Genomic DNA, 72089 nt, shown 5'->3' with positions numbered 1-72089 from the left:
AGCGGGGACTAATTAATATTGTGTGAAGGAGAGGATGTACACACTGATGGGGATGAGGAGGATGGGGATGAGGACTTGGACAACTTGTAATGTAAACCCAGTTTGTGAATGGGATAATTTTTATTTCCATGTCCAATGCACATTGGCAGCTTGTTTTATGGGGGTCCAAACAAACCAATCATTTCAGCCACAATTGGCAGTCCCTGTCGCTGAAATGATTGGTTTGTTAAACTGTCCTGTTTCGTATACAACATAAGGGTATGTGGGAGGGCCCAAGGACTATTCCATCTTGCACCTTTTTCCTTTCCATTACGTGCTGGTTGGGGCATTGCTGCCTGACATTTTAAATTAATGTTATGGTTGGTTTAAGAACCAATGATTTATTTTTAAATTCATTTATGATCAATTTAACAGCCAGGGGCTGCACCCAATGAATTGTTTTTAAATTCATTTATGATCAATTTTACACCTGGCTGTCACTGTCATTGGCGTAGCTGCACAGGGGTGCTGTGCTCCTGTCTGTCGAGGGGCTGCTGCCCAAAATAGTAAATAAACAATTTTTTTTAAGTGTGTGTCAGCCACACCTGTCATCGGCATAGCTGCGCAGGGGTGCTGTGCTTCTGTCTGTCAAGGGGCTGCATGAATATTGCAATGAAAACTTTTTTTAAGTTATTGGGTTACAAAAACTTTTTTTTTTTAATCTTAAACATAGCAGAAATGTTATTCCAAAAGCTTATAAAGTTATATGCTCTAAAAAACTAAAGCCTATATTTGTTAAAAACTAAAGCCTAATTCTGCCAAAAGAGACACTGGAAGACTACAGTGTGGAGAATCTTTCTTCACAGTCAGGAGAGGCCTCAGAGAACATGAAAAAAGATGCTCTAGGTGCTGAACTTCAAAGGATTTCTCCATCATGTTCTGCAGTGTGGAAAAGTTTCATTCACATGTTTTTTATAAAGCAGTTCAAAGTTACAGCCTTCAAAGTGTCTGGCTATAACACCCACCTTTGCCAGGAATTACCAAAGATTATTACAAGCAAAGGATTCATCTGTCCGGAATCTGTCTAGGAATTCACGGATCGTATTTGGCCTGAATGCACTAAGACATCCATTGATTCTGTCACTGTGTTCTGTAGCCCAATATGGAATAGTAAGCACAGACAACATGGAGGCCTTTGTTATTCCGCTGCCTGCATGCCAACCAATACCTCCCAGACTACACCCACTGAGGGCACCAGGTCTTGATAATGACCATCCCCAGGTGCTAGGCCTTCTTCTTCCAAACCATCCATCCTGGACTTCCTGTCCAAAAAGGTTAAGCAGGGTACAGAAAGAGGAGCTAGATGTCCCCAATTATTTTTTTTCTTTTATCATAGATGATGTGGAGAGATAAGAGCTTCAGATGTTGGAACAGGGGCTCCCACCTATTTGGCTACCCTTCAGAGAACAGAGCTCTATTCCTCAGGAAGTGTCTATGCCTGAGCTGATAGGTAGGTAGTCTCTGTCTGTTGGTAAACACCCTTCAGGAGATGGCAACCCAGAATAACAACAACTATAATAAATGAATGTGTCCAATGATGATAACCAGCCTGATCCCTTAGCAACATACCCCATATGGACAACTCATAACATGACACCCAGTTTGCAGCCTCCTCTTCCTTATGACACTAATCCAGTCACCATGGTTGATCAATCAGCCATATATGGTCCACCCAATTTTTGGCCTTCTACATTCTATTCTAACATTCACATATCTAAGAGAAGGGGACAGTGGGAACAATGGCAATTTTATAGGCCACTAACTAACTCTGTTTTTTTAATGTCCCTGCACAGGTTGGAAAATTGCATTACAGAACAGAAGGTTTGCAAAGGTTTGGTTAAGTCAATTGTCTATTTATTTTTGGAAAGCACGCTTCCTGGTCCCCTTCTGGGATGAAAAAAATCCACTCCCAGCAAGCAGGCATGGCGCTCAAGAAAGAATTCCCAAGAAAGACACAACATAATACTTAAACCTTAAGTCTGAAATGTTGCATTTGCTGCTCTGTTCTGCTTGTTCACAATATATCTCATATGGTTAAGTGGACAGTGGGAACAATGGCAGTTTGAAGGCCACTAACTAAATATGTTTTTATTTATGTCCCTGTACAGGTTGGGAAATGCCTTTATAGAAGATTTGCAAAGCATTATTTAAGTCAATTGTTTATTTATTTTTGGAAAGCATGCTTCCTGGTCCCCTTGTGAGCTGTGAGGTGGTCAAAATTGACTGGAAATGAGTGGAAATAAATGTTATTGAGGTTACTAATACTGTAGGAACAAAAAAGGCCCATTTTATGTGATTTTAGCCATTTTTTTTTTTTTTTTTAAGAAAAAATCCAGATCCAAAACCAAAACACGAAAACAAAACACGGAGGTGAGGTTTTGGCAAAGCCAATACAGATCCAAAACCAGGGGAGATCCAGATCCAAAACACGGGGGTCGGCGCATATCTCTAATTATTTTTAATGAACTTCTAATGGCAGCCAACTTTATGTAGCTTCTAAATTCTCATATAATATAGGGCCTGATTCAGCTTTGGGAACAGAGTGAGAATTAGCACTTAACTGGGTACCTGGACCAACCATGTTGCCACGCAAGGGGTGTAAATGCATAATTTTTTTTGCATGTAGTGTAAATACTGGCTGCTTTTGTATGAAGCCCACAAATACTGCACAGCTTTATTATTACACTGCACTTTAGATGTCAGTTTGGACACCTCCCTCCCAAATCTAATCTCTCTGCACATTTTAATTCTGCCCCACCTGCAGTGCAACATGGTTTCACCAAGATGATCAGTTAAGTGCTAAATCTAACTATTTTTCCAAATCTGAATCAGGCCCATATTTCATAGTCAATTCAGACAGTAGATGGCAGTACTACTCTACATTAAATGAACAGTAATATCTACATCTGTGGCATCTAGTACTGTATAATGATCTACATTGTTTATACATTGTTTATATTATCCTAGAACAAAAAACAATGCATAACCTAATCAGTCTGTGTCTAAGTGGTCTTATATAATTTGTTACTATGCAATATCCTTAGAAATCCAACACAGAGAAGTCATAATATATTAATTAACACACACCTTACTGTTGGGCGCATTCTTGTTATTTTTTGTGAAAACTCTAAATTTATATTCCTGATGTGTAGCAAAAAATGTGTATGCCTACATTTGTATGTAGATGTTACTGCATATTACACTTACATCTTCTTAAACATGGAGAGACTGAACAGGGGGAGGGATGGGATGAGTGCACCAGAATTATGTTAATGTAAATGCAATGTAAGTGGACCTGGATGCAGATACACATAAAACTGTCAGGAGTTATATACACCTGCAATATTATATGAAGTTCTCTCCATTTGAATTACTTCATTGATATTTTCATTTTCATATGTTTGTATGTAACTATATTGAATTTATACTTTGCATGTGTGTTCATATTTAATTATATTTTATATGATAAATGCAGCTTTTGTATTTACTGATAAATGTCAAGACACTGCTAGTTCTCAAGCCACATCTCTATATCTATTTGTAATCCCTATGCTTTCTCTTTAGTTAACAATGGGCCATTTTCAATTAGTTTTGCACCCGCAATAAAGTTTTGCATGCTGCACTTTTTGCCTACATCGCGTATTTTAGCCGTGGAAACTAATCGTGCACGCCCTCGCTATTCGCAGTATTCAATTGCAAAATATGCGAAAATGGGGACATGCAAAGTCAGAACAGGCGAAAAGTGGTGCCAGAATCAGGGAAATCAGCCTGAACCCCCGCAATAAGCTGTAGAAACATTGGGGAACAATGTAGTAGTGCCCGATTAGCCCTAATAAAACTGTTTGGGGTGCTTAAGTTCACACAATTGTCACTAATTAGCATCTTTGCACAATTGGTGAAGAATAGCATAAAGCAATAGTTCTGTCAAATTTGGGGTACCTAAAAATGAGTGGAAGCATCTTTTAATGTCTCTAAAGTGAACTTTTGAAAAAAGTTAAATACCTCCCCCAAAAATGCACCTGCAATCCCCAAAACACTTGACCCCTTCTTAGTGCACCCCCAGAACCTTAGTTTGTTAGTTTGCGAACTTGTCCCCCCACTTTGCACTTTTTCACCCCCAAATTCACAGTACTTTTATGGGGTGTACTTAAGCTTTTTTCTGGAATTTTTTGATGCAGTTGTTCTTTGGGGGTATTGTCCCAAGGGTTCTGAGAGGTTTCCCCACCTTTGCACCCCAAAACAAAAATTTTGCACTTCTTCTCTCTATCTATTCAGAGGCAAATCTTTTTCGTGTATATTACATTACATCAACTTTCCACGTATGTGATAAGGCTACAGGCGAAAAGTCGCAATCGGCGATACTTTTTCGCGGATCTCGGCTTTACGCGGCTAATTGAATATGGGCCTAAATATGTTACTCTCCCTCACCTGTTATTGATGTGACAGGGTCACATGTTACTCTTTGTTTCACTCCTTTTTGTGGTGACTCCACCTGAGTCTTCATATTATTGAGTCGATTCCCGGCAGCACCTGGCCGACAACAACAGAGTTCCCGGCAACAGAAGCCTGACAGTACTGGAAATCCTAACCGTGGATAGGTAAGTACTAACTAACCTAACCCCCTAACCCTCCTTAGGGGTGCCTAACCCTAACCTCCCACCCAAATGACTAACCCTAACCCCCCTCTAAGTGCCTAACCCTAACCCCCCCTTCCCTGCTGCCTAAACCTAAGTCCCCCGGGGGGATGCCTAACCCTAAGTCCCCCCCGGGGTGCCTAACCCTAACCATCCATCCCCCTAGCCTAACCCTAACCCTCCCGGGGGGATGCCTAACCCTAAGTCCCCCCCGGGTGCCCTAAACCTAACCCTCCCCCCCACGGTTGTCCGCTCGCGGTGCCCGGCATCCCTTCGATCGGGATGCCGGGCGCTGGTCTCCCGGCATCAGGGAATTGTCAGGCGTCTACATCTAGCCGGGATAAGATAGTCGGGAAGCCGGTTGCCAGTATTAAGGCAGCCGGCTTCCCGATTGTATACCATTTCTGATTCTATTCTCAGCTTTGAATCAGGCCCTCACTCACACACAGATGTCCAAATGTCACACAATAAATTGATCAGTGTAATCTTGCAATGTAGTTTTTTTGCTCCCACTTGTTTTATTTATATGAATATACAGTATTGCACATTTTGAGCACGAAAAATGCTCAGTAAATAAAATAAAATTTCAACTCATGAATTGAAAACTTTCTGTAAACTATACTAAATAAATTTCATATTAAAAATAAGTGCTACACAAATATTGAACAAATTGCAAACTTAGGTCTTCGCATATGCCAAACTGACCCTTTACCCACTCACATTAACCCTCTTATTCTTATTCTCAGACTTAATAAGCATCGCAAAGCATATAAGAAATACAGTACAATAAATAAACAATAAATAAACAACAGTCTAATACAGAGTTTATGATACTATGATATCAAACATTGGACACGATTCAATTCAAAACAATGCTGAATAGCCCCGAGAGGGAGCTCCCAAAGCTATTCAATTCAGCGCGATGTTTGCTCCGACTAAAAGATTTCTTCTCACACCCTCCGGAGGTTGCTGGAAGAAATCTGACAAAGATGCAGGCCGTGCAGCTGTTTGTTGACTTAGTGCGGCGCTAACAGCCTAGCGCCGGCACGTTAGTGACAGAATGGTAGTTGTTGCGACTAAACATCCATGTTAAATCGCAAGAACCAGCATTCTCCGACTTAACAGCGCGTTAAATTGAATTGCTCTGGGAGCTCCCTCCCGGGACTATTCAGCATTGTGTTGAATTGAATTGCGGCCATTGAGGCACTTCTTGGAGCAGTATCCCAGACTACAAACTCCAAATAGCAGGACAGCTTTTCTTTGTATACTTCCTCCAACCTTAAATGTAAACTGGGTGGTCTATTTATGTACAACATGTAAATATCAGTATTGCTGATTCACCAATATGGGACATCTTTCAGAGCAATAGTGAAAAATGCACATCTCTGCCTCAAAGATATCATTGCCCAGGGCCATAGTTGGGCACTGGACACCCTGTGCTGGCACCATGGCCTCATATCAGGTGACATCATGGCATCACTAAGAGGAGGTCGGGTCAAGAGCAACCAGGTTGCAGGGCACAGAGCACATAATGAGGATACACCGCCGTGTACTTTTCCAAGCTACAGGTTGCCATTCTAGACACAATACAAGAAAAGATTGCTTCTGGGGCAGCAATAGTGCCTTGCACCATGGTGGGAGAACCGGTTACACCCATTATTACTGCCTTTAAAATTAAATGCATAGCAGTGAAATGTAAGTGAAAAACTTATTTTATTGCATTCTGTATTTTTGTTTTTTTGACTATATTTTTGAATTATTTTTTAAATACTTTTAAGGCCTCATTTTACTGTGTGAATTTTAACACACTGATTTTATATACTTTTTTCTGCAACTGTGACAAACATTCTCTGACAATTTCATGTACTTGGATTTTTGGATGTGATGCTCTAAAATGGATTATGCCTTAAAATTTTATTCTTCACCTTATACTAGATCAGGGTTGGGGAACCCATTTTTCTGCTAAGGGCCATTTTGATATTTATAACATTATTTGTGGGCCTGGTGCAGGCCACGCCCCCTCCATGTGATGTCACACGGGGACATGGCCACAATCGCCAGTGATTACAGCAATGCCTGGAGCATCCTGAGGATGCTTTGTGGAGCTGTAACGGTGTGACCGTCTGAAGCATCCTATGGAAACTCCAGGCAGCACTGCTGCATAGATTCTGGCTCCAGGGTGCCATTATAGGCACCCTGCTATCCAGATGAGGCTTGCAGAAAAAAGCTCAGAGGGCCAGACCAAACGATTCCGAGGGCCTTATACGAACCCTGGGCCTGAGGCTCCCCATCCCTGTACAGAGGATTTTCTTAAATTTCTTCATACTGTAGCTCACACTCAGTAAGTAAGGTTTTGGTTCATCACTCAAATTTATATTAAAACTGGAGAACTATTTGTGAATAGCTACAATAACTATGCAGATAACTTCTGCATTTTGCATTCACAGCAAATGACAAGATGGAAATGAAATAATGATTTTTTATTGATTTTTAGGGAGAACACATGAAAAATGAAGATGCTAAAGCTTTTTAGCTTTTTACTGTTTGTAATGTTCCTGAATGCACAAATAACTACAGATAATGGTAAATGTGAAGAAGCTACCAGTACTTGTGCAGTTATATCATGCAGTCCACAAAGCCACAGTGGACTGCCTGGAAGAGATGGAAGGGATGGCAAAGAAGGACCAAAAGGTGAAAAGGGAGAACGAGGTAATTGTCAGAATAAAATTAAATTTTTAAATGCACAACAAAACCAATAATTTATTTTGGGCAACTATGATCTTTTTCTATATTTTGAAGTGATGTGCACATACACCTGAGTTTTGCTTTTGTCAAAACCACCCTCAAAGGTTTTGGTTTGGATTCAGTTTGGGTTTTCTTTAAAAAAAAGTAAAAACAACTAAAATCATGTAACTTAGAACTGTTTTTGTTCTGTAGTATCATTAAAATTATAAACATTCATTTCCAGTCAATTTTGACCAAATCATAGCAACTGAAATCATGAGGGAGGGACTTAAACGCAATCCAAAACAGGCAAGATCCATTTTTTATACATGAGTTCCAAATTGTGAGAAGACCCAAGTCAGTACTTGGTTGACTTGGAACCTCAAAGTGGTTCCAAGCTGTGACTTGGTTAGACTCAGAAGTTTGGGTGTGCTCAGTTTTCTCAAACACTGAACTGCTCAGTAGTTTTGTCAATTATTGTGATATTAATTTATTCAAAAGCCACTTAATTTTACACAATATGCTTCTATGGCCTCAATTAGACTTAGTAGAAAACATGGATGGAAGGTGCAATTTTGGACCTTGGCAAATCCATATAAAATGGGCAGATTTAGTGGTATGTTTAAATGTTTGTGGCAATAGCATAGTTTTATTTTGTAACTTATTGCAGCATTGGAACATCTTCTATCACAATTTAATAAAGTTTGTCTTGGCAACTGAGCTATGCCCAGTCCTCTCTGCAAATTTGTTGACCAGCTATGATGTGTCACACATTAACACTGGGGCGTGGCATGGCAAAGTTATCAATGGAGGCAGCTGGAAATAGCTATGCTGGCCTGGGGGCTTTATTTACTGTATGATCCCTTTTCTCAATATGATAGAGCCTTTAGCATATTAAAATAAAATCAGCTACTGTATATGTAAAAGCAGGAAATATTTTTGCTGCATAATATAATTGACAGAGGTTGACATTGTCAAGGAACAATTAAAAGTATTTGAAAAGGAACTTCAGACACTTCAAGCAAGCCTCAACAAGTATAATAAAGTATCTCTCTCTCTCTCTCTCTCTCCTTTGCAGTACTAATTTTGTAAAGTAGTGAAATGCAATCTGACAGTCCTGAGTTTTACCATTCCAAGTTGGAACTTGAATTTTCCTAACTATCTCATATTTAAAAGTAAGACAAAATGTTACTTTCCATTGATATCAGTATCAATCAAGCTTTGGACTTTGCACTGTGTATATGCACTATGTCCTTATGACTGGCATCAGTTTGTGTTGATGAGTAAGTAGGAGAGATTCCCAAGCCTGGTGTGCTCTACTGGGGAAAAATAAAGGTAAAAATACCAACTATAACTTTTGAATGAATAGTTAATTTAATGGAATCATAACACTATTGCAGTGTTTTTCAACCACTGTGCCATGCACACTACACGCGCAGTTGTAAAGTGTGGCGCAGCAGTTAGCTCAGCGCACTTGTACTGTCATGTATTTTAGTCCTGTGGAGGCCACAATGTATGTATATTTTTATGTGGGAGCCAATATGTATGTTTTTTCATTGGTCACACACCGCATAGACGGATAGTGTGCCTTGGCAATTTTAAAATCTTATGTAGCGTGCCTCGAGTTGAAAAGGTTGAAAATCGCGCACTATAGACTTGAAAGTTGTAGGTCAGTAATCTATGTCTCTTTGTGCCAGGTAAGGTACACAAAAGAAGTATTTTGCTTCCGCAGATTGCTGAAAAACGGGGAGTAGCAAATCTAATTGGTAGTAATGTTCCATTTGTACTTTCACGTTCCATAGCCGACCCCAATGATCGTTATCTCATTCTCATTGGCACGCTTCGCTCTGAAACAATTTCTCTCATTAATATTTATGCCACGAACAGTGATCAATGTGAATTTTTCACTGGCCTCTTTAGACATATTGAGCGAGTTGCTAAGGGTCATCTCATTAATAGAGGTGATTTTAATACAGTCCTTGATCCTACTTTAGACAAATCCTCAACTACACACCTTAAGTTAGCTCAAGACACTCCTCATGCTCTCTGTAATGGTATTAATAGATTGCCCTTAATAGATTTTTAGTGACTTAAAAACTCAACAGCAAGGGACAACACGCATTACTCTTGCCCACATCAAACTTACTCTAGAATAGATATGGTTCTAATATCACATTCTCTTACCAAAATGACTACCCAAACTGGTATTACACCATAATCATGGTTGGATCATGCTGGCACATTTATACATGTTGATTTATTCAAACTTCCTCAAAAATCATTGAAATGTGGTTAAATGACACCTTATTGCTAAACCCTACTATCTTTCATGAAATAAAATCCACCATCGAAGAATATTTTGAGCTTAACTCCTCAAAATAAATATCTCATGGCATGATTTGGGAGTCTTACAAGGCCAAAATAAGAGACAAGCTTATTAGTAAGGTGGCTTTTAAAAAAAAAAAACAAGCAGAATGAGAAATCTCTTCTTTGGAAGAAGAGATCGCAACATTTTTATCACAACATAAACTGAGCCCCTCTTCTGACTTGCTCGCTGGAGTAGAGTCTCTCAAAGGTCGCCTAAATACCATTCTTTCACACAGATCCACCTCCATACTTAAAAAATGCAACAAAAATATTATGATAAAGCAGACAAAGCAGACTTTGTCTTGATGAATAAACTTTGGCAGAAGAGAGCTTCAGAATTGATAAATAAACTCAAACTTCGCCAATCAGGCAACACCACTTATGACCCATAAGATCTAGTGAAGAAGTTTTTTGATAATTACAAAAGTCTGTAACCTACCCCAAAATGCCTCCCACATGACTAATCCAGATGTCTCCTTTCAGTCATACCTATGCACTAACCTCCTTCCCTACATTAATGAACAACAGTCATTAGAGCTAAATGCTGAGGAAGAGATTTTGGTAGCTATAAAATGCCTTAAACCCACAGCAGCCCCATGTCCTGACAGTCTTACACCACAATATTATAAACACATTGCTAATTTTTTAACTAATTTCCTTAAAGTATTTTTTAATAGACTTCTCAATGTGGCCTCGTTTGATGCAGTGACCTCTTTGGCTAACACTGTGGTTATGCCTAAACCAGGTGGATATCTGGAATTATGTACTAACTATAGCCCTATTTCTTTATTAAATTATGACATTAAAATTTACAAAAAATTTCTAGCAAATAGATTGAGCCCTCTCTTGTCCTATCTATTTCACCTAGACCAGATGGGGTTTATATCTGATTGCCAGGCATCTGATAACACCCGATGGTCTGTTGATCTGATCCATTTAATATACGGTCTAAAGCTTTCAGCTACGGTTTTAGGATTAGATGCTGAAAGAGCATTTGACCGAATATCTTGGCAATTTATGTTTCTAGTCCTCCGATCAATGGGCTGAACCTAAAGCTTTGGTGCTGGCCAAAGGGGCCACCTCACCCACCTTTGACATCTCCAAAGGCACAAGACAAGGATACCACTAGTCCCCTCACTAGTTATTGAGCCTCTGGCAGCTAGAATCCAGACCACTCCCAGTGTCAAAGATGTTAAGATAAACGATGTATAACATAAAATTACATTATACATAGATGCCATTATCATGACTATATCTGATCTGATTTCTTCACTCCCCCACTTATTTAAAGAAATTGAAGAATATGGCTGCCACTCAGTTTATAAGGTCAATACACAAAAACAGATATCCTGGACTTTTATATTCCTGAAGACCTCAAAACTAAATTGGAGTGTAGTTAGCCCTTTCAATGGCATCGACAACAAATAAAATATTTAGGAGTTAATCTTACTAAAAATTATCATCAATTATTCGAGGCTAACTACCCCAAACTTTTAGTGCAATTTAAGATGGATATTGACAATTGGAGTAGCTGCAATATTTGGTGGATTGGTCGGATCAATGCCATCAAGATGAACCTGTTGCCACAGTTGATGTTCCTATTTCAAATCTTGCCAGTGTGGGTCCATCCATATGTTTACAAATATCAAAATCATATCACTTCCCAATTTATATGAATCAAAAAGTGCCCTAGGGTACGACATTACATCTTACTAAAATATACATCTAGAGGTGGCTTATGTCTCCCAAACTTCAAACTTTACTATGTTGCAATTAGGCTCAGCCAGTGAGTCAACCAAAAAAGAGAATATGGTTTGTAAAGGGGGGGCGGGCTGTGCTGCACATCCTAATTTAAACATAAGAGGTGCTACCATGCTGAGACCTGTAGTTTTAATACAGAAAAAAGGGGGGATGCAGATGCACACTATAGGCACTAAAAATTGTAAATATCAAAATATATGTAATAAACTATCAATTAACATGGTCTTCTATTGAGGTTCTTAACATCTCTAATACTGACACACATCTTTGGACAAACATATTCTAAGAATCTTAATAGAAAACCATGTTAATTGATATTTATTATATATATTTTGATATTTAGTATTCTTAGTGCTTAGAATATTGGTTATGACTAAAGCAAACCACAAGTAGACTCGCATTCTACTCTACTATGGCTTCCTCGGTTGTCTAGACCTAAAGCTGTGTCAGCTCACCCAGTCATATCACTCTCTTTAGAAACATGGGATCTTTCTAGTCGAAGATTTTGCATAGCTCCACATCCGAGCTCCATAGTTCCCTTGTTTGATAATCCTGACTTTCATTCAGGCTGTCTTCCTGCTTCTTTTAGGCATTTGCAAGCTGGGAAAATCAGAGTTTTGAACATTACCCGCAAACTGATATTCCCCACATTTGCAGGCATACAACACAAATTCAGTGTAGCACACAAACACTATTTTCAATGCTTACAGCTAAGACTTTTTCATTCCACCATGAAACATCGACTCACAAGTAGACCACTAACCATCTGTGAAACATTAACCCTTTGTGGTACTAGTATTAAGGGTCTTATTTCAAAGTTATATTCAGAGCTTTCACACTCTGGCTCTGACTCAAAAGACCCACATGAATTAGCTTGAAGTGGATATAGGTAAAACCCTAGACAGTGAGTATTGGGTTGATATTTCTGCTAATGTGGCTTCTAGCTCCATTTGTGTATGTATAAAAGAAAACACCTATAAACTCATTTACAGATGGTATTATGTCCCATTAAGGCTGCACAATATCCCAGATGCTTCTAATTTGCGCAGGAGGTGTGGCATTGGAGCTTTCTTGTACACTTGGTGGACCTGTCCAAACTTGTTTCTTTTTGGAATGAGATTAAATCTCTCCTTCACACTGTAGTTGTTTTAAGCATTTTTTCAGGATTCAGCCTGGGATCAGCCATTACTCACCGTAGCGCTGGCTTCCCCCGACTAGCCGCATGGTCAGACACCAGGTGCAGCGGCAGATGACATGCTGAGTAATATTCCCAGGGCCCTGTTGACTTCCACACAATCCTCCATATCCATGGCAGCGGTCATGGGCACAGCCATATTATCTGTCTCACCTGACTGGACCACCAATGGTAAACTACAAAAAATACAAGAACAGCCCTGAAGATATGAGAATATTAAGAAGTTGCAAATGTGTCCAAAGAAATATACAATTTAAATACACATATACAATAATAAACAGATGCATCTGTAACACAATAGTATAAACTGTATCGAAAATAACATAAAAAATAACCATTGGATTTAAAAAAAAAATGCTTTGGATTTTTATGTTACTATCTCCACTTAGCACCTAAAACTACTAATCTTTTGTGCCTCCACCAATGGTAGCCTGGTCACCTCTCAGCTGACTCTGGCCCTCATTCAGAGCCGTACGCTCTGAGCAGAGCGCACGCTCTCAATGAGGGCCGGCCTCCATGAAAATGGAGCGTCCTCCTGGACGCTCGTATAGCTGTGGGTCACCACCCACAGGCTATACGAGTGTGCATTTTGATGGCCGCGATGGTCGTGACCATCGCGACCATCGAAACTGCGAGCCGAAGCCTGCGGTTGAGGTTTTCAACCGCAAGCTCCGGAGTGATTTTGGCTCTATCAGAGCCAAAATCACTCCCACTGACATCACTAGTGATGTTAGTGGGCCGGCTTCTGACGGGAGGCGTTCCCGTGGGAACGCCCCCATCAGGGAGGCACGCCCCCGGCACGCCTACCAAAGGGGGCGTGCTGTCAATCAACATCGACAGCACGCCCCCTTTGATCAGACACAATGAGCGAAGGACTTTCCTTTGCTCGTCTCGCCTGGCGCATGCTCAGTCCAGAACATCGACCCACTTGCGAGCGGACAGCCGCTCGCGAGTGGGTCTGAATCAGGCCCTCTGTCCTCCAATGGACGGCTACCTAAGGGTATAAAGCAGGACTCCAGGATCAGGAAGCTTCCTAAACAACTTCTCTTCTTAGGTAGTTGCTAGCTTTGGATCATTGTTGCAGGCTCCACGCTGTTGTATCCTCAGTACGCTTCACCAGTCTCTGTGATATTGAACTTCAGTCACTACTTTTATTCTCCAGTGATATTCAGCATCGGTCATTACCAATATTCTTCAGTGATATTTGACATCAGTCACTTCAGTGATATTCGACATCATTCACTACCAATATACTTCAGTGATATTCAACATCAGTCATTTCAGTGATATTCAACATCAGTCACCTTTAGTGACATTCAGCATCAGTCACTACTAATATTCTGCAACATCGGTCACTATCAATATTCTTTAGTGATACTCAACATCAGTCATTTCAGTGAAATTCAACATCAGTCACTACCAGTGGTATTCAACATCGGTCACTACCGATATTTATCCAGTGATATTCTACATCGGGCGAGTTGGTGGCAGAAGGCCAAAAAAAACTTGCATTTACTTATTGAATTTAGCTACAATTTTCAAAAACTAAAAACATAATACACCTGCCTTGTATACTAAAACCAAAACCAAGACTAAAGCACAGCAAAACCAAAACATGGAGTGTTTTGCACATCTCTAATCTCAACAATGGTAGTCCATTATAATTATTTGAACAATTATTCATGAAAATGACATGGTAATTGTGTTAACAATGTTCTAATCGCAAACCAAAATATTCAGGCTCAGCTTAAAAAATATCAATGTCTCCATATCTTGTCTCTACTTATCAACTAAATAAATCATTAATCCCTTTTTCACCTCTTTTAGTTCTGCTCTTCCATGGAGGTAAGCTATCTGGTGATAAATTGTTTGTAACCAACGGCCTAGAAGAAAGTTTTGAAAATGCTCAAAAGACCTGTAAGGAATCTGGTAGTAATCTGGCAACACCAAAAAATGCGTCAGAAAACAGCGCAGCACAGGTGATTCTCCACACCCACACCAAGGGGGAGTTAAGCAAATCTTTCCTGGGTATTTCAGACCTGCAAGTAGAAGGTATATTCAAATACTTGTCAGGAGAAAAGATCACTTTTACTAATTGGAACCTGGGAGAGCCAAATAACAGCAAGGACAATGAAGACTGTGTGGAGATCCAGGACAATGGGAAATGGAATGACATTCCATGCAATCTATTGAGATTAGTTAATTGTGAATTCCAATAAAACTATTTCAAGACAACCCAAGAACCTACAGATGGGTCCACATACATCTAGCCTCCTGGCGCGTTAAATAGCCCTTCTAGTCGGGCCAAGCCTTGGTGTGACTCAGTAGCGCAGTGTCTTTTCATGCGTCTTTTTACCTTCATATGTATCCTATTCGCACATTGATGTGAATAGGATGCACAAGCAGCTTCTGCTGATTAAAATGATATGCAGCATGCCTATGTTCTCTGTATGTCTGTATGTATAGTGTTACAGCCACTGACACACAATGTAGCATTTCTCATGGAGATACACCCGAACTTGCTCAGAGAACTTGCTAACTATTTGCACCGTTATGTGAGCAAGTTGCATTTGAAGGTGAAAAGACACACGAAAAGACTACATCACTACCGATTCACACTGAGCTCCAGCGTTATGGGTGGTGTGACTTGTAGCAAACGGAGGATAGATGTATGTGGGCACAGCTGTATTTACCCCGACCCAAGACATACTGTAACTTATATTTTTGAGTTCCCTCTATATTTTCAGCTAAACAGTACATTTATTAAATAAAAAAATAATCAAAGCAGATGGTTAATTTTATATTAGACTCCACAGACATGAAATGGTACATTACTGATATCTGGCATGCTACTAGAGCCCAACATGAAATAATGCTCATACCTTTCTATGTGCTTGTAACAAAGTGTTTAGTACAATCATTGTTTTCTTATACATTTCTTCATGCATACAATATGTAATACTAATGATGGTTTAGATTAAAATAAAATTTTGTAGTTTTAGATGAGGCAGTCAGACCAATGTGAACAGGAATAAGCATCACACATAGCACTTATAGGAGTAAAAAGGTTTGTATCAGAGTGTACTGGAACCACTAGTGTTTGTATAGTTTATGTGAGGAGTGCATACTTTATCTAAGCTGTACTAGTTGGGCCCTGTTTATACCTTAATCAATGGTGGGGTTAAGATTTTTCAGATTTACTTTACAAATTTGCTACTTAAACTGCTCATAAAAAGGGACCCACTATTATTACTGCACAAAATTTATGTAATAAATTAAGCTGCGTACACACAGTATGACAAAATTGGACGATTTGAATGATAACGATATCGTTCATATCGTTATCATTCAAATCATTCAGTTTTTGGCCCCTTCCAACCCACCAATGACCTGCGATGTGCGGCACGTATGGACGATAATGATATCGTCCATCGGCCATGCATGCAGGCCAATCTGCTCGATATCGAGCAAGTTACTATAGGGACCCACGATCATTGATTGCGGGTCGCTATAGTCGTTGATAAGTTGATGGTTTGTTGGATGAGTGATATTGATCATCCAACACACCAGGGATGGTGCAGGACGATCAGACAGCGATATAGTTATCATTCTCTGATCGCTCCATGTGTATGCAGCTTTACTGCTATAGTTTACCAACACTGTAAAATTACAGAGGAAACAGCACAACTGCGGATTATCATACATTAGTCTACATTGTTACCTTATGATGGACAATGTGTTATTAATATAATACTGCACTGTACTACAAATAGGAAAGTGCTTCTCCCAAGATCCCCTTTATTAAACACAGAGGCATATTGTGCCTCAGGTCTTGGAGTTTCAGGGCTCAATTTGTCTAATGATCTTTAATAGATTTTGTTTTTCATGCGGAGTATTGTACATCTTACAATAAATTTGTTTCTTGTACAGAATTGCAGAATCATCCAGCACTCTCCTTCAGGTAACCGGCGGTGTACTCTTACAGAGGGATTTTATTTAACACAGGGTATTCAAGGCTGAAAAACATCTTCAATTGGTAAAATATCTGCCTTTAAACTTCCAGCATCAGGTACATGCTTTAAATTAGAGATAAGTGGGCCCGGTTCTCCAGAAATCCGAATCCACTCGAATTTCATGAATCCAGGTAAATCCGAGTCGCTGTTCTAATCTTCTGAGGGGATTATGGTAAATCTGATCATTTTGGGGTTCAGAATTCAGAATTTAAAGCCGAATTTCGGATTTTGGATTGCATAAATTACAGCTGTTTTAGCTGTTTTTAAAACTTTTTATCTATTTATCTATCTATTTTTTATTTAAAAAATCCAGATCCAAAACCAAAACACTTGAGGGTGGTTTGAAAAACCAAATCCAGATCCAAAACCTTGAAGGAGAGACAGATACAAAATCAAAACCAAAACACGGGGGTCGGCGCACAGTTTTAAATAATTATTTTCACTTACTGTAAGTTCTATACACACTATACAAGCTTTTATCAGGAATAGCATTTTTTCCAATCAAGTGTTATGTAATCTAAAATCAATCATCTGTACTCATTGCATGAATAAGCTTTGCATTACCATTCACTAATATAAACACTTTCAGGTCTATAATCTATACATAGGAATGTGTGCATATTTTTATTGCTGTACATTTAACTCTGAGTTAAAGGCAATAATTCTAATAAATGCACCATAATGTACTTAGTACAAGTATTTTGTTGCTGCAAAGTTCAGAATTTTAGGTTTGTAGCCCTCCCATTTTTAAATAATCAAAGAGGACAATTTTATTATTGAAATGGATACTTATTTATGTACTCATGACCATGTGGATGCATCCCAGCAGACTTTAAAATACAAACAATCATAAATTGCAGGTTTCTCGATGTAGCTACTTTCATAACAAACACTATTACAATATAACTTGCAGTAGTTAGGTCACAGATGGATAGCTAGATTTAAGAGCCAAATAAATGAAGAGTTTATTCATAGAGACATTTCCATAAACCCCTTATAAGAAATATTTGAGGGGGGGAAAGAAACAGGAAAATTTCAGCCCAAAGACGATCAGTGATGAGTTTCAGAATAACGACTGACTGAAAAAAACAATTGCTTGAAATAAATAATTATTTAGCTCTCATACATATTTTTATTGGAGATGGAGACACAAGAATTCCAGTGCCTGGCATTGTTGGAAAAAGGAAGGGGGGGGGGCAGACTGCACACCTTAATTTTGAAGCATATTAAGAGGTGCTACCATGCTGAGATTTGAAGTACTATGCAGAAAAAAGAAAATACAGATGCACAATACTGATAATCAAGATGTTTATAATAAATTCTAACAATTTAACATGTAGTTTTTACTAGAGATGTGTGGTTCGGTTTTCCTGAAAAATTAACACACCTGAACTTAGTAGTTCTGAGTCAAATCAAGACCCATTTCGGAATCACTTTGGGGTTCCAAAAAGAAACAAGTCTCAGCTCGGGTCTGCTATAAGTTCGGAACTCAGAGTTAAAAACCAAACTCGGGTTTTGGATTGCAAGTAAACAGGTCCAAATTACATGATTTTGGTCTATTTTACCTTTTTTATTTAAATTCTTTATATATAAAATCATTAACAATTAAAAAAAACATATAAGGAGGTTGGTAGAAGGGGAGGGGGAAAAGTCATAGGGGGGTGGGGGGAACAAGAAAAATAAGGTATTATAAAGAATACCAAGAGAAATAAGGTATTATAAAGAATACCAGATATTGTACAGAAAGCATTAGAAGAAGAAAGTGCCGCACGAAAAACAAGAAAAGTATTTAGCTAGTTAGAGGGGTTTTCCACTTAGAGGTCAGAGCAGAGCCATCCAATGCGCATGAATCATACATGGGTAGCAAGTATGGAGATTAAAGGTGTAGCAGTGCCATCATATAAGAGCCATGGAGCCCACACTTGAGAGAATATATGACCTCTATCATGAAGATAGTAGGTGATATTTTCCATCTCCGCTATATGCCATATTTGCGACTTAAGGGCAGAGAGGGCTGGTGGAAGAGGGTTCTTCCAGTTGTGAGCAATCAATCTCCTGGCAGCAACTAAGATATGGGATAACAATTTAACAGAGATCTAATGAAAATCAGGAGGGGGAAAACTTAAAAGGAAGGTCCATGGGTCCCTCGTAATCGGGTTCTCAAATATATTATTCAGAAGAGTATGGACTGAGGTCCAAAAGGGTTTGAGGACTGTACATGTCCACCAGATATGGGCTAGAATACCCCGATGGACACATTTTCTTCAACATAGGGGTGAAGCAGAGGGATACACATGGGAGAGCCGTACTGGGCATACTGGAGTACCAGCAGTAGTTTCTTTAAGGCAAGTAGAGATAGAGGTCTTAGCAATTGCCAGTCTTATGTTGTCCCAAGCCTCCACGTCAGGTGGGGGGCCAAGGTCTACTTCCCAGAAGGATTCATGGGGATTATTAGTGGGGAAGACAGCATCGATGAGAATATTGTAAATTTGAGAGATTATTCCCTTAGACATGGGGCAATGTTTACAGAGTCATTCAAATGGGGTGAGGTCGTGAAGAAGCAGGGCCTGTGGTAGGGAACCTAAAAAGTGCCATATTTGGAAGTATTCAAAGGAATTTAGGGGTTGGGCTGGACATTGCAATTGTAGGTCTGAGAGAGAAAGCCAAATCACATGTGAACTAAAATCAACGACTTCATGTGGGCCACATGCAAACCTGGGGGAAAATTGGGTTTATGCCATATGGGTGTAAGAAGAGAGATAGTGGTGTTAATAGCAAATTTAAATGAGTATAAAGCCTACACTATATCTGTAAAAAGAATTTAATTGTTGGTGGAAGGTTGGAGGAGGGGGGATGATGTTTCTTCTGTAGGCCCCAAAGGGAGAGTAGGTCTGGAGAGTTTATATAATTGGATTCAATATCAAGCCAGGAGGTCACTCCATGGTGAGAGTAGGAGGAAACAATTTGAGAAAAATGTGAGGCTAGGCAGTAGAGTTTAAAATCAGGGAGTCCTCTACCTCCCTTTGAAGTAGGCTTTTTAAGAATAGTCGAAGATAACCGATATGCCATTCCAAATAAACCGGTTAATAGATTTCTGAATATTGTGAAGGAGAGTAAGGGGAACTGCTACTGGGAGGGTCTGGAAAATGTAGAGCCATTTAGGGAGAATATTAATTTTGACTGCTATGATCCTGCCCAGCCATGAGAGTATAAGCCATTTCCAAGAGGCCAGATCCACTTGAAGCTTTATAAAAAGCTGTGGAAAGTTCTCCTGATATAAGAAATCATAACAGGATGTCAGGAAGATCCCAAGATATTTGACTAACCTATGTTGCCACTTAAAAATTGTGAGGATTTAATGGCCTTAGCATCTCAATGAGGAATATTAAAATAAATAGTTTCATACCCAGAGAGTATACCATAGTGCCATCAATGCATCTGATGTTAGACAGTTAGTTGAGGTTCATTGTGCCCGCTACAACATTCCATCTCGATTAGCCACCTTAATCCCATTGGTAGCTTGTTATTTTTGGGCCCAAACAAAGAAAGCACTTCAGCCACAAAATCTGTGTAACTGAAGTGCTTGGTTTGTTAAACTGTGCAAGTCTTTTTATTATACAACATAAGGGTAGGTGGGAATGCCCAAGGATAACTCCATCATGCACCACTTTTATTTATTATTTATTTCTTTATTAATAGTTTCTTATATAGCGCAACATATTCTGTTGCCCTTTATAATTGGAAACATTAATAAAACAAAACTGGGTAACCACAGACAGGTATATGTATATGTGGGAAAGCCCTGCTCACAAGCTTACAATCTATATGGAAATAGGCATTGATGCACAAGGATATATGCTATATATTGCATTCTGGTCCAGCCAGAATGCAGTTTCTTGGTGGGCTGTATGGTCCAGTCACACAGGAATGTCAGCCAAATGTCAGGAGGATGTGAAAGAAAGACAATGTGTGAGGTTATGTGTGGACTGTAAAAGGGGATGTATTTAGATATGGAAGCTATGAAGGTTACGTGGATGTTCTGGAATCCGATAAGCTTGTCTGAAGAGGTGAGTTTGAGGTGAGTGAATATTTGAGGTAAGTGAATGTTTGATGGTTTGGAGACTAGAGGAAAGTCTCATTGTGCATGATAGGACATTCAACATTTTGGGTGCAGCCTAAAAAAAGTCCTGTAACCGTGAATGGGAGCAAGTAATGTGTGGGGATAAGAGACGCAGATCTTGTGCTGAGTGGAGGGGTCGGGTTGGAAGATATTCTAAGATAAGTGAAGAGATGTATGTTGGTATGGTTTGGTTAATAGCCTTAAGTGTAAGTAAAAGTATTATGTATTGAATACAGTAGAAAACTGGCAACCAATGGAGAGACTGACAGAGTGAAGCAGCAGACATTGAATGTTTGGCAAGGAAGATCATCCTCACAGCTGTATTCATAATGGATTGTAAGCCTGAGAGCCTGTGTTTGGGCAAATATAGCAATAGTTAATTTGGGAATTAATGAGTGCATGGATTATAGTTTATGCAGTGTCTTGAGTGAAATATCATCAACTTTTGGATATGTTTATTAGATGTATGTAAATATGATTTTGAAAAAGATTGAATGTGGGGAACAAAGGACAGTTCAGAGTCAAGGATAACACCTAGGCAGCGAGCTTGTGGTGCAGGGTGGATTGTCGAGTTATCAACAGTGATAGAGAGATCAGGTTGGTAACTGTTATTGGCTAGTGGAAAGATAATTAATTATGTTTTAGAAATATTAAGTTTGAGGTGGCAAGACGACATCCAAAGTGAAACAGCAGAAACACATTTAGTGACACAGACCAATACAGATGGTGATAAATCTGGGGAGGATAGGTAGATTTGAGTATCATCTGCATACAGATGGTACTGAAATCCAAAAGAGCTGATTAGTTTGCCTAAAGAGGTGGTATAGATTGAGAAAAGCAGAGGACCTCAGACTAAGCCTTTTGGTACTCCAACTGATAGAGGTAGCAAGGAAGGAGGAGGCAGAATCAGAAAAATGAACAGTGAAAGAGTGATTAGATAGGTAGGAAGAAAACAAAGAACAAGCTGTGTCCTTAAGACCTAGGGATTGTAGTGTTTGTATGAAAAGAAAGTGGTCAACAGTGTCAAAAGCAGAAGAGAGATCTAGAAGAATTAGAAGTGAATAATGGCCTATATCCTTGGCAGTGACAATATCATTTACTACCTTAGTCAGTGCTGTCTCTGTGGAATGTTGGAAATGAAAGCCGGACTGAAGTAGGTCCAATAACTTGTGTGAGTTAAGAAAGTGTGTGAGGCAGGTGTAGACAAGTGTCTCAAGTAGCTTGGATGGGCATGGGAGATGGGACAGTAATGTGAAAGAGTGTTAGGGTCAGAATTTTGTTTCTTCTTCTGCATGCTTGTAAAGTGATGGAAAAATGCCAGTAGAGAGAGATAAATTACAGATTTTAGTTAGCATTGAGATGAGTTTTACTGATTTGTGAGGGTATAGAATCATAATAGGCTTTGCCAATATTATGTGTGTTTGACAAGCAGTATATTTCACTGTACTTTACTGAGGTTTTCACGTTGTTTTGTATCTTGCAATGCCATCCATTTTGGATGTTTTTTTTTAAATAATGTTTTCAATTTCTCTGAATTTTTTATAGTTAGATTAACACTGTAATAAATCAATTTACCTAGCTACCACTATATACTTCACCTCTATTTATCTGTGCTTGCCCTAGGCATCTGATCTAGTTCTTGATTAATAAAAAAAGTTCTATATCATAATATAGTTTCTATTTAGCTGTCATCATGTCTGCCACTGCAGTGCCACTCTGTTTCCTATATATGCTATATTCTTTCATAAAATGCCATGTGTTTGTGCTGCTGCTTTGTCACTTAGTTTAGCCAGTCATCTTGCTGCAGCTTTTGGCCAATATGAGTGAAAAAAATATTGTGAAGTGGTCAAAATTTACTGGAAATTACTGGAAATTTTAAATTAATGAGGTAAATATTACTGTAGAAACAAAAACAGGCCCAAATTAATATGCACTTTATATAAACTACCTGTATGCACTTTGTTGGTCATTCCATATATTGTTTTATTAAAACTTTTTTACACTATCAAGTTCCTTTCTATTCTTTGCACTATTTGAGTAATACTCCATAAGAAGGTAAAAAATTTAAGATTATCCTGGAACTTTATATAATTGTGTACAAACAGGAGTGACTTAATGCCATTTGCTATCAATGGAACATTATTAAAGATTACATCTGATACATTGTTTACCTGGTCAACATAAAGGGACATACCATTCCTTAGTTTGTGAGCACCTATATGAATTATACTCAGTAATCTTGTGTCATTTTATATATTTAACAGTATTGGCTGAAAGTTCTGGAGTTTAATTGGTGCTTGTGGTTCATTACTCTGCAGGCTGAAGGCTGTTGATTTTATTTGCTATATTTATTGATTACCTTATTTCTATATCCACTCTGTGCTAAAGCACTGCAGAATATGTGTGTGCCATATAAAAAACTGGTAATTAATAAAATAACTAATAATATATTTTCAGAAATGGCAATTAATATAATGAAGTTGCACATTCATTTGTTATTCCTGGATACTTATTAGGCTCTGTGGTAGAAACTTTAAACATGATTGACAAGTAATGGACATGATTACTGATTGGATCCCTTTCATTTTAGATCTTGAGTGTGGTTGGTGCTCATGTTATTGCTTCAACAAAGCTACAATGAAATGCACATTGGCATTTAGCTGTCTGTCCTATACCCTCATCACTCTGCTCATATGAAATACAGTAGCTAAAGTAGTGGCGTCCCTCTCCGCGGTGACACCTGGGGCGGGAGGGATGCCTTGTGCGTGGCAAAGCCACGCATGCCCCGAAATGTGGGGCATGGCTTCAGAAAGGGGTGTGACCTTGCGGACCAAATCTGGTCCCCGGCCCTTGTATCTCTATGGAGTGGTAGGGGGTGCCAGAGGTGCGGACACTGCAGGCTCTCTCACTGTGACAGGAGCTGAGTGCTGCATTTAATTCTACAGTGCAGCACCCGGCTCCTGTCACTGAGGGGAAGCCTGCACCTTGGTGTCACCCCTCGGCGGTTGACACTCGGCTGTGGCCCCCTTCCCCCACACCCCCCTTGTGACGCCACTGAGCTAAAGACTCACAAATTGGGGCTAGTCTGAGAGGAGTTTGCAGTAGATGAACTCTACTTGTAATTGTTTGTAATAGATCTAGTACATTTTTATGAACAGTTCATGGACCACCTACATGGGGGACAAAATGGTGCATAGATCATGGTGGTTAGTGGCTGCATCACTACCCACACTGGCATGCATTTATGTAATAGAAACGAAATGCCTCAGCATATTAACACAACTTGATCTATCAAACCTCATGAGACAGAGATGAGAGAGACAAGGAGAGGGGGGTCAGATGAAAGAGATGCAGACAGAAGGGACATAAATGATAGAATGGGAAATGGGGGGCAGAAATGATAGACAGAGAAAGAGGGGTAACCCTGTAACACTGGGCATGACAGCTAGAGAATTTACAAAACCTCAGAGATACAAATATATTAATGTGAGTACAATTTTATGCGCTATACAGAAAATCTACATATATGTAGATTTTCTGTAAAGCCCGCAAAATTGTACTCACACTTTTGCATTAGGGGATACAACACAGTTTCTTTGTAGTAGTCATATATTTGAGAGTTACAATTGTACCCTAAGCTTAGGAATTCACCAACAGACTTTTTTTTTACTATGTTTAATTTTTCAAGTTACGTTTGTATAAATTCATTATTACATAAGAGTTCGCCAAAAAGGAGTTTTCTTTTTATAGACCAACATTTTAGGTTCATATCCTTCGTTTTTAAATATACTGTAATACACTCAATGGTATAGAAGTATCTTTCTATGAAAATTTCTTTGAAAGACGATATTAATAAATTGGTCTAATATTTGGAAACATATGAATAATTATCATGATCCAGTGCAGATTCTAAATCTCTCACACCTTGACACTTCACTTACTCTCTCTTAAAAAATATACAAACCCCACGCTAGGTAATTTACAGGTTTCCCTTGCTTCTCTGCAGGCTTTCTGGGGCTATGGAGAGGCACTTTTCTATATCCTTTCTAAATTAGCTTTATGGTGTCACTGCGCACCATGAAAGCTTCTCTTCCCAGTGAGAGAACAATGACTTTTCAGCTGCTCTCTTCCACATCTCCTCAGTATTCCTCCTACAGTTCATGAGCTCAAGACCCTTGTATGGTGCATAAGCACCTTTCCTCCACTATCCAAATGGATTGTGGGGCTTGTAATCAGGGCCGCCATCATGGGGGGACTGCGGGGACTCCAGTCCCGGGCCCGGAGAGAGAGGGGGCCCGGGTAACAGAAGTGTGTGGAACAGAGTGACGTGCGGTACTGCACGTCACTTGTGGAATGCAGTGTACACCGGCAGCGAAAGAAGAGGAGAAGAGTCTCGGTAGCATTTAAAACACTGAGCCAACCGTGAGCCAATCACAGCTCGTGGAAAGGCAGCCAACCAATCAGCAGCAGCCGCTGCTGATTGGCTGCAGTTCTGCGAGCCAATCACAGCTCGTGGAACAGCAGCTAGCCAATCAGCAGTGGCCACTGCTGATTGGCTGGCTGCCGTTCAGCGAGCTTTGATTGGTTCACAGCCGGCTCAGTGTTTTAAATGCTACCAAGACTCTTCTCCTCCTTTCTGGCTGCCGATGCACACTGCATTCCACAAGTGATGAGCGGTACCGCATATAACATAACTCTGCACTGGCGGCTGTCCTTTGACCTCCGAACACCAGGTGAAGGACAGGTGATGTCTGCTGCGCTCTGCAGAGTTTGGGATCTGTTGTAGGGAGGGGCTGCCTAATTTATGTATAATATATATATATATATATTTTTATATATATATATATATATATATAGACATACACACACACAGAACAATCACACACATACATATGGGTAAGTGATGTTATATTACTTGCTGTGCTGATACTTACATTTGTATGGTTTTAATTTAATATAGCTAAGCAACAGGCTTTTTTTGTGTATGTTTATAATATATATATAAATTTGTACACAAAACATTTTGTGCTTAGGTATATTAAATAAAAAACATGCAAATAGAAATGTCTGCACAGCAAGTAATATAACAGAACTTACGAACAAATAATCTGTGCCCCCAATAGGTCCAGCCCTCCCTGTGTAGCTCCACCCACATCCACAGCTCTGCATACCTCTGCCCCATACCCGGGGGGGGGGGGCTGCCTGTTTTGTCAGTACCGGGCCCCACAATTTCTGATGGCAGCCCTGCTTGTAATTTTTTCTACACTGTCACAGTTCCATGCAACAGTGTGAATCAGTGATACAGTACTTGGCAACTATGGGGTATCACACAAAGCTCTCTAATTATGTACTTACTCTTAGATTATAAGCTTATTTGGGCACAGTCATTTTTACCCTCTGTTAAATTGTCTGTCATTATCAGCTGCTGGTTTAATATTTAGCATTACTGCCTCATAGCACAGAGGTCTGGGGATCCATACCCTCCATAAACCTAACTGTGTGGGCTTTGTATATTCTCCCTGTGCTTGTTTAGGTTTCCTCTGGGTACTCTGGTTCCCTCCCACAATCCAAATATATACTTGTAGGTTGAATGTCCCTTGAAAACAAAATGTACCATAGTGTATATGTGTGTGTACATGTAGTAGGGAATATATATCGTAAGCTCTGTTGTGGCAGGTACTGATGTGAATGCTAAATATTCTCTTCCCTAAATAAATAACTGTATAGCAGACAAAAACAACAATGTACAGTAGCCTCTGGTGCTAATAGAGATGGCAATAAATATATAATAAATTAATAAAGTAAATAAATTAATAAATAATTAAACCATTTAGACAATCCCTTGCTGCTATTGAAAAATGGTGGCAAACCAGGAAATTCAAAGTAATATACAATAAAATAGCACAATCAGTGTGTCTGAATATTAGATAGAAAATCTCAAATATGCCAAATTAAAATATTTTAAGTATTTAATAAGACAGCAATATGTGAAAAACAGTATATAAAAATATATATATCCAGTTATGACAGCCACATTTTTCGAGGAGAAACATCTCTGAAAATAAGATACTGTATCAGCCAAAAATTGTAGCTATTTGTGCAAAGTCCCTTGTATACTAAAATAGTGTATCAAATGAAAGTAGTGACTATAAGCACAAAGGCCCTCATTCAGAGCCGTACGCTCTGAGCAGAGCGCACGCTCTGAATGAGGGCCGGGCTCCATGAAAATGGAGCGTCCTCCTGGACGCTCGTATAGCTGTGGGTCACCACCCACAGGCTATACGAGCGTGCATTGTGATGGCCGCGATGGTCGTGACCATCGCGACCATCGAAATTGCGAGCCGGAGCCTGCGGTTGAGGTTTTCAACCGCAAGCTCCAGAGTGACTTTGGCTCTATCAGAGCCAAAATCACTCCCACTGACATCACTAGTGATGTCAGTGGGCCGGCTTTTGACGGGAGGTGTTCCCGTGGGAACGCCGCCGTCCGGGAGGCACGCCCCCGGCACGCCCACCGAAGGGGGCGTGCTGTCAATCAACATTGACAGCACGCCCCCTTTGATCGGACACAACGAGCGAAGGACTTTCCTTCGCTCGTTGCGTCTGGCGCATGCACATGACGGAGCTCCCTCCGTCGTGCGCATGCTCAGTCCATAACATCGACCCACTTGCGAGCGGACAGCCGCTCGCGAGTGGGTCTGAATCAGGCCCAAAGTCTCTTGTATACATAATTGTTATAAATGGACAAAAGTGCCCAGTGAGAATCCAACTTATAATGAGATGAAAACTGCTTTTTATTGTCTCTTTGCAAATCCACTCCTGAAAATCCTCTATCACTCTGAATGTCTCATGATATTTAATATATCCACTGTGAGTACAAGGTAATGTTAATGAATAACAAGCACTTACACTGTTGGCTCCTGGGCTCCATATATTTATCTGACTGCAGCCGCTATGATGCATATGAGTGGCATTGAATAGCAGAACTACCAGGTACATAAAATCAGTTTCGTGGGCAATATTGAGTCTCATGACTAAATGAATAGTAGGTAAGGGGTAAAAATGTATATATGGAACCAGTGCTGGTTTCCAAACAGCTCAGCTCTCTGCTCTCTCCTCCTCACTGCAGTGTGAGGTCCTGGAGTTAACAAATGTCAGACAGGGGGGAAAGCAATGCGCATGCAGTGCTGGTTGGTAATGTCCAAATTCTCCACTAGCTTATGGTTTGTTAGAGGCACACACAGCACCTGTGCCCAGTATGCCAATATCTTAAGCTGACAGGCAGTGGAGAAATAACAGTGGCCAGTGGCTGATATAGACCTTATGTAGGCGCAGCAATATAAGACTCTCTAACACATTTCTTCCCTGTACAGTGATTTCCTTAGAGAAATGTGTCCAGAAGGGAGATCTCCACTCCCTTATATTACCATAATAAATCAGTCCACCTGTCTTAGATAATTTAATTAGATGTTTGTGCATCCCATTGTCACTTCTTATTTAAAAACAAATAACACAGGAATAAAAAAACAGTACTTTGTGGAAATTAACGTTGACACAAGATAATAGTAATATGTATAAAAATATATATACATAAAATTGTTGGCATATTAAAGATAAAATAGGATAACATAACCATAATAATCAAAACAATATTATACAACCCTATATATGTAAAAACCTCATAAATATATAAGAGAGGTAGTTTTATATGAAATGCAACTTTATACATCATGAAAATGCTTGTTGTTCTTAAACCCAAAAATTCATAATAAAGATGTTGCTTATCTATATATAAAATTTTTTAAATTGTGGTAAATTACATAAAGTAAATCCATACAAATCGTCATGGATGGCACTCAACTGCCCCATCATGGGACTATATTCTGCTAGATGCAATCTAGCATATATATATATATATATATAAATATATACACATTCCAGAAAATATAGATGAAAATATCAGAGAGAAATATACAGTAATGGTATATTAAATCACAAAACTTTTATTTTTTCTCTAAAAATAAATTCAACCCATTAGTTAAAACACCATGTATAAAGATACATGGAGTGTGGGATGTTACTGTGTCCACATAAACTCCTTATCCGCTATAAATCTATTTTTTTAATAAATACAAGAAGAGAATAACAATCCTGATATCCCTCTAAACAACTAATAGACCCGTTCCAACAAAGATTAGATCAGAAATGCGCAAACATAAAGTGCCAAGCTGCCTGTGTAACACAAAATAGAGCCTTCTCCACACTCAAATAATAACCACAACAAAAAAATAGTGTTCCACACTGGCTCATAAGCATGTGTTCCCAAAAGGTTTTGTGATCTTATAGTCTCTTACACAAATTAAATTTTTTCCACTTTTAGATTAATTAATGAGGTTTGTGTATCCCCAATTTTACTCCTCCAAAGATATTATTTCTCAGAAAAAATGAAAAAACAAAAACAAATATACTGTAGTACTATCATGGATTAAATATAGTATTTTATTCCAATATTGCACTCACAGTTGATAATATCAAAGTTTGCTTATATCACCATATCCAAGGTGTATCTTTTATAGAAGTTTTTCTCCCAAGTGTCTCTAATATCTCTTCTGACTTCTAGTAAACAATTAGGATCTCAAGTGAAATTAAAAATAGTAAACAAATAGTGCAATATTGTTTCAAATTAAAAGAACATATTTATTTCTACATTGCACTCACATTTGATAAATTAAAACATGCATATATCACCATATCCATAGTGAAGTTTTTAGGGATAACGGTCTGTCCAGTGGCAAAGGTAACCCTTTAAGATGGTAATTTGGAAGTTGTAGTCCCGAAGTCCCGGAAACCTGTTTCTCCAATCCCAAAAGGATACAGCTCCACCCCCAATGATCTCCAAAAAATACCTCATCTTAACATGTTTCAGACCCTTGGTGGTCCTTCAGAAGTGTGAGGTTGTGCTGCACTGGGCTCCTATACATACCCCCACTAACTAAGTGATTGACACACTGGAAATTGTTTTGCTTTGCTAAGTCCATAACTGGAAGTGCGTCATCACATGCGACGCTCTGCGTTTCAACCATCGGAAATGTGTAACTGGATATCACGCCATGCTTTTCAACTTCTCCCTATGCTGGACATACATAGTTAGGTCCACATTTCTTTCCATCGGAAGTCATTGAGGTGTATTGTGCCAAATATAAACAAGGAGTCCATATGAGTACATTTGAATATGTATAAAAGAAACATATAAGACATATATTTAATTAATATTATGTAAACATAGATTAGTATAGAATTACATAAAATATAAAACATAAAATTAGTACAATGTTTATATTGATGTTAAAATATATTAGAAAAATTTTTAAATACCAGGTTATTCAAGTACTTTTAGAGGTAATAAAAAGATAATATAAGATAGTTTTCCCTAAAATGGTACCATGTAAACATTGATAAGTATAGGTTTATATCAATTATAAGACATTAAATTAATACCATGTAAACATTGATGTTAAAATGTATTAAAACAAATATTAATATACCAAGTTATTCAAGTAAATTTACAAGTAATAAAAAGAAAATGTAAGATAGATCTCCCTAAAATGGTAAAAGAGCTACAAGAACCATTTTATCTCAAAGTCACTATTGAGGCCCTGTGGCACCAAAGTTCAGAGTTTATATATCCATTCCATCTCCATCTTGAGGAGACCGTTCTCTGAATCTTTTCATGCCATGTTGGATTTATTTGTTCAACCCCCCCAGAAAGCCTTAATATTACATGGGTTTGAGTTGTGAACTTGTTTAAATTGTGCAGAAATGGTATGTGTTTCCAGGCCTTTCTTAATGTTGTATAGATGTTCAGCTAGTCTAATTTTCAAGTTTCTACTCGATTTTTTCAATATAAATGAATCCACATTGATATTCCATAGCATAAATAATTTTCTTTGAATTTCATATAAAAAATCCCTTATAAGATACGTAATGCCCTTTACTTGAAATTCTTTAATTTTACTATCGCCTTTGACCGTTTTACAAAGTCCACAACGATGAAACCCCTGGCTCCTAATACTACTTCTTTTCGGAGCTTCAATGGCACTCAGTACTAATTTGTCTTTCAGTGACGGGGCTCTTCAGTATATAAATGATGGCCTATCCCCTATCTCACTTCTTAATACTGGATATTTAAGAATCCTCCAATTTCTTCTTAAAGATGGCCTAAATCTCTCTGTGCTGTTTATTAAAATTACTAATAAAAGACCACTGTATGTTATTATTTTTTAGTTTGTTATTTTTGGTTTCCCATATCAAATTATTACTTTCAACGGACTCCACCTTACATCATGCTTCTTCTATGCATTTTTCATGGTAACCCTTATCCAGAAATCGTTTACTCATGCTATCCATTTCATCCTTAAAGACTTTGGTTTCTGTACAATGTTTTATGTTTTACATGCAGAAATTGACCATACAGTATACCATCAAACCAATTGTCATGATCTTAACTTGATCTGTCTATGTATGTATTTGAGTCTGTCTCTCTTCTATATATTTGGTATGTATTTTATATATATACATAGGTCTATAAACAATATTTGTTTTTGGCTACTGGAAAAGGTTAGATTAATATTTAACTAATTCTTATTTAGAGATTCACAAAAAGCTATTAGTTCCCCCTCAGTATTATTCCATATAAAGAGCACATCATCTATGAATCTATGCCACAGTACCAGGCCTGCCACCAGCTCGTCCTGACACCATATAGTTTGCTCTTCCCAATACGCCATAAATAAATTTGCATAGCTGGGGACAAACCTGGTGTCCATCGCAGTTCCTACTTGTTGCATGAAGTAGCTACCATTGAAATAAAAATAATTATTTATTAGAATAAATGATATTCCTTCTAAAGTAAATTCCTTCAGATTTATAGAATAATCAGATTGATCTAAAAGTATGAAACAGCTTCCAAACCTCTGTCTGTCTCAATAATAGTGTAAAATGTAGACACATCAGCACTAATGAGAAAATAATTACTTTTCCAACTTACATTTTCTAATTTTCTTAGAACTTCTCCTGTATCCATTAGGTAAGCTTTGTTGATCTGACTAAAGGCTGTAAATAATGATCAATTACTGCCAAGAGATTCAACATAATACTATTCATACCAGATACTATTGGTCTTCAAGGTGGTTGGAGGGGGTCCTTATGGATCTTTGGCAGAGTATAGATTGTAGGTACTGATGGGTGGTTAATATTTATAAACTCACACTCAGATTTGTTTATAACTCCCCTACTGAGAGCTTTATCTTTTAACATTGATAACTCCTTAGTGATCATCAGTGTTGGATCTGATTTAAATTTTTGTATGTATTTCCATCCATCAGTTGTCTCTCTATCTCTGCTATATAGTCATTCCTATCAATAAGGACCACCACTCCACCTTTGTCAGCTGGTTTTATAATCAAATCACTTTCCTCCTTTTGGGTTTTTAGTGCTAAATATTATTTTTTGCTGAGATTACAATTATTTAATTTCTTTCTTAGTATTCCTTCAGGATCTTCAAGGACCATTTTATTTAAACATTCTATAAAACTCCCTTTCTGTTAGGTAGGGAAAAAGGTTGATCTTGGTTTGAAAGAGGATCTGGAGGGTCCTCCGATCTCCTCTGACATATCTTCCATTTTGTTTTTGTTGATAAAGTATTTCTGTACCATAAGTTTATGTATAAACCTTTGTAGATAGACAAAGAAATCAACAGAATCCACTTGACTTGTAGTGTAGGTGCATATTTTATCTCTTTATTAACCACTTAACTGACAATTTTTTTCCAAAAACTGCTCAGAAATTTTAGTTTTTTTTATGATTGAATTTGGTCAAGAAATCCTATTTAAAACTTATCCAATACAATTTTATATAAAAAAATTAAATTTTATATATATATATATATATTTTTTTTTTTAAACAGTATACTGCACCATAAAAATAAACCATCGATGGTTGAGTTCTGCATAAAATTGAAATGATGTATCAAGAGCAAATTGATAGTAACAAGGATCAGGACTGGTCTGTGGGATATAGGTACTTGAGATGACCATTAGTGGGGTGTCCATCAATGGTTATCATCGATGGTATAAAAAAACACAAATTGAAGGTGAACCATCGATGGTTTACGGCACTTGATGGTCACCGGTGTACGGCGGGCCATGTGCCAATAAAAGCCAGGGGGTGGAGCTTAGCGGGCTGAGAGTGGTAAAAAAAACCTGACTCCTGCTCATCCATCGATGGCAGAGAACCATTGGTTCTCTGCCATTGATGGCAAAAGTAGTTGTAATCAGCCATCAACAATCAATATTTCAAAACATCGATGGTTTGTAAATACAAATCAACAATCAATGTTACTAGAAACATTGATGGTTGACAGCAACCAACAACAATTGATGCTTGAAACCATCAATTGTTGTTAGCACCCACCAACTATTGATGTTTTACAAAACATTGATGGTTGGTGCCCATCACTTCCTCTGAGTCACACACACAGTTGAGGGTGAGAGGCCAACACTGAAGATCTCAGCGTCTGCAGAGAGAAGAAGCAGCAATTATGTCATTACAGTGGAGGGAGGCAGGTAAGCGCACAGGGGTAGGGGGTGGCACTGACAGTCCCGGTGGCTGCAGAGCAGAGAAGCAGCTGCTGGGTGATTGCAGGGGGGCAGTGCTGTCTGTCCCAGCAGCTGTGGAGTAGAGATTTATCTACCAGGTGATTACAGGGGGGTGTCACTGTCTGTCCCACCAGCTGCAGATAAGAGAAGCAGCCATTGGGTAATTACAGGGGGGGGGCGCTGTCCATCCAGGTGGCTGCAGAGAGGAGAAGCAGCTGCCGAGTGATTACAGGGGGGGCAGCACTGTCTGTCCAGGCAGCTGTAGAGTGGAGATACATCCACCGGGTGATTACAGGAGGAGGAGTGGTGCTGTCTGTCCTGGCAGCTGCAGAGAAGAGAAGCAGCCACCGAGTAATTACAGGGGGGCTGGTGCTGTCTCTCCCAGTGCTGTCTGTCCTGGCAGCTGCAGAGAGGAGAAGCAGTCATTGGGTGATTACAGGGGGGGCCCGGTCCTGTCTGTCTTGGCAGTGGCAGAGAGGAGAAGCAGCCACTGGGTAAATACAGGGGGGAGGGGGGCCTGGCGCTGATGGTCCTGGTGGCTGCAGTGAGGAGAAGCAGCTGCCTGGTGATTACACAAGGGGAATGGGGGTGGCACGGCACCTACAGCCACCCATAGAGCATTTCTTATTGGTCATATCAGATACAACCATGTCAGGGAAATCCCAGTCTGGTATGGTCATTTCAGATATGACCGTGCTAGGCCACTGGTTAAGGACCTTCTCCTCATCAGGGTTTAATTGTCTTTTACTTAAATTAAAGATTTTTGTAGTTTATATTTCTTTCTCGAGTGTAACCTTTATCATCTTAGGATTTATCTTATTCTCTTTCTGTCTACCTCGTTTACCCCTTATAATTTTTATTTTTCCCCTCTTCTTTTGTGTCCTTTTTAAAATTTCCTTCTTGTCCTTGGAGACCATTCTAAAAAAGGAGATCTGAGGTCTTCTTCTCTTTCCAAAACCTGGAATCTATTAGAGTTATAACGTTCATTATGTTTTCTTGTTTCTTTTGGCCTATCAATATCCCAAAATTTCCTTCTATATCCAGAATTATAAGGATTGCCCCTTAAATATTCCCTTTTCCAGTTTTGGGAGTTTTCATATCTCTGTGGTCTTTTTCTACTTATTTTTTGCCATTTTTGTATCTATGATCTTCTCTATATTTTTATCCCCTCTACCTCCCATGACATCCCTCTCGTATTTTTTCCTTTTCTTTTTATTTTCTGGTTTGTTTATTTATTTACTTTTCTTAACATTTCAATTTCTGCTTCTTTAAAGTTCTCTAATTAATTAAAAGGTTCCATTGTAAATTATTTATTTCTTAATTTTAAGAATCTATATTTCTCTTACGTTCCTTTATAATTAAATCAATGAATCTTTTAGAGCATTGGCAGAAAATTAAATCCCATTCCTTTCTAAATTCATCATTAGCTGTATTGAAGGATGGTGGTTTAAAGATTTTCAGACCTTTTGGAATCAATTTATCAGCTTGGTAATTCTACAATATGATAATTTCCCACCATATTCCATTTTCTTTTAATACAGCATTCTCAAGTCTATGTAACACTGTGGTTAGATCCTCATCGATTGTACTTTTTTCAAGTACCTCCATATGAAATACATCTATTAGGAGTTCTCTCCTATTTTCTCTATAGGAGAACATGATTGCAGCAACACAGATCAAAAGTTTAGAGAACTAGACAATTGCAACACACAATAGATCAGAAATGCACACACATAAAGTGCCCAGCTGCCTGTGTAACACAAAATAGAGCCTTCACCACACTGAAATAATAACCACAACAAAAAAATAGTGTTCCACACTGGTGCATAAGCAAGTGGTTCCCAAAGTTTTTGTGATCTTATAGTCTCTTACACAAATTTTCTTTTTTCCACTTTTAGATTAATTAACGAGGTTTGTGTATCCTTAATTTCACTCCTCCGAAGACATTATTTCTCAGAAAAAATGAAAAAACAAAACAAACAAATATAGTGTAATACTATCATGGGATAAATATATTATTTTATTCCACTATTGAGCTCACTGTTGATAATATCAAAGCTTGCATATATCACCATGTCTAAGGTGTATCCTTTATAGAAGATTTTCTCCCAAGTGTCTCTAATATTTCTTCTGATTTCTAGCAAACAATTAGGATCTCAAATGAAATTAAAAATAGTAAACAAATAGTGCAATATTGTTTCAAATTAAAAGAACATATTTATTTCTACATTGCACTCACATTTGATAAATTAAAACATGCATATATCACCATATCCATAGTGAAGTTTTTAGGGATAACGGTCTGTCCAGTGGCAAAGGTAACCCTTTAAGATGGTAATTTGGAAGTTGGAGTTCCCAAGTCCTGGAAACCTGTTGCTCCAATCACAAAAGGATATCGCTCCACCTCTGATGATCCCCAAAAAATACCTCAGCTTAAAGAATTTCAGACCCTTGGTGGTCCTTCTTCAGAAGCATGAGGTTGTGCTGCACTGGCTCCTATATATACCCCGACTAATTGAGTGATTGACACACTGGAAATTGTTTTTTGCAGCTAAGTCCGTAACCAGAAGTGTGCCATCACGTGTGACGCTCCAGAAATGCGTCACTGGATATCACACCATGCATTTCAACTTCTCCCTATGCCGGACATACATAGTTAGATCCGCACTCCAACAATATACTTGTACTCACAGTGGATTTATTAAATATCACAAGACATTCAGAGTAATAGAGGATTTTCAGGAGTGGATTTGCAAAGAGACAATAAAAAGCTGTTATCATCTCATTATAAGCTGGATTCTCACTGGGCACTTTTGTCCAATTATAACAATTATGTATACAAGAGACTTTGTGCTTATAGTCACTACTTTCTTTTGATACACTATTTTAGTATACAAGGGACTTTGCACAAATAGCTACAATTTTTGGCTGAAACAGTATCTTTTTTTCAGAGATATTTTTTATATACTGTTTTTTACATATTGCTGTCTTATTAAATACTCAAAATATTTTAGTTTGGCATATTTGTGATTTTTAATCTAATATTCAGACACACCCATTGTGCTGTTGTATATTACTATATAAATAACTTAAGTAATTAAATAATTATAAGCTGCTTTATGTAGCACAAGGAAGCCTGGAGTCTATCAATTACTAAAGAAATGATTACTTTCATTTCTACAGTACTGTATCTTCATTAGGATCTGTTATAGGCAAGTGTCCACCTTGGATAGGCATTGGATCGTGCTTGAAAATTGATGTGCCTAGTTTCTTAGTGACTATAAAACAATATGAGTGGAGCGGTTAGTCAAACATTCTCCTTAGTGACCAGCTAGTACAGAAAGATCAGACAAAAAGGAAAAAGGACCGCAAGAAGTATATATAATCCCTACTTTATATGTACTGTACATATAAAGTAGTACTGTACTTATATTTCAGTTAAAAATGTTTTATCAATTTTTAATTCAGCTGGTAAATACATAACTCAATATGTGACACAAAATAATAGAGCTAGAAAACTGTATTTGTTTTGGCTATTATTGGTTGGTTAGTTCATTTACCTAAACATATTTACTCTATCACTGTTAGTAGATTATATCCCATCTATAAATATCTGGGTTTCACCCATACAAAGTATGCAAATAAGGAAACAAATTATTAGTATATAAAGATGTGTACTGTATTTTATAATTCTACAGCAATTTTTTTTCCAGAACTCTACTTATCTCAACGGTAAGTTTCAGATGGCTATTAGTTAATTTGTTTGTCAATGTCCATCTAACCTTTCTCTCTAAAGTATCTCTAGTCTTTCTATCATTTTATGGACATTGTATCCCATCTACAAATATTAAAGTTGCATTCACACAAATCAAATAATTGTATTTATAAAGGTGCAACAAAAGTTCAGCAATACCATTCAAATAGGTAACAAATACATGCTGCCCAAGTACAAAATAGTACAGATAACATAAATTACATACTGTACATACTGCAAATACAGGGTTTCAAAATACATAGGTAGACAAAACAGAAGGGAGATGACCCTTCTTGCAATCTAGTGGTTGTGTTGGGCACTAGAATAATATACTGTATATACTGTATATATACATACACAAACACATTTATACAGTATGTGTATATTGTGTTGTATTTTAGTAATTTTACTGTGGATTACTTCAAATCTGAATGGCATGTACAGTATATGAACCTGTGTGGAGTCAATCTGAGAGAAGATTTTAATTACAAAATCTAAGTTAAGCAATTCACTATGTTTTGGAATTCACTGCACTCAAATTTGAAAGCTAAAGCAGAAAGTGCTCAAAGCTTTAATTATTGCTACAAAATTTATGCTCAAAGTGTACTTGAAGCAAAATTGGTTAATTCTACTCGATCAACTGTTTAAATCTTTAAATTATCTTTTTAAACAATTTATTTTAACCAGTAGTTTGAGTTTTAAGAATGTATTCACTCAAACAAAACAATTGGACAGCTTCCATTCAAAAATGTTAATTTGTTCCATCTGTAGCAGTGGAGATAAATTTTTACATTAGCTCTAATGAAAGATGTTCCTTCTTCATATTCTGTAGACTTCCTATATTTGGAAAATGCAAGCTCTTCAGGCTCTCTGTGTCCTGCTGAGTGTGCCCATGGTGTTATCTGATACCCAGATATGTAGTGACCCAGATAATAATGCCTACTCCATCATTACATGTGGTGCTCCTGGAAAGGATGGTCTACCAGGCATAGATGGTAAAAATGGGCTTAAAGGAGAAAAAGGAGAACAAGGTAAAATATCACAATGGCACCATAATGTATTTTTTCCAACTTAAATTCTTTTTTTTTTGAGATGTACATTTAGGGGCTGATTCAGGGTTAAATGTAAATCGGACGTAATTGTTCCCATATTGGATGAATGTAACTAAATGCATATTGCAAAGTTTTATTATACACATCATTGTGAGCTGAACACTACTATCCAGCTTTGTTTGATACCCATCATCCTCAGTGTGCACTTGCCCAGCCGTATACTGGATCAAAATATCCGAATGTCTGAAAACAATGTGTATTTAATTTTCTAGCCAACTCTGCTGAGACCGCACTGAACTTGCTTTCATGAGAATGCCACATTGAAGCCCAATTTTACCCCTTCAGTTACAAATAGATATCGAACTAAAATGCGTACGACTCTGCATATCATGTGCTTGGTTCCTGACAGTGCAGGAGTATATTCAGCAATATATCAGCACCATACTGTATGTATCTTTAGTAAATAATTCAATAATTTTTAACATTTATTTTCCAGGACTACCAGGTCCAGCTGGAAAAGCAGGAATTGATGGACCTCCTGGGCCAAGAGGAGAACAGGGTCATACAGGCCCAAAAGGGGAAAGAGGGGACAGTGGAGCTTCAGGTACAGTACAAATATATATTTTAGTAAACTGTTATAAGATTGTTTCTATAACTTTATTATATAGCAAATTTTAACTGTTATTAAAATAGCAAAAAAAAGGAAAAAAAATTCCATCCAGCACACTGCAAACAAACTAGCAGAAAGGCTTGAATACTACATGATAATAGCAATTCAGAGGTCTTTGTTGCATACATAATAATAGCACCCACTCTGGTTCATATAATTGCATACTGTTGTGCCACATGGTAACAGCACATATATAAATATATTTAAGCTGAGAGACAACTCACATAGGAGGTGCCCCAGAAACCTGAAAATAGCACTGCAGGAACCAGCATACCTTCCGAATGCTGGTCCCATCCATGCCTCTCAAAACAGCAATACAAAATAGTGGTTGCTCATATCAACTTAATGGTTTTCACAGGTGCTTGTAAAGGGAGGGGTTTACTCTAAACTACAGGGGAAAAAATAAAAAAGTTTCCATCCAGCACACTGCAAAAAAAAAAAAGGCTAGAATACCACATGATAATAGAAATTCAGAGGTTTTTGTTGTATACATTTGCACATGTATGTTTAAGCATCGAGCAACGTCAAGGCTCCTCTGTACTGATAACCTTATTGCTACATAATAATAGCACCCACTCTGGGTCATATAATTGCATACTGTTGTGCTACATGATAACAGCACAAACATAAATATATTTAGGCTGAGAGTCAACTCACTTAGGAGGTACCCCAGGAACCAACAAACTCTCCAAATGCTGGTCCCATACATGCCTCTCAAAACAGCATTACAAAACAGTGGTTGCTCATATTAACTTAATGTTTTTTCACAGGTGCTTGTAAAGGGGGGGATTTACTCTGAATTACAGGGAAAAAATGGAAAAAAGTTTCCATCCAGCACACTGCAAAAAAACTGCAGAAAGGCTTGAATACTACATGATAGTAGAAATTCAGAGATCTTTGTTGCATACATTTGCACATATACAGTCTGGTTAAGCGCCGGGCCACGTCATGGCTCCTCTATACCGGTGTCCCTATTGCTATATAATAATAGCACCCACTCTGGGTCATATAATTGCATACTTTTCTGCTACATGATAACAGCACAAACATTTATATATTTAAGCTGAGAGTCAACTCACCTAGGAGGTACCCCAGAAACCTCCAAATAGCACTACAGGAACCAGCACACACCCTCCGAATGCTTGTCCCATCCATCCTCTCAGAACATAAATTCAAAATAGTGGTTGCTCATATCAACTTAATAGTTTTTCACAGTTGCTGGTAAAGGGAGGGGTTTACTCTGAGCTACATGGAAAGAAAAGGAAAAAAAATTATCTCCAGCACACTGCAATAAAAAGCCAGGTGAGTTGTCTCTTAATTATATTTATGTATGTGCTGTTATCATGTGGCAAAACAGTATGCAGTTACAGTATATGACCCAGAGTGGGTGCATTTATTATGTAGCATTAGGGATGCCGGTATGGAGGAGTCTTGATGTGGCCCGGCGCTTAACCATATATTTGAAAATGTATGCAACAAAGACCTCTGAATTTCTATTATCATGTAATATTCAAGCCTTTCTGCTGTTTTTTTTTGCAATGTGCTGCAGTGAATCTTTATATATATATATATATATATACATATACATATATATACAGTAGAATGTTGTACTGATATTTTAACTATTGGACACATAGCTATTAAAATGCACTCTTTCCTCAGCACTGGAATATCTTCTAAAACAAGTAAGAACTTTGGATGGACTAGTAACTAAAATGCAATCAAAGATAACACAGCAGAAGAATGGTTCGTATGCAACAATAACATTTGTTTGATTTTTGTATATTGTATGATTTCCTTCTATTTCCTTCTATTTGTCAAAGAAAACTTAATATAGCATATATTTTTTATAGACATACAGTATGTATAATGTCACATTAATGTGTATACAGTATTAATTAAATATCAGTTTTTCATAGTTGGTGATTATTGGTGGGGTTGAGCACTGGATTATAGTGGCAATAGTAATAAATGCAAAACAGGTCTGGGTTCCTTTTTAATCAGGGTTGTTGTTAATAACATTGAATTATTGGTGATACCACCTTGATGCCTGCTTCTATCTTTTGCAATGAGTGCCAGCCAAGTGTATGTATATATAAATATATTAAGGCTGAATAAAAAAAAATAATTTTCCCATAGAGAATTCCAGAGAGGGTAGCATGGTGTTTAAGGGACTACACCTCAAAAGCTATTGGATGTACTGAGCTGAAATTTGCTGTGGATGGATAGAACTGTCGCTCGGTGCTGCATTCAGGGCAAAATAAATAAAAAATGAGGATTTTGGAACAATCTAAAGTTCCTACTGTCAGTTTATTCTGCCACTCTCAGTGTGGACCACTTTTCTGCTTTAGTCTATTGGGGATTTTGGGGAAGGTATAAGTCAGGGTACAGGATGAACTTAGACTTAAGGTTTGTTTTATTAGGTATCTCTTGTTCCAGTGTAGGGCCTTTTGGGGTTCAAGTAATTCAGAAAGTTACAGTATTTAAACTATTACCACACAAATGACCTATTCTATAGATAGAGAGCTTCAACTTGTTGTGCAGCTTCAGTAGGTGGCATCCAGCAGGGGGTGTACTGTGGCTTCAATTGGGTGCACAAACATGGCTATCCTTTGTGGGTATTAGTGGCAGTGGAACCCTGCCGAGGTGGCGGGCGTTAGCTGCGGCTGGGACCTGGCATAGGTAGCAAGAGTTAGATGCAGCAGATACCCAGCTTAGGAGATTTTGTTAGTGGCGGTAGGGACCTGGTTCGGTGCTGGCATTAGCGGTGGGACCTGGTGGTGGTGTGTGCGGTGGCAGTATGCATTGGTGCAGGCATTGGCAGTGGGACTCAGCAGCGGTCTTGTTTTGGCAGCATTGCAGACTATCCATTCCCTGCCAGCCATTCTGCAGAGTTCAGCAGCGGAACCCATTTAAAAAATTATGCCTCAGCACCATTTTTGAAAAGCAAAGATGGCCGCCGCGAGGCAATCATGGCTGGCGGCATCATCGCAGAGTTCGGTAGTGGTGCCCATTTAGAAAATGGCACCTCAGCACCATATTTGAAAATCAAAAATGGCCACCATGAGCCAATCATGGCTCATGATGTCTCACCCCACCCCCTCGGTTGGCTTATTTAAGCCAGCGCAAGGCAACAGCATGGCAGTCTGACGGAAGGGAGGGAGCGAGAAGAGCTCCAATAGAAAGAAGTCTCCGAAAGTCCTAGTGGGCGCCGGCCATGAAAAAGAGCTCAAAGGCTGGCACCTACTAGGTGAAGAGGACATCAGAAGCCCTGGGAAGGTGGCTGCAGCACAAAAGAGCTAATTGGCTGCCACCCCACAGGTGAAGAAACCAGAAGCCCTGGCGGGTTGGCGCCTGCTAAGCAAAGACACTGGAAGTCCTGAAGGGTTGGCGCCCACCAGGTGAATATGTTGGAAGCCCTGACGGGTTGGTGCCTGCCAGGTGAAGACTTTGAAAGCCCTGGGGAGGTGGCGGCAGCCATAAAAAAGAGCTTAAAGGTGGCTGCTCCCAGGAGAAGATGCATCAAAATAAATTATTAAAACAATCTGTGTTATGTTTTTATTTTATTATTTCTTTTACAGTGGTACTATAGGTACCAGCATGACCTTGATGCCTTGCTTGCTGGTAATTGTGGTTTTCCAAGTTCCAGCATGTGGGGGAGGCTTGCTGGGACCTGTAGTTCTACTGCAAAAGACAATATCTTAACTCTTTCATTTGCATCGCATTTATACACAATCAACCCAGCACCCAGCGCCCATGGGTGCTGGAGATAGCCCCAGGCTAAGAACCTAGGCCTGGGATCCCCTGGAGAATGGGGCACCTTTTGGGGTCGTCAAGACCTCTGTAGGGATCCCCAGCCTAGGTTGACTAGCAGTCAGGGGTAATGCTTTGACCAGATGTCCCTGTGAAAGGATTCCCCTGGCTGTGGCATTACTTCCCCACTAGAAAGGGTCCAGTGCTGACTATAGATAATACAGTGGCCCCCTATGCATTTTGTTCCCTGTATATCCCTGTATATCCAAAACCATGGCCGTCTCAGCTGAGCCCAATGCTGTTTGTGCTAAACACAAGGGACCCCAATGTCCTTTGTCCCCTCCATTTTCACAACCATGGCCAACTGTGAAAAGCCCAGGGCTGGTTGTGATTTAGGGGGGACATGCCATTTAAAAAAAAAATTTTACTTGTTTTCATTTTTTAACACAGATGCATGGATGGATCTCACTGATCCATTTATGCATCATTGTATGCCGGCATCGTGGATCTCACTGATCCCTTTTCCTCTGCAGGTAGCCTGCTTTGTCCTCCCATTCCTGGTGGTTAATAAATTATAAAAAGACAATGAAATTCCATATACATTGCTATATATAGACAATCTGGAGGTGCGGCACTCAGGGCATTGTAAGGTAAAGACTATATTTTGTTCACTGTATAAGAGTGGAACCTTACTGTATTTTCTGGTTATTCCACTCTTATACATTTTACCAAAAATTCATAAATCTATGATCAGGCCCCCTGGTAGGCCAATTATTACCTCCAGGAAGTCTCTGTATCAAATGTTATCACAATATGTCAATTTTTTTCTCCACTGGTTGTCAGAAATATTGCATGGATTCAGAAAGATACTACAACCTTCTCATTAAAATTAAGATCTTTTGGGCTGCCACCTAATGGGTGTTTTCTAGTGATGCTTGATATAGTCAGTCTCTATACCAATATTACTCACAAAGAAGGTATGGCAGCTATTAGGAGGGTTATTCTAGAGAGTACCAGTTATACAGGACCCCCGAGTGACTTCTTGTTACTGTTGATTGACATAATTCTTCACAAGAACTATTTTCTTTTTGAACATACCTTTTGTTTAAAACTCCAAGGCACAGCTATGGGGTCTAATATGGACCCTAGCTATGCCAATATATACATGTATGAATATGAAAGCCATTACATTTTGAATAACAGATTATTTTTTAAGTTTATTGCTGTGTACACCAGATTCATATATGATTTGTTTTTTTTTGTTTGGACAGGCAGTTTGGATACCCTTAATGAGTTTTTTATGTGGTTAAATAACATCACCAGAACCATATGGTTCATATGCTCCAGCAACCCGCATAAAATAAATTGAATAATTTTGAAGCAAATATTTTCAAGAAACCAACTGATTTGAACACTGTTTTGATTGCTTAAAGCTTCTATCCTAAACCCCTCAAAAAAAGTTTACTCTTTTCTCAGCTTATCAGAATGGCACAGATAATATCAGATCCTGACAAATTGCCAGAGGCAATTAAGAATATGGTAGCAGACTTTGTTCAACATGGATATGACAGCTATGAGGTTGATGATGCAATTCAATGTTGTTGAACTATAGATAGAGAATCATTATTTAGACCGAAACTTGAAGATTCCAGTTGTAACCGTGTTTTGTTTCCCACTACTTATTCAATATCATCACACAACATGAGGGAGTCCATTCTCAAACACTGGCACATCATTAGGACAGAACCTATATTTAAAGAATCTTGCCAGAATAATCCTTTTTTTGCATATAAGAGAAGTAACAACCTTTTAAGACCTGGTGACAAATGCAGATATAAGTATTAGAGGACTGAATGAGAATTGTCTTGCACCAAAAATGGTGCATTTCATTGTAGTGGCTGTGTTAACTGCCAATATCCTATAACTTGAGACACGTTTAGACATCCAATTACTGGACTACAACACAGTTTACAAAATCGGATGACATGTGAAAGTAAAACTGTAGTCTATTTAATCATCTGTCCTTGGCAAAAATTATATATTGGGAAACCCACATGGATATTCAAAGAACGAATTGCTATGCATCGCTCATCAATCAATAAAATATCCATAAAAGTGGATCAGGGCACACCACCAGTGGCAAGACACTTCTATGATGTGGGACATATATCAAAGCTTTTGGTTTATGCCACTTGATAAGATAAAACCCCCCAGAAGAGGTGGAGATCGGGGAAACTTTTACTTCAAAGGGAGTGTGAATTTATTTACAAATTTGAATCACTACGACTGATGGGGTAAATTACGAAAACTCTTTTTGTGTATTTTTGTGGTTTAACATTGATCTTATAATAATAGTTATTTTATGAGGGCTGCTGTAAAAATATGCTTCTGATAAGTGATTTAATTCAATAGATATTATTGTTTTTTTAGGGGTACACTGCTGCGTGTGGTCATATAACTAATTTTTAATTCTCTAATTTTTCACAGCATGAGGTGTCTTGGTCTTCTTTTGGTAATTTGGGAAATATTTTTTATTTTTTTTATATTTCTTTCACCAAGGCTGTTGATTATAATATTTTCTTAGGGTTTAAACATTATCCTTAGATATTTATGTTATGTGGGTGATATTGTTTCTTAGTGCATTTCATAAATTTTTTTTATCTTTTGTTGTTTCTTTTTTTACCATTGTACTAGCAATATGAAGGGTGAGTTGGGTGCCGGCCAGACTTTTTAGCAATGATATATACAAATTTTTGATTGTTCAAGTGATTTACTATATAGAGGTATTTCATGGGTCATTTTCAATAAGCTTTAATTTATTTTATGATATGGTGCACATATAAGGCCGTAATGATGGTCTTTTTGCCTTGTGTATGTTTATATTTACTCTGGTTGCCTTAGCAACTGTGACCATCTTCTGTGCCTGAGACCTCCGCTGGCGCTGGTCCCAGCGCGATGCTGGTCTCATTGCACAATGACATCAGCCACATGTCATGTGCGTTTCCTGATTGAGTCCGGAGGGACACTTCTGGGACGCGGCACCTCATGCTGCAGAGGTGATCTCTGTCGCAGGTGAGTAGGATTGTTTAATTTCAGGTTGGCTCCCACTTCTCTTTAAATATGGCTTGTCATTATAGTACAGTTGTGCCCATGATGAAGGTGTGAGAACACCAAAATGGCCGTCGGGCCACTTATTTGGAAAGCATATTGTCACCAGGCTTTTGCTAAGTATACACTGTTATGCTTTCATGCATTATTTGCACATCTCTTTGGCTGCTGCTAGATGTTAATGTTATTGTTACATGTATACTTTGATGAACTTGAATACTTTTTATACAACTAAACTGATTACTATTTTGCAATGAAAGTGGTGTGCTGGTACTCTGTTTTTCCGTTTCTCATTGGAATATAAAAGCTTGTTTTACACATATATATATGTCTCACCCGGGTAGAACTTACGTATTTTAAGTTCTTTTATACCGTCTTATCTTAACTCATATACTAAGGTTATTTTATGCCTCTGGTGTGTAGGAGTGTGATAATATTTCAATTAAATAAATTAAGTTGTTTTTTTTTCAAACAGTTTTTGTTGGCATTAAGATATAAAAAAAGAAACACATTTGAACAATGGAATGTTGGTTGGGACATGTCAAGCAGGTATTCCGTGGAGCTGGTGTGGTTGTACCCCTTGCTTTTGTGGGGCATGATGGAGAACTGCTCCCAGATGTCTATCATGTGCCTCAGAATTAGTTCAAGCACCTCCCTAGCTAGGGCCGGACTGGGACTAAAAATAGGCCCTGGCATTTTAAAGCACACAGACCCATCTTGGGGGTCAGTCCTATTAGCCGCGATGATCTCGCCGGCACGAGTCATCATGGCAGTGGCCGCACTTTACAGAGCCCGGATTTGCCTAATATTGCTAGCAGCCACATAGGGCTCTGAGCACAATTATGCAAATCCTGGCTTGGGTAGCGAAGGGTGCGAGCTGCGGTGCCGTTGGTGGCTTTTAAAAGCTGTTGCAACGGCACACCGCACCCATCGCACCTAATAGGATTGACCCATAGGTGTCAGCATCTGGTTCCTGTCACAGACTCCTCCCCTTGATATTCCTGACTCCTCCCACTGCTTAGTGTATGCTCTTACACATATAGTTAATTTTAGAACAACATAAAAGTGTAAATTATTCTCTGTATTAAATCACACACAACTGTGCACATCCTGCAAGGGATTTAAACATGTGCCACAGTCAGACATTTGGGGCCAAATGTAATAGGGTGAGAGTTTAGAAAATGTTAGAGTTTATCTCACACTAAGGGCCATATTCAATTAGAGGCGAAAAGTGAGAGGTCGGACTTTTTGTCATCATCGCAGTTTTTTACTGGGATAAAGTATCAGGCGCGTTCCCGCTTTTCCCAGTATTCAATTAGGATCTGGCGAAAACGAGACCCGGTGGAAAGGTAAGTATCGAAATGTCCTGTACATTTTCGGGAAATCATGGTCTGACATGGGGGATCACTATGGATATCCCTGATTTGGCCTGCTGAAGGTAGTCAGGGTTTATAAATAGCCGTGGCAGGTGCATAAATGCGCCTGTGGAGAAGTGATGAAGAATAGCACTTAGTTATCTTTTTTTTGCAAAAAAACGTGTTCCATCAAATTGGGTGCATTTAAGTCCCTAAAATGATTTTTAAAAATTCTTCAAAAATGCACCTGTGCACCCACCCGCATTCTAGAAAACACCTGCCGCATACATGGGAACCCCTCCTAAGGATATTTCGCAAATTTTTTGGGGTGTCCTGTGGAATTTTGTAAAATTTCATGACACAGATTACATTAGGGGGGCATTCCCAAGGTCGCAGGCTAGTTTTTGTTATTCTGCACCCCAATTCACCAATTCTGCACTTTTTTTCGCCACCTAAACAGTGGTGAAAACTTATCTTTTTACACAGATTTTTCGCACCTGCAAAAAGTCTTTGTAATTGAATATGGTGATAAGTGAAACTGGCGAAAATGATGTCATCGGCGATAAATTATCTACGATAACCCATTTTCGCAGGCTACTTGAATATGGCCCCCAAGTTGTATTTTCACAACAGGAAACATCTGGATGAGAGTTTAAGGGGTCTATTTACTAAGCAGTGATAGGAAACAAAGTGAAATAAGATAAGGTACCAGCCAATCAGCTCCCAACTGTCATTTTACAAACACAGCCTGTGAATACGGAGGGAGGAGCTGATTGGCTGGTACCTTATCTCATTTCACTTTGTCTCCTAACACTGCTTAGTAAATAGACCCATAAATATTGAGAGTTGTTTGAGTCTGAAAAACATGCAAGTTTGCACATTCTGTGACTTTACTACATTGGCTGAGTTTAGAACATGTGAGAGAAAACTCTCACATCTTTAAACTCTCACCCCATTATATTTAGCCCTTGGTATTTGGTTGGTTCGGTTAGGTAAAGCTGGCACCACATTGGTGTAAATCACACCCAAAGAAAAGGGAAGGCATTTTCCCAATTGACCAAGCACTAGTTTAGCAGTTGTAGAGGATTATATAGTGATCACTGTAGGGTTTTTTAGGGCAGGGTGTTCTGAACACAGAGAAGGACACATCTGTGCATACCAATGCAGATCTGATACTACTCAATTTGGTGCCCTGTGTACATAAAGAGCATTGGTGCCACTCCCCATAATAGAAGCACGGAGGGTGTGCACCAAAGGCGAGCACCGAAAAAAAAATAGGTGTTGGCTCACTGGGAAGGTGCGTGACCACACAATAGTACCACCAACTCAAATTATGCCACACATTAGTGCCCCTTCATCATATTACAACCAACAGTGGTGCCCTGACTGGGGGTTAAAGGGAGGGGGAGGATGGGGACAATGAAAGGGTGTTACAGGGAGGGTGAGGACGGGTACACTAAGGGGGAGATACAGGGAGGGTGAGGGCAGGGATACTGATTGGGGGTTACAGGGAGGGTGGGGGCTGGGACACTGATTGGGGGTTACAGGAAGGGTGGGGGCTGGGACACTAAATGGGGTAAAAAGGAGGGTGATGATGGTGACACTGAAGGGAGTTACAGTGAGGGCAGGGACACTGAGGAGGAGATACAAGAAAGGTGAGGGCTGGAAAACTGAGGGAAGGTTACAGTGAGGGTGAGGGCTGGGACACTAATGGGGGTTAAAGGGAGGGCGGGGGCTGGAACACTGAATGGGGGTTACAGGGAGGGTGGTGACTGGGACACTGATTGGGGATACAGGAAGGGTGGGGGCTGGGACACTGGGGGTATATGGATGGTGGTGGCTGGATCACTGGGGGGGATTTACAGGGAGGGTGAGGGCTGGGACACTGAATGGAGCTACATGGAGGGTGAAGGCAGGGACCCTGAGTGGAGGTTACAGGGAGAGTGAGAATGGGGACACTAATTGGGGGTTACAGGGAGGGTAAGGAAGAAGACACTGAAGGGAGTTACAGGGAGGGTAAGGTCTGTGATACTGATTGGGGGTAACAGGTTGGGTGGGGGCTGGGACACTGATTGGGGATTACAGGGAGGGTGGGAGCTGGGACACTGAGGGGCATTACAGGGGGGTGATGGCTGGGACACTGATTTGGGGTTACAGGGAGGGTGAGGGCTGGGACACTGATTGGGGGTTACAGGGAGGGTGGGGGCTGGGACTCTGATTGGGGGTTACAGGGAGGGTGGGGGCTGGGACAATGATTGGGTGTTACAGGGAGGGTGGGGGCTGGGACACTGAGGGGGAAATACAGGAAAGGTGGTGGCTGGGACACTGAGGGAGATTACAGGGAGGATGAGGGAAGGGACACTGATTATGGTTACAGGAAGGGTGAGTCCTGCGATACTGATTGGTGGTTAAAGGGAGGGTGGGGGCTGGGATACTGTTTGGGGTTTACAGGGAGGGTGGGGGCTAGGACACTAAATGGGGGATAAAGGGAGGGTGATGACAGGGACATTGAAGGGAGTTACAGTGAGTGTGATGGCAGGGACACTGAGGGGGAGATACAGGGAGGTTGGAAGCTGGGACACTGACAGGGATTACAGGGAGGATGAGGGAAGGGACACTGATTGGGGGTTACAGGGAGGGGGTCTGGGACACTAAATGGTAGTTAAAGGGTGGGTGATTATGGGGACACTGATGGGGAGATAAAGGAAAGGTGGGGGCTGGGACATTGAGGGGAGGTTACAGGGAGGGAAGGGAATTGGGGATTACAGGGATGGTAAAGGCTGGGACACTGGGGGTTAAAGGAGGGGTGAGCATGGGGACACTGAGAGGGAGATACAGGAAAGGTGAGGGTTGTGATACTGAGGGGGGTTACAGGGAGGATGGAGGCTGGAACATTCATTGGGGGTTACAGGGAGGGTGAGGGCTGGGTCACTGATTGGGGGTTACAGGAAGGGTGGGGACTGGGACACTAAATGTGGGTAAAAAGAAATGTGATGATGGGGACAATGAAGGGAGTCACAGTGAGGGTGAGGACAGGGACACTGATTGGGGTTAAAGGAAGGGTGAGGATGGGTACACTGAGAGGGAGATACAGGAATGGTGGGGGCTGGGACACTGAGGGAAGGTTACAGTGAGGGTGAGGGCTGGGACACTGATTGGGTTAAAGGAAGGGTGGGGGCTGGAACATTGATTGGGGCTTACAGGGAGTGTGGGGCTGGGTAACTGATTGGGGTTTACAGGGAGGGTGGGGGCTGATACTCTGGAGATACAGGGAGGGTGGGGGCCGGGACACTGAGGGGGGTAAAGGAAGGGTGGGGGCTGGGACAATGTGGGGGGTATATGGAGAGTGGTGGCTGGGACACTGAGGGGGTATAGGGAGGGTGGGGGCTGGATCACTGAGGGGGATTTACAGGGAGGGTGAGGGCTGGGACACTGAATGGAGCTACAGGGAGGGTGAGGGCAGGGACACTGATTGAGGGTTATAGGGAGAGTGGGGATGGGGACACTGATGAGGGTTAAAGGGAGGGTAAGGATGAAGACACTGAAGGGAGTTACAGGGAGGGTAAGGTCTGGGACACTGAGGAGGAGATACAGGGAGAGTGAGGGCAGGGACACTGATTGGGGTAACAGGTTGGGTGGGGCCTGGGACACTGATTCAGGGTTACAGGGAGGGTGGGGGCTGGGACACTGAGGGGGGTTACAGGGGGTGATGACTTGGACACTGATTTGTGGTTACAGGGAGGGTGAGGGCTGGGACACTGATTGGGGGTTACAGGGAGGGTGGGGGCTGGGATTCTTAATGTGGTTAAAGGGAGGGTGATGACAGGGACACTGAAGGGAGTTACAGTGAAGGTGAGGGCAGGGACACTGAGGGGGGACACAGTGATGGTGGGGGCTGTGACACTGAGGGGGATTACAAGGAGGATGAGGGAAGAGACACTGATTCGGGGTTACAGGGAGGGGGTCTGGGACACTAAATAGGGGTTAAAGGGTGGGTAAATATGGGGACACTGAGGGGGAGATACAGGAAAGGTTGGGGCTGGGACACTGAGGGGGGTTAAAGGGAGGGTGAGGGAAGGGACACTGATTGGAGGTTACAGGGAGGGTAATGGCTGGGACACTGATTGGGGGTTAAAGGAAGGGTGAGGACGGGGACACAGAGGGAGATACAGGAAAGGTGAGGGCTGGGATTCTGAGGGGGTTAAAGGGAGGGTGATGATGGGGACACTGAATGAAGTTACAGTGAGGGTGAGAGCAGCGCCACAAGGGGGAGATACAGGAAAGGTGCAGGCTGGGACACTGAGGGGTTTACAGGGAGGTTGAGGGATGGGACACTGATTGGGGGTTACAGGGAGGGTGAGGGATGGGACACTCATTGGGGGTTAAAGGGAGGGTGAGAGATGGAGACATTGAGGGGGAGATACAGGAAATGTGAGGGCTGGGACACTGAGGGGTGTTACAGTGAGGGTGAGGTCAGGGACACTGAGGGGAGATACAGGGAGGGTGATGGCCGGGAAACTGATTGAGGGTTACAGGGTGGGTGGGGGCTGTGGCACTGATTGGGGGTTACAGGGAGGGAGGAGTCTGGGACCTGGTGGGTTAAAGGGAGGGTGATGATGGGGACACTGAAGAGAGTTACAGTGAGGCTGAGGGCTGGGACACTGAGGGGTGATACAGGGATGGTGAGAGCTAGGACACCAATTTAGGGTTACAGGGTGAGTGAGGTCTGGGACACTGATTCGGGGTTACAGGGAGGATAGGGGCTGAGACACTGGGGGTTAAAGGGAGGGTAATGATGGGTACACTGAAGGGAGTTACAGTGAAGGTGAGGGCTGGGACACTGAGGGGGATTAAAGGGAGGGTGGGGGCTGGGACACTGATTGGTGGTTACAGGGAGGGTTGGGGTTTGGACACTGGGGGTTAAATGGAGGGTGATGATGGGGACACTGAAGGGAGTTACAGTGAAGGTGAGGGCTGGGACACTGTGGGTAGTTACAGGGAGAATGGGTGCTGGGACACTGAGGGGGAGATACAGGGTGGGTAAGGGCTGGGTCACTGTTTGAGGGTTACATGGAGGGTGGGGGTTGGGACACTGATTGTATGTTACAGGTAGGGTTGGAGGGGAGATACAGGAAAACTGAGGGCTGGGGCACTGAGGGTGGTTAAAGAGAGTTTGGGGGCTGAGACACTGATTTGGGGTTAGAAGTAGGGTGGGGGCAGGAACACTGATTGGTGGTTACTTTGAGGGTGGGAGCTGGGACACTCTGTTGGGGGTAACAGGGAGGGTGGGGCCTGGGACACTGATTGGGGTTACAGGGAGGGTGGGGGCTGGGACACTGATTGAGGGTTATAATGAGGGTGGGGGATGGGACACTGCAGGGGAGGTTACAGGGAGACAGGGGCTGGGACACTAATTGGGGGTTACAGAGTGGGTGGGGGCTGGGACACTGATTGGGAGTTACAGGTAGAATGAAGCCTGGGATACTGAGGGGGTGATACAGTGATTATACTTGTAAAGCTGCTTGTCATTAGGGTAGCTCACACTTACCTGATAGTGTTTGGTAGTGCCCCCTCTCTTCTACACTTCAGGGTCCAGGAGATGCAGCTGTCACATTGGGTCTCCTCCTGCGCTACTGCTCCTCTTTGGCACTTCCAGTTCTCCACACAAAGCAGGCAGGGGCGGCATCATGCTGGTCCTCTGGCAGAACATGGGCAGTGGACACTAGAGGACTAGTGTGATCTCTAGTATCATTACTGTTCTTAATGTGAAATAAAGATCTTCTTTTAGGTGGTGGCCATTTTGGGAAATACATTTTGTATGGCATCCAAACGGATGGCCAAAACAGCCCACTTGACCATCGGCCCTTCTGGCATTTGCCAGAAGTGCCCAATGGTCAGTCCGGCCCTGTCCATAGCCATTAGCTGAGGTAGGCTCCATCTTTTGTTATGTGGACAATGGTGTAAGGAACAATCTCTCCACAAACTAATTTGCAATGTTTGAGAAAATTAAAACTACAAATACAAAGCAAGTGAAGTATCCACATGGAAAAACCTTAGTATTTAGTCCTTAGCAGTGGAGACTCCAGAGGAAGGGCTGCAGTGCAGAAAAATATTGAAATATAGGGAGCCACACCAACTGTTACCCCAACTGCTGCCAAACATCACTGACACTTGGTTTGGCTTCCCTCTTTGAATATTGGACAGCACTACAGCCCCACCTTTGAAGCCACCACTCGACCCAGACAATAAGCTTATAGTCCCGCAGTATTTGGGACATGTTGCTCTTTTACCCAATCGGCATGGCCGAGAGGAAACATTTTACCACTTTTCACCCCTTTTAAGGGTTCAATCTGAAAAAATCCCTGCATAGTGGATGCTTACTTTATGGAATGAATATACTCACTGAAATTCATCTTTCTAGATCCTTGGGTTTGCAATGAGAATTGCAGAATCAGTCAGGACATTGCATAGGAGGAGGAAATATTTAAGCCATTTTCATACCTTTAGGAATCTTATTTAGAAAAATCCCTGCTTAGTGGTCTTTGATGATATATATATATATATATATATAGATATATATATATATATATATATATACATACATACAAGTGAAGGATAAATAAGCGCCAACTGGATTTTATTTATATAATAATATAACCTTGGTAATGACTAATCGCATTTTCCCATCTGGTTCTGGGTGTCAGCTAACACAAGAGGTATAAATGGCAGTGGTGATCTGCTATTAGGTAGAAGGGTATTTTGAAGTGAACTTGGTATATGGCGACAACAGTGCTTAAATGTAGATAATATAATGAATTAGTGTTTTATTATGTAACAATAACAAATAAATCAATAAAGAAATATAATACAGTGTCCCAGTATAATAAATAAAGTTTACGAAATACTGTCAGTGCAGTATATACAAACTTATATAAACTCACCAACTGCACTGACAGTATTTCCTAAATTTATTTATTATACTGGGATACTGTATATATTTATTTATTGATTTATTTGTTATTGTTAACATAATGAATTAGTGTTTTATTATGTATCTACATTTCTACATTTAAGCACTGTTGTCGCTGTATACCAAGTTCACTTAAAAAAAAATAAATATATATATATATATATATACAGTCAGCAATTGGATTACTGATGGGGTGCTAAATTGCAACACAATTTATTTAAAAATTTGTAAAACACAATACAATCTCTCCAAAGGCTTATACGTCTTCTTTTTCTTTTGAAGAGACAACTTCACCGTTACTCCTACTCGTTCTCAATTTTGATCAATTAGTCCAAACTATGAGTTCGCATTAAGTCCTCCTCGAGGTTCTAAAAAAGATACCCTCGTACAAAGACACCCAAACACAGGCCCAAGGCCAACGTTAGTAAAAATTTGAAAAATAGAAAGTAAAATAATTCTTTATTAAAATTTAACAGTATGCTAGATGGACAATCTTACACAATTTGGTAATGCACAGCCTTCCAATCTTAGGAAAGGGATATCATACACCTTTCGATCAGCAGATGTTTAAATGTAGTGTCCACCTTTCATTAAAACCCTACGTGTTTTGTCTCTTTATTAGACTTCTTCATGGGTAGATCTAAAATATATGATATATAATATATATACTAGGTGTCACTGGTAATGAATTGAACTCAAAACAATGGTAATATTCAAATACATCTCTTTCAAAATTACATACCTCAATATTGATGCTACACATGTACTTAATGTATACCCAAAATTAGGCAATTCTTTGGATCAGAAACTGTAAGACCTATTTAATATTCAATAATAATATTTTTATCATACATTTTTTTAAAAACAACTTTCTGGTCTCATATATCTACATTACATACCTCATACTTGGTGTCTAAAAAACGGTACCCGTAGTTTATGTCAGACCATCTGGTGGACAATTTATTGAACCAAAACCGTTCAACCTATTTAATATTAAAACAAATGTTTCAATAATAGGCCACATAATCAAGGCTCACCATAATGTATTGGCTCATTTCCTCAGCCTTATTAGAATATAAATTTCCCTTAATTTACATAATACATTTTACATAATACAATTTTTATATACTTTTTAAAAATAAATATCCTTGTTTATCATTATGTAGTGATTTTATATTATCAAATGCAATTTTTGTATATATCATATATCTTATCACCTTAACCAATTGTATCACTAAAATCAGTACATCTTCATATATTACTTATAATTTTTATCCAAATATACACTTAATCCCATTTTAAAGAGACAAACATTAATCACCATAACAGAATGACAAAAATATTATTAAACAAAGTACATAAATTTTACAAGTATATTATATAAAAATAACAGCAAGATTCCTTTGGGAATTTATTACTTACTGGGTAGATGCTTATGCTTCAGAATCCAACTGCTACACTAACCTTTCTCATTCAAACCTCCTTTTTAACCTCTAGCAACTATGTCATCACTTCCTCCTAGATTTCATTGGTGACTCAGTGCAACCTTAAAAAACCTTTTAATTTCTTAAAGTACATTAATCTTAATAATAAAGCCTTGTTGGAAATTCACATTATCAACAAACCGCTTGGTTTATAATATCATAAACCTTTTTATTCGTTTGGAATCATCTAATTGATAAAAATTTTAAAAAGTCCCAGCATCCATCTTGATTTTGTAGTTTTTTTCTCCATTGGTTAAATGTGCCCATGTGATAGACCTACTTCTGATCTGTGTTTTATTTTTTTTTTCCTTCTCTCCATTGGTTAAATGTGCCCATGTGATAGACCTACTTCTGATCTGTTTCTTTTTTTCCCTTCTCCCTCCATTGGTTAAATGTGCCCATGTGATAGACCTAATTCTGATCTGTGTTTTTTTTTTTTTTCCCTTCTCTCTCCATTGGTTAAATGTGCCCATGTGATAGACCTACTTCTGATCTGTGTTGCCATTGTCATGGTTCCCACCTCCGGCTAACATTCATATACGTCGGACCTCACAGTGACAATCCTTGTCACGCGTGGCTCCAACCTACTATAACCGCCCCGTACACTGTTGACATGGTAACAGACGCTGCAACGCAGTGACGTCACTCCTCATATGCGGACTCGGTCCTACTCCATCAACTCCACATATCAGCTTTAATACCACTCTCAAATGGCACTTTACCTCTCCACACTCTATCGGCTAAGTGCACTGAGACCCACAAGCCTACCGCAGTGTTTAATTAATCCTCGATCTCTCATGATCACCAAGCATCTCGTTGCTAAGGGGGACAGACAACATTTTGGATTTCTGAGACTCCACAATGCTGTAAGCCATTTAAATATTAGCCACATATACGCGGACACCATCTTTTAATTTTAATTACAAATGATTCCTTGCTGTAACGATTTGTTTTTATAATGCCTATTGACCTAATGTACAGTGTGCGTCCCGTAGCTATGGGGACAGGCACCATTTTGGATTTATGCGGCTCCGTAATACTGTTACTCCTTTGTATACTGGTTCCATGGAAACGGACGCCATCTTTGAATTTGATAACAAATATTTCATAACTACATCTTTACTTTTGTAATGCCTATTAACCCAATATACAGTGATTCTAAATATCACACCATATAAATACTTTTAATTTCATTCAAATAATAATAGCTTATACCAATAAATTATATTTATAATACATTGATCTTTATTTAATCCATATTAACTATACTTTATTTGTGTTAAACAAAGTGCCTTTATTATACATACATTACTTTAAATAAATATTTAAATCGTGTACTTACTCATATCTTTACTAAACCTACTATCACCTACATAAATATTACCTATTAATTATATATATTCAATAATCCCTTATGTAATGTATAACAAGTGTATAAATATGTGGCCACCTAACAATTAAAAATTATTCTCCTTTATTATACTTTAGTTAATATCATATTAGTCCAGCTAATCTGTTATCATATTAATTCCCAAAAGAATCCTACAGTTTTACATTAACACACAATACTTTACAAAAATAATATATTACTAAGATTTGTTTACACATACCAGAAATAACCATATTATCACACACAGTTTCCATTGGTACATTTAAAATGTTCAGCTAATACAATAACCACTCAAAGAAAAGAAACTATATCTATCCCTTCATTTAAACCCCCCGGAGAAAGGTTGTTTAACATATAAATCCAGTATGTCTCTCTTTTTGCTAGTGTTAACTCTCTATTTCCCCCTCTTGGATCTTCATTAATATATACAGTCAGGTTCATAAATATTGGGACATTGACAGAATTTTCAGATTTTGGCCTCTATTCACCACCACAATGGCTTTGAAATGAAACAAACAAGATGTGCTTTAACTGCAGACTTTCAGATTTAATTTGAGGGCAATTACATCCAAATCAGGTAAACGGTGTAGGAATTACAACGGTTTCTATATGTGCCTCCCACATTATAAGGGCCAAAAGTAATGGGACAAACTAAACAACCCTAAATCTAACTTACACTTTTTAATACTTTGTTGCAAATCCTTTGCAGGCAATTACAACCTGAAATCTGGAATGCATAGACATCACCAGACGCTGGGTTTCATACCTGGTGATGCTCTGCCAGGCCTCTACTGCAAATGTCTTCAGTTCCTGATTGTTCTTGGGGCATTTTCCCTTCAGTTTTGTCTTCATCAAGAGAAATGCATGCTCAGTCGGATTCAGGTCAGGGGATTGACTTGGCCATTGCATAACATTCTACTTTTTACTCTTAAAAAACTCTTTGGTTGGTTTTGAAGTATGCAAAAGTCTTTGTCCATCTGCACTGTGAAGCGCCGTCCAATGAGTTCTGAAGCATTTGACTGAATATGAGCATATAATATTGCCCGAAACACTTCAGAATTCATTCTGCTGCTTTTGTCAGCAGTCACATCATCAATAAATACAAGGGAACCAGTTCCATTGGCAGCCATACATGCCCACGCCATGACACTACCACCACCATGCTTCACTGATGAGGTGGTATGTTTTGGATCATGAGCAGTTCTTTTCCTTCTCCATACTCTTCTCTTCCCATCACTCTGGTACAAGTTGATCTTTGTCTCATCTATCCATAGGATGTTGTTCCAGAACTGTAATGGTTTTTTTAGATGTTGTTTGGCAAACTCTAATCTGGTCTGTTTTTGTGGCTCGCCAATGGTTTACATCTTGTGGTGAACCCTCTATATTCAGTCATGTGAAGTCTTCTCCTGATTGTTTACTTTGACACATATACACCTACCTCCTGGAGAGTGCTCTTGATTTGGCCAACTGTTGTGAAGGGGTTTTTCTTCACCAAGGAAATAATTCTTCTGTCAACCACAACAGTTGTTTTCTGTGGTCTTCCGGGTCTTTTGGTGTTGCTGAGATCTCCGGTGCGTTCTTTCTTTTTAATAATGTTCCAAACAGTTGATTTGGCCACACCTAATGTTTTTGCTATCTCTCTGATGGGTTCAGCCTAATGATGGCTTGCTTCACTGATAGTGACAGCTCTTTGGATCTCATATTGAGAGTCGACAGCAACTGATTCCAAATGCAAATGTCACACCTAGAATCAACTCCAGACTTTTTACCTGCTTAATTGATAATGAAATAATGAAGGAATAGCCCACACCTGTCCATGAAATAGCTTTTGAGTTGATAGTCCCATTACTTTTGGCCCCTTAAAAAGTGGGAGGCACATATAGAAACTGTTGTAATTCCTACACCGTTCACCTGATTTGGTTGTAATTACCCTCAAATTAATTCTGTAAGTCTGCAGTTAAAGCACATCTTGTTTGTTTCATTTCAAAGCCATTGTGGTGGTGAATAGAGGCCAAAATATGAAAATTCTGTCAATGTCCCAATATTTATGGACCTGACTGTATATATATATATATATATATATATATATATCCAGGACCTGGCACTCACCAGTTACCAACATTTCAGTTTAATTAAAAGTCTCCAAGGATACAGACAGGCAGGGGTTAAAGTTGGCCAGAAAGGGGTGTAACTGCATTCCATCAGTTCTATTTGGAGACAGAACCAGTTCCACCTCCTCCAGCCCACCTTACCCAGCCAGTCATCCCTGTCCCACAGGGAGTTGCTGGGTGCCTGCTGAGATTTTGAGACTAGCAGGTGACCAGCTCCTACCCAACAGCAGCAGCCAGAGGCTGGGGTTCACTCTCTAGCTCTGACTTCCAGCTCCCGCAGTGGGCACTATGGGAGAGAGTCATAGTTCTGTGGAACAGCCTGTTGGATGGCAGTGGTAAGTATTGTGTGATACTGTTTCTTTTTGTGCCATGTGCACTATTACTGGAGACATTACTACAAGAGGCATTGCTACTGGGGGCACTAATTATGGGGGATTTACCACTGGGGGCACTACTAATGGGAGAATTACCACTGGGGGCACTACAAATGGAGACATTACCACTGGGGACACTACTAAATGGGGTACTACTACTAGGGGCATTGCATAGAGGGCTCTATTTACTAAGCAGTGTTAGGAGACAAAATTAAATTAGATAAGGTACCAGCCAATCAGCTCCTGATTGCCATGTCACAAACTGTGTTTGAAAAATGACAGTTAGGAGCTGATTGGCTGGTACCTTATCTCCTTTCACTTTGTCTCCTAACACTGCTTAGTAAATAGACCCCTAAATGCTGTGTATCAATAATAAAACATTTACTTCTCCAACAATAGTAATGAAACTAATGTACTCTAATAAACAGGAGCAACCCATGCTCAGTAATGGGGGATAGACAGAAAATTAATAACAACCACTATTATCATAGGCAGTGATTGCGAGGTGAGTTTATCTATTCCTTTGGGCTAATCTTCTCACTTTGATTAGTCATTAAGAAATTTGTCATCCAATATTCCCAATCAAATTTCATGGCTTCTTCCTAAGTTACAGGAACTGCTACTATAGATATTCCTGATTTAGTGTTCATAGGCAAATGTGTGCACACCCAATAATCAGTTTTATTATTAACTCTGGCAATGGCCTTATGAATGGCTAGGATAGAGTTCTTCGCTCTCAGTTCATGTCCCTGATTTTCAGCAAGTGGGTTCATCATGACAGGTGAAAACAAGATGAACAGTACCCACAATGTCTTCTTTTCTTCACAGGTCGAGGAGCTTGCTCCTTTCTGACTTAGGTGGTAACACACACCAGGGAAGGTTATTATGTCCCTTCTGGTGGTTACGGAACTGGGCGTAAACACCAAATTATGTAGCAATAAACTTAATGATTAAATAATTACAGATCAGATGAAAACAGCATAACAATTTATTTTAATACATACATGTATGGGTGTCCTTTGCTCTTAAAGTCAGAACAAAAGCAGACCGTTTGCACAGGTCTTTTTCAGTCTTAAATTGGCAGGTTCCATTCCACATATGGTAACAGATGTAAGCATAACTAATTACACGTCATTTCCTAATATGACTAATGGCTTACATGCTGAACACACAACTATTTATAAATTAGATATGGTGGACTACATATTTGGTCATACAAGGTTCACATGTCAAAAGAGAGACATTATCGATCATTTCTACTGTTCATGGCCTCTCCAACAATACTCTTGTAGTTCAAACTTAGATTGGAGATTTAGCATTTGTCCTTGTACCATGTACGTAATACCATGACTAAAGGGTGGGGTAAAGATAAAAAAGTAATTTACAGGTCTATGCAACACAGCAGAATCAACCATTACACAACCAGTTTCACTTCCCTTTTGATCCATATTTCCCTGACAGGATTAGTTCAGATTTATTTTATTGGATATACAAAACACATGAGAGCCAGCTAGCCAATATGAAACCGATCTGCTCATTTCTAGTTATTATCTGAACTGCCTACTTTTTTTTCTGCTTAGAAAACTACAATATATGCACAATAAAAATTTGGAAATTAAGTGTCTCAAATTTAAATGACATAAATTACAAATATTTAAAAAATAAAAATTACTGAAAATGTTTCTGTTTTACTCCCAACAAAACTTGGTAAAGGGCAAAAGTGATGCTTACCTTTTTATATATTTTTCGCTGCAGTTCTGCCAATTAACTCTACATCCATTGAGCAAAAATTTGCTCATTTGCAATACTGAGTAACAGGGAACTTATTATTGAAAAATAATTGCTTTATAAATCATTTTTAGAAGATGCCACTGATGATTGTGCTTTATGATATGTACAAGCATGCTTACCTAAATAATATACTTTACATTTACCCTTCTTTGTGACAAGCCTTTCAAAATGTTTCCTAGTTTATAGTCTATAATATAATATATAATATTAAGAATTTTTAAGTTTTTAGAGAAAATATTTATCATTAGTCAATAAATTATTATAATTTTTTTATTTCAGCTTTTACCTTTTTCAAAGAAGGAGCAGCATTTGGAGAAAAGATCTATGTCTCAAATGGTGAACAAGCTAATTATAATGATGCACAAATTGTTTGTGCTAAAGCAGGAGGTCAGCTGGCATCACCAAGGAATGCTGCTGAGAACCAAGCTGTGTTTTCCATACGCTCACAGTATGGGGTTCATGCATTTCTCGGTATAAATGATAAACAAACAGAGGGCACTTTTAGATATTTAAGTGGTGAAAGAATTTCCTACTCAAACTGGGCAACAAATGAACCCAATAATTACAAAGGAGTGGAGGAATGTGTAGACATGTATGAAACTGGAAAATGGAATGATACGAAATGTGATGCAAAACGTCTTATCATTTGTGAGTTTAATTAATTAGAAAAGCTACAATAAGCTCTGCACTCTTTAAAAATATATATTTAATTAATGGTGTGTTTCAATTTATTTCTATTTCCCTACTTACAATTCACAAATTCAGATATTGTTATCTCATCAAGATCATATTTTCAATCAAAGCACTTGTTGTTATTCTGTTACATTAAATCAAAAGTTTGAAGCAAACCGTGGTATTTTTATTATCGTCATCATCATCATCTATTTATATGGCACCTTAAAGTGTGCACTACTGTTTGGAATTCCAAAAATATGGTTGGGTAAAGGTTAAACAGTGGCTATTAGTGATTAAGCACAAGCCAATCACCTACAGTAGATACAAATGTGGGTAAATGTTAGACAAATAAACAGACAAGACAAATACACATAAAGTGGTTCACCTAAAGTACAGTAAATGTAAAGGGCAAGGGCAAAAAAAGATGTATGATTAACTGATAATTTTAGGTTTATAACTTTTGAATCAAGTAAAATATGATATCTGTTTTAAGAAAACAGATATCCAAAGGTTTATTGACTATGGATTAAATTCACATTACCCACTTAACTGTAGTGGTCATATGGGATGCCAACTGAGCTAGCTGGGCTTTAGCTAAGATGGTAAAATACTCGTACCATGTGAACGTGATGTCCTGCTGCATCCCCCATCTTTTAATAAGGAAATCCTCTTGTTCCCCGGTCCCCATAGTTATGTAATGGTTTGTGACCCTCAACATAACTGCCGGCATCATGTACCATAATGCTGCACAGGGGATAAAAGTGCAAGGAGGGGCACTGAGGGCCTGATTCATATCTGGATGCAAAACCTCAAATGTACATACTGAACCAATCTGTGAACAACTGCGGACATTCATAACAATCAAAAGAACTGAAAGCCATGCCAATCACATAGATAAGGCTACATGGGACATTGGATAGACATGTGAATGCAATCACAAACAGATGTCTGCTTGAAATCAAATAATTAACAAAAATACCTCCTGCATCTGGAAACTCTTTGAGTATCCCTGTTCACTTATCTTATTTGAAAAGAAGATGTTCTATTTTTAAGTTGCAATTAAATTAAACCAATTATGACCCATTCTAACATTAAACTAAATAATTATTGTCCACAACTCATTTATGACACATTACATTCAGTGTTTTGATGAATTATAACATGTGATTAAACATTGTATAATTATACATTACCTAGACATAGATAGAAATAATTGGTGTATACAATAAATCTATATGCAAGAATTTATTTGTCTTTCATTTCATATAAATAATAAGTCCTATATTTACAGTGACTCTCTCACTCTCTCGCTATATATATATACATATATATATATATATATATATATATATATATATATATATTGTTTATTTGGTTAATTTTTAATCAACCTTTTTGTGATCACAGCTTTCTCATGTCATGCACCCCTGTGCAAGCTCATTTATATTAACCTGTGTCAGCTGCCTTTTTGGTAGTGTTATAAAAGCTATGTTTGGTGACTGTCTTGCCTTTAAAAGTCATAAGTTAGTTGGCAGGTGAGCTTTTAGCCATTTAACATTTTATCAGTTTAAACTCTGTTATAGCAGCTACCAGTTTCCCCAAGAATGACGGATAGTGTAGGATCTGCAGAGAAATAGGATCCCATGATGTGAGCTGCAGGCTTAAATGCATTGATCAATCCATGAACCAAAACCCCATTATTTACGTATTTGGTGAGTGATTTAACAATGGTGAGTGCTGAGTATTCTGTTTTTATTTTTTAATGTTATATATATATATATAATATATATATATATATATATATATATATATAGAGAGAGAGAGAGAGAGAGGGGGAGAGAGAGAGAGAGAGAGAGAGAGAGAGAACTGTAAATACAGTATTTGGTCTTAATTATATGAACTGAAATAAAAAGATGTTTAGATATGGAGTATTTTATTAAAATATTTTAACAATCAATAATTAATCTTTTTGGGATATGGTTTTTAAAATGTTTTGTCAAAAAAGAATATTGTAGAAAAGTAACACTAACATTAATCAGTTTAAAAACTAATCAATGGCAGAATATATTGATTCGCTGTATTCCAGCCAGTCCTATGGAAATGTGGTTTAGTTCAGAGACTACTACCTGTCTCTTTTCAGCCCTAAGATCCACCACATCTACAAAATATGTAATTCAAAACAAAACATGCTTTTAAACATTTATTTTATTCATCAGAGCAATAACACATTGCACATCATATATCATAAAACTAAATAAATAACAAATAGAGCAAAAACCCAATAACAGTATAGATACAGTCTAAATATGGCAGGCACACCCCCTAATCAAAACAGTCACCAATAAAATAGAGGAAAGGAGACCCAAAATAAAACAGATCCCACCTCAGCCTGTAACAGACAAAAAAGTGGGCAGATCATGCAGTAAAATTCGGGTTTCATACCAGAAAATACTACGGAAACACAAATGTAGTTGGCGTTTTAGGGCCAACATAAAGGAATCAATAAAACCATAAAACCCACCCATAGCTGGAAAAAAGAAGCCATTTTAGTCTCTTTATAAAGAGTGGTCTCTAGCCAATCCATTTGGAAGGCAAACAATTGTTTAGCCTGGAACAAATAAAAGGATGGGGAATCTGCAGGGGTCCACATCTGTAATATACATTTAGGAGCCACTGCTGATATAGCTAATAATAGTTTTTTACTATCTCCCCTACCCGGAACAGATGGTGGCAGAATACCCAAATTCAAACCATTCCGCCGATAGAGGAAGATAATTAACCAGATACCTAGATGCATATCTATTGACGAATGACCAAAATCTATGGATAAAGAGGCAGTCCCACATACAATGTATAAAGGTTGCATCAGAAGCCCCACACTTAAGACAAACACTAGTATGGACAATCCCATCAGGAATATGCAGTTGGGGGAAAGATACCCATTGTGATAAATGTTATAGAATATTTCTTTATACATGCTGGATGAGAGTACTGATTGAGAATAGAGGAATAAGCGTAACACGCCTTCCATGATAATATGGGGGAATACAGTACACCAGGTAGACAACCCTGTAGATATTTTATAATGGTCTAAGGGAATCTGAAGAATTTTATAATGGAGAGAAATAACCCCCTCCCCATCCCCCCCTTATGTCTACTTAATAATAGATCTAAAGAGTTGGACCAATCTTCTTAGGAAAAAGTCTGTATCATAGTGTTTTGTGCCTGATATAGTGCCAGAGAGTGGGATTGAGGTACTCCAAATTTATCCACTAACTCTGCCATTTGATAAGGCCAAAATTTCAGTGTCAACTAGAAAGCACAGAGTTTTAGATCTAGCACAGGATAACCAGAAGGTTTACCATCCCTGAGTCGTCTGCAATGACTGGATTGAGGATGGTGGAAATGATCAGAGACCAACTTAGTCAGATGTTGATGCAAAATATTGCATACATATAGCAGGTTGGTTGTGCTCCCCAGAGTCAGAAAAAGTGCAAAATTGAGTAAAGAAAAAGAAGACTCTTTGCTGGGGGCACACTTATCAGAAGATGAAAGATTCAAAATATATTAAAATGTTACTTTCATTTGTATACTGTTAAAAAAGGGGGGTGCATAATGTTTATTAATCTTTGAATGTGTACATCCCAAACTGTTTTAAACACTCTTGGACTTAAGCAGGACCCTGTTCGGATACTTCATAAAAGATATGATACTGTGTGGATGATCTAGTATCAGCAATACTTAACACTTAAAATAACCAATCTTTGTGAATATTGTCTGCACAGCTACAAGACTTATTTTATACAGGTTGCTTTGTTACAAAAAAAAAATAATAATAATTCTCCGAGACCAATCAATAAAATTATTTTTGCTCACATATATAATGGGATTTTTTCCTCTAATGACTACTTAGAAAGAAATTTTCTTATTGACATGTGAATGTGAATTTTCCCACATATGTACAGTTCATGAGTCTGCATACTCACTTATGAATTTTTTGTATTGTTTGTGTGCACGTTATGTGTTTTGTGACACCCTAATTTTTTACCAGTATACAAATATAAATTAAATTTTAATATATTTTGAACCTTTCACCTTCCAATAAGAGTGCCCCCAGCAAAAAGTCTTCTTTTTCTTTACTCAAGTTTTCAGTGTCACCAATGTAAGATGTAAGGAGTGACCTTGTCAGGCCATGACGAGAAAGGCACAGAGGTCTCCCCCTTTAGATATTCATGATTTAAAAGTAATGGATGAAAGAGTGAATGGTCACAATTTAAATTCCTTTGCTTACTTGTAAAGTGCCAAACTCTCCACGCAACCATAAGTAGGGGGTTATTAATACTATCCTCAGATAATTCTTCTTTATTGGAATGGAGAAACACCAGAAGGTGCTGGTCAGGTAGAAAAGAATGATCCAGTTTTGAATCAGTATATAGGTTTGTTCCATGCATCCAGTCCCATATGTATCTCAAAACTCCAGCAAGACCATATAATTTTAAATTTTATAGTTTAACCCCCCATTTACCCGGGTTTGTTGGAGCTTCTGCAAGCTTATTCTAGGATGTATATCCTTCCAGATAAAGTCTTGAAATGTTTTATACAAAAACCTTTCATCTGCCTGTGAGAGTAGAATTGGAAATATCTGTAAGGGATAGAGGAGTTTAAGGAAGGAGATAATTTTCCTACCTAAATAGAACAACAAAATGTGATGCCATCGGGACAGTTCATCCACTACATCTCGAATAAGCGACCTCATATTAAGATCATATAAGTCCCCAATATAATGTGGTAATTCAATTAAATATCTAAGAGAAGTAGAAACCCACACCACTGGATAAGAGTCACCCCAATGTGACTTCACCATGGATCCCAAATACAGTGCCTCTGACTTATCTGAATTAATACTAAAGCCAGAAACTTTAACATAGTCTGACAATTTATCCAATATTGTGGGTACAGTCTGTTCTTGATCTGTAATATAAAGTAATAAATCATCAGCAACAGCGTTGACTTTAAACTCCTGGGAACCCTCCAGAATACCTTTAAAATATGGCCAGGGCTGTGCTATAAGAGGTCCAATGCTATAGTAAATAACATTGGCAAGAGAGGGAATCCTTGTTGAGTGCCCCTCATCATTGTAATGGGGGAACTACAGGTGCCATTAATTATCAATGTAGTGGTCAGTGAAAAATATAAAAAGGAAAACAAATCAGAGAAAAGCCTACCAAATTGAAGTATCTCAAAGATTTTAAGCTAATGACCCCAAGGCACTGTGTCAAATGCCTTTTCCACATCTGAGCTCAAAAGCATTGCTCCCAAAGGGTGTGGGGAAAGTGAATGTGACAAAACAGTTGCCAGAGCCATTCTAACCCTTTTTATAGAAAATCTACCACATGTAAAACCCAATTGATGGTGTGTTAGAATACAAGATGAAAATAATTAGAAGCGATTGGCCATTATTTTGATCAATATTTTAAAGTCTTGATTCAAAAGTATAATAGGTCTATAAGATGCAACCAATGCTGGATCTTTAGAAGGTTTCAGTATAACTATAGTGTATTAAAAGTTGGAAAATGGAGATGGCCATCCAATATACCCTAATACAGATTCATGAGGAATGGGACTAATTGTGGCTGCAACATCTTATAATATTCCCCTGAAAAACCATCAGTGCCTGGAGATTTATTATTATGGAGATGGAAAATATCCTATGAGATCTCAGACTCTGTAATATCTCTCTCTTGGCAGAAGTAAGTTTTGGTATCCTGGCCTCATTCAACAGGTCCCAATGTAAACCAGGAAGTTCTGAAGACAAAGACTGATAATAACGTTGAAATGTAGATAATATATCAGGAGTGGATACCACATGGTCAGATGTAGTAGGATTACGTAATGCCCTGATAGATTGGCGAGGACATTGCAATTTAGCCATATTAGCCAATAAAACCCAGATCTATAATAGTGATTTTTGGAATAATCTGTTTGTTTCCAAGCATTGGTCAACAGGAAACTCTCCAGCAACTGAGGATGTTGTTTATAAACCTCGAAGTCGTTATCTGAGGGATCAATCTCATAGATAACATAAGTCATTTGCATAGCACTATGCAAGACATCATATTTACTACAATATTCCTCTCTCTTCCCAGCCTGATAAGCTAAAATATGGCCCTGCATCACCACTTTTGAAGTTTCCCAAAAGAGGACAGAGTCCTCCCAATGTTCTAGATTGTCATAAACAAATATCATCCATTTGGAATGAAGATGTTATTTAAAGTGGTTAATTTGGCCTAGAAAAGATGGGAATCTCCAAAACACACAGGCTAATTCAGAAGGATGTACTAGAGCCACAAGATTTAGCTGCAGATGGTGCTGCTGTGCCACCTTCTCTACCACAAACACCTCTCCAAATGTGGCTACCAGAACTGGAGAACTCAGCAATACAGAAACAAGTGTTTCTGACATTTCTTTCTGACAAGTAACATATATCACCAAGAGGGAGAAGGAGATCCTGATTAAAGAGGCAATGTCAAGATTGTATTCCAGAAGCAAGCATGTGGGGCCTAAACATTATGCAAAGATCTGGTGACAAATAACTGTGCAAGTTAACTTGGTACGGCCTGTTGTCCGCAAAGCTGAATTTCTGCAAAGACGGTAAATACATACATTTGTGTGAGAACCTGTTAGACTATTTGTTATATTTTTAGTTTAAAAATGAAAAATATTATTTATTTTTTTCCCTAGAACTACATATCTTCTTTTAATTACTTGATAAAGTATCCCTGCTGTTCCATGACTGCCATTAAAGCTTGGCACAACTATAATGAATATACAAATGCAAGCCCTCATTGGGATTTTGGATGATTTTTTTAAAATAGTGTTTTTACAATGTCTCCAAATTTTTTAATAGTAATATTAGTACTATAATCAATCAATCAATCAATCAATCAATCAATCAATCAATCCTTTACCTGTCTTCCACTAAATACTACACCTCCATTTAGTTGTGTTGGTCTTGGGCCTCTTAATTAATGAAAACATTCTAAAGCATTGTATAGTTTCTTTAAACTGCTATCCTGTCTCCCACTACAGTGGCACTATGTTTCCTATATGTGCTGTATTTTTTTAAAACTACCATGAGTTCATTCCACTGCTCTGTTGTTTACAATAGCCAACTAGTTTTCTGCAGCCTTTGGCCAATTTGGGTGAAAAAAGTATTGTGAGCTGTAAAGTGGTCAAAACTGACTGTAAAATAATGTTATTGATGATAATAATACTGTAGGAACAAAACAGGTTCAAATTGCATGATTTTAGCTCCATTTTCAATTTTAAAGAAATCCAAAACCAAAACAGAACCAAAACCTCTAAGGATGGTTTTGCCAAAACCAAAACACAGGGTCTGTATACATCTTCAGCTAAAAGTGCACCTTTTAAAAGAAGTAAAAGTGTACACAGCTTTCTTGATAAATTCTTGTAATACTGTATCTTTGGTGTAGACTACCCATCTCATTACCTATATAACAACTTACCATTTCACATTTACATCTCTGTTCTAAATGTTTAAAGATGGTGGCACTCCTCATCCTTATATTAATATAAACATTTTTTTCAATTCAATGGAATATTATTCCTTTTGGAAACAATATACCAATAAAAAGAAATCTTTTTAAATTATGATAATTTCCCACAATACTACTATTTAGTAGCACAAAGATACATTTCAGTGTAGGATAGCAAACTTCTATTCCTTTGACACTTAGTATGGAGACATTAGAGCAATAGAGTATGCTGGATTTGAAATACCTCATCAATGCCTTTATCATCATCATTATCAAAATATTTTTTTAAGATCTTACAAGGTCCACAGCACAGATTGTAAATGAAACAATTACACAGAATAAAACAATAGAAACATGAATGTAGCAGTCATGTGAGGACAGATGAGTATCAAGACATGGTATGTGCAAGTTCTGAGCAGAGATAATCACACAATTCAGAGTATGTGCAAATCATACAACTCCTTATGTTTATACAGTCATACTGTAGACATAAAACATGATGGACAGTGTGTAAATTAGTAGACACAGGGGTACACTACAGACATGAGGCATAAGGATCAAATGGACCTTTTAATAAGAGCTAACTTTCTAGAGGGAGAGGGCAGAGTGACATAGGAAAACATTAAGAGACACAGGCAGAAAAGAATAGAGACAAGTGATAGGAAATGTAATAGGTAGAGGGGCGGGGTAGGTACTGGTAAAGGGGTGGGTATTTCAGGGACCACTTGAAGGAGAAAAGATTGGCAGAAAGCCTAGACTGATCAGTTCCTCTCTGACGCTGGACTAGGGACCCCCAAAAATGATATGATAGATATGTTATACCCAGAAAAGCGTGCAAACCCTAAATAATTGATGGCCCTAATTTCTAATACATAATGTGCCGGAGGAAGTGGTCAGTTGCATCGGGAAATGCATTGCAAGAGCCCTTTAAGTGAGAAGTATGGTGCATGTTTTCTTATTTTTTTATTTTATGGTTTATTTTAGGTTTTGATTCAGAGATGTTACCTATGTTTTATTTATTCAGAATTTTTTTTTACTTTTATTTTCATTATTATACAATTTCAGTGGAAGATTATTTTCTTTTACAATCAGTTTTATTCAAAATTCAGAAACATATAACAAAGGTAATACCAGGAATGGTAGTATTCAAAATAAAAATACATAGTTATATGTACACTATTATAGTAAAAACAAAAATACACAGTGAAAGTACTGACACTAGTTTTTTGTTTTTAACATGAGGAGAGATAGAGGGGAAGTTAAAGGCGGTGCGGAAATTTGCAGAAGGGAAGGAAGGGGTCCAGGAGGGCCTAAAGTGTTCAGAGTAAGGAGATGAAGGTTAAAAGATTTTAACCTTTCAGGCAGATGGCAGTCTATGATCAAAAGAAATGATCCTAATAAATTCAATTTGATAACTGTACTATAATTTATATTTAATCGCATGAACAGTGTTGGGAAGAGGTTTTCAATATGTTGCAATCAAACAAGTGGCAGTACAGAGGATGTGTTGAATCAATTAGCTTTGATGGTGAGTAGAATTGAGGTTATTCAGCGACAGGAGAAAATATTTAGGAGAAAATAGAAGATCGCTATTAAAACTGCTAACACAATACTCTTAGGGCCTGATTCAGAAGTGCACGGTAAGTGCACATAATGCTGATGTAAAATAGTTGAACAATTATTTGCTACTGCTCATGAAACGCCTATGAAAAACCAGGAATCCCCTATGACACATGCTTTATTCTGAGCGTATGCTCAATCGTGATATTGCATATGGGGCTGCTGGTATCAAAGATGGCAAGGGAAAACATTGGGTGTTCCTGGCTGATGGCTGGGAAGTGGCCTGAAGTCCATACAAAAACATCTGTCACATTGACATGTCATGTGATTGTTGAGGAGTGTCATTGAAAGTGGGTTATTTTTAAAGAAACAGAGCTGCAGCCACAGAGGTCATGTTCAGACCAAGGCAATGATCCTGCCATAGGGCAAATGCAAATATTGATGATGCACACATTGGTGTGCTTACGGTGGAGTGTCTCATATAACCGGTGTTGTTGCAGCATGCTGAAAGTGAGTTACAGCATTTGCACATTGAGGTGCAAGCTAGTACAGTACAAGAGAGAAGGCAGAAAGAAGCATTTGCATATAATCACCACTATTGCTCTGCTAAAAGATGCAGCAGGATTAATGATTGTCCTTTCATAAAGGGGTAGTTTGAGAAATTGCCTCCACATATGAAGACATGCTGGGATATAGGAAATAAAAAATTACAGTACTGTGGGACACCGGCAACTAAATTGAGATTGAATGGATACAATGATATTCGGTTATGTCAGGTAAAAATGTTACCTTTTATTTACTAAAATGTATAATGAACATATAAACAACATACATCATTGGCCAATGAGACACTACTATAAAATATGCATTTTAAAATGATCAACAATAAATGATACTGTAACAAATGTCGTGAGTTATTTAAACAGCACAGTGACTAAATATCAAATAGCAGCTTGTAACTAATCCCTGGTAGTACTGAT

General features: G+C 38.9%; 2 protein-coding genes across 2 annotated transcripts; both read left to right on the top strand.

Annotated features, from left to right (window-relative positions):
- The first annotated feature begins 7183 nt into the window (after window positions 1-7183).
- LOC148443265 (uncharacterized) lies at window positions 7184-14939 on the top strand. Its single transcript, XM_088463097.1, has 4 exons — window positions 7184-7382; window positions 8360-8442; window positions 9130-9445; window positions 14548-14939. The coding sequence occupies exons 1-4, from the start codon at window positions 7184-7186 to the stop codon at window positions 14937-14939; spliced, it is 990 nt and encodes a 329-aa protein (XP_088319223.1).
- Window positions 14940-38110: 23171 nt separating this feature from the next.
- On the top strand, window positions 38111-61980 carry LOC148443264 (pulmonary surfactant-associated protein D-like). Its single transcript, XM_088463061.1, has 4 exons — window positions 38111-38291; window positions 38809-38916; window positions 40645-40728; window positions 61598-61980. Exons 1-4 carry the CDS (start codon window positions 38111-38113, stop codon window positions 61978-61980), a joined length of 756 nt encoding a protein of 251 aa, XP_088319187.1.
- Window positions 61981-72089: the final 10109 nt, after the last annotated feature.

This window comes from Taudactylus pleione, unplaced genomic scaffold (genome assembly GCF_031769625.1).
Source record: "Taudactylus pleione unplaced genomic scaffold, aTauple2 ptg001314l, whole genome shotgun sequence".
Classification (NCBI taxonomy): domain Eukaryota; kingdom Metazoa; phylum Chordata; class Amphibia; order Anura; family Myobatrachidae; genus Taudactylus; species Taudactylus pleione.
The sequence above is the reverse complement of the archived record's forward strand: the minus strand, read 5'-3'. Positions and strand labels throughout refer to the sequence as shown.

What these genes read in the sequence shown, in the direction of transcription:
- LOC148443265 (XM_088463097.1), top strand. Translation starts at nt 7,184, where the DNA reads ATGAAGATGCTAAAGCTTTTTAGCTTTTTACTGTTTGTAATGTTCCTG. An exon ending in AGGTGAAAAGGGAGAACGAG is followed by an intron (nt 7,383 to 8,359) that starts GTAATTGTCAGA and finishes TATAATTGACAG; the next exon opens with AGGTTGACATTGTCAAGGAA. An exon ending in GCCTCAACAAGTATAATAAA is followed by an intron (nt 8,443 to 9,129) that starts GTATCTCTCTCT and finishes TTGCTTCCGCAG; the next exon opens with ATTGCTGAAAAACGGGGAGT.
- LOC148443264 (XM_088463061.1), top strand. Translation starts at nt 38,111, where the DNA reads ATGCAAGCTCTTCAGGCTCTCTGTGTCCTGCTGAGTGTGCCCATGGTG. An exon ending in AGGGGACAGTGGAGCTTCAG is followed by an intron (nt 38,917 to 40,644) that starts GTACAGTACAAA and finishes CTCTTTCCTCAG; the next exon opens with CACTGGAATATCTTCTAAAA. An exon ending in GATAACACAGCAGAAGAATG is followed by an intron (nt 40,729 to 61,597) that starts GTTCGTATGCAA and finishes TTTTTATTTCAG; the next exon opens with CTTTTACCTTTTTCAAAGAA.